Source organism: Euprymna scolopes, chromosome 8, assembly GCF_053919585.1.
Source record: "Euprymna scolopes isolate OS-2025 chromosome 8, ASM5391958v1, whole genome shotgun sequence".
NCBI classification, from domain to species: domain Eukaryota; kingdom Metazoa; phylum Mollusca; class Cephalopoda; order Sepiida; family Sepiolidae; genus Euprymna; species Euprymna scolopes.
This window is the reverse complement of record NC_136489.1, coordinates 150,003,618-150,064,565: the sequence shown is the minus strand read 5'-3', so window position 1 is coordinate 150,064,565 and position 60,948 is coordinate 150,003,618. Positions and strand designations below refer to the sequence as shown.

The 60,948-nt window shown below is 34.8% G+C and overlaps 1 protein-coding gene across 1 annotated transcript; it reads left to right on the top strand.

Moving 5' to 3' along the window:
- Positions 1-1,356: 1,356 nt before the first annotated feature.
- LOC145283828 (solute carrier family 49 member A3-like) lies at positions 1,357-46,348 on the top strand. The gene is made up of 10 exons (XM_080132922.1): positions 1,357-1,635; positions 5,466-5,624; positions 15,030-15,246; positions 21,931-22,007; positions 26,124-26,258; positions 30,432-30,548; positions 35,453-35,605; positions 37,789-37,946; positions 40,418-40,548; positions 44,883-46,348. Exons 1-10 carry the CDS (start codon positions 1,471-1,473, stop codon positions 45,074-45,076), a joined length of 1,506 nt encoding a protein of 501 aa, XP_079989048.1. The 5' UTR covers positions 1,357-1,470; the 3' UTR covers positions 45,077-46,348.
- The last annotated feature ends 14,600 nt before the right edge of the window (positions 46,349-60,948 follow it).

The following is a 60,948-nucleotide window of genomic DNA, read 5'->3' as shown; positions in this document are numbered from 1 at the left end:
CAAAATATTCTTGTCAAGGGCAGATAACTAAAACAACAGCTAAGTAATCTTTACAGGGGTAAATATCTAGAACAATTGCAAAATATTCTTGTCAAGGGCAGATAACTAAAACAACAGCTAAGTAATCTTTACAGGGGTAAATATCTAGAACAATTGCAAAATATTCTTGTCAAGGGCAGATAACTGAAACAACAGCTAAGTAATCTTTACAGGGGTAAATATCTAGAACAATTGCAAAATATTCTTGTCAAGGGCAGATAACTAAAACAACAGCTAAGTAATCTTTACAGGGGTAAATATCTAGAACCATTGCAAAATATTCTTGTCAAGGGCAGATAACTGAAACAACAGCTAAGTAATCTTTACAGGGGTAAATATCTAGAACAATTGCAAAATATTCTTGTCAAGGGCAGATAACTGAAACAACAGCTAAGTAATCTTTACAGGGGTAAATATCTAGAACAATTGCAAAATATTCTTGTCAAGGGCAGATAACTAAAACAACAGCTAAGTAATCTTTACAGGGGTAAATATCTAGAACAATTGCAAAATATTCTTGTCAAGGGCAGATAACTAAAACAACAGCTAAGTAATCTTTACAGGGGTAAATATCTAGAACAATTGCAAAATATTCTTGTCAAGGGCAGATAACTAAAACAACAGCTAAGTAATCTTTACAGGGGTAAATATCTAGAACAATTGCAAAATATTCTTGTCAAGGGCAGATAACTAAAACAACAGCTAAGTAATCTTTACAGGGGTAAATATCTAGAACAATTGCAAAATATTCTTGTCAAGGGCAGATAACTAAAACAACAGCTAAGTAATCTTTACAGGGGTAAATATCTAGAACAATTGCAAAATATTCTTGTCAAGGGCAGATAACTAAAACAACAGCTAAGTAATCTTTACAGGGGTAAATATCTAGAACAATTGCAAAATATTCTTGTCAAGGGCAGATAACTGAAACAACAGCTAAGTAATCTTTACAGGGGTAAATATCTAGAACAATTGCAAAATATTCTTGTCAAGGGCAGATAACTAAAAGCTTCCTTCAGTTTTGACAGATAATATACTACCCAATTGCAAGGATGCCTGCGCGTGGAATTTTTTGTGGCAAGAGTTGCGCAATCTCCAACCACACCTCTCCTGAGTCGACATTGTTGAATACCAGTAACGAGTAGAGGTTCAGGATGACTGGAAACAATGCTGAGATAAACAGAAAGCACATACAGTGCCTAGAATTCCCAAATGGTCATCCATCTGGTACTAGCCAGACTCAATGTTGCTTAAGTTTAGTTATCTGATGAAAACCAGTGTATCACCGTGATTATACCATATATATATGCAGATAACTAGAACAACACTAATGTTATTTTACCACGTATTTTCAAGTTGCACGACTGGCATAGATAACAATAAAAACAACAACAACAACAACAAGCCACTAGTCATCAGCTTATCAAAAACATGGCGGCGGAAGACCAAAGCCTCCCTTCCACTGTTGCGACATCGTCTGATACTTCAGATAATAATGTTCAAGGAGAAATCACTCAGAGTCAGCAATATAAAGTTTATAGTCGACGATGGTATATTTTATTTGTTGTGGCCATTTTAAATGCTTCAAATGCTATTGTAAGTTCAACTTGTCATTTTTCTTTTAATGTGAACACTGTTTCAAAATCTATTTGTTGTTGTAAAACACCCCCAATAGTCATTGGGTACGAATGGACTAAACTTTGTGTTGCGTTTAAGTGTTAATCAATTTATTCCCCCCCCCCCCCCAAAAAAAAATCACATCGTTATGCATTCACATTTGATTGCTTATCTAGTTTGTGATAATTTTAAGTATATGTTCTTATCCTTTCTTTTTTTTTTTTTTAAAGTAGTCCCCACTTATCAAGGCCCGAAAGCCACATGAGGATAAGGGTTAATGAATGTACAGTGGTTGTGTATTATATTTAGTTAAACCAACATATGAACCTGAGGGGAGTGGAATGGGACAAAAACATAAATATTCCTCCTTTCACTCCTCTGATAAAAGATAGATCAGATACTACACTTTGCTTCAGATAATATGGGAAGATATTAAGTACTGCTGCCATATCTTAGGGGAGTTCTGCTCAAGGTATTCTTCCTTGTCTTGACAGAGTACAAATCGATTTCACAATCTAGTGGGAGATGATCTCTTCATTTACCCTTTTCATGCAGAAGAGATATAGCTAGTCTCTCTCTCTCTCTATAGTATCGTTATGTTCATGGTAGGTGCTCGACTGAGCTTCAACAATCTCTCCCTCTCCCTATAAAATACATCAAGAATCTGCCTGGCTACTGTGTTTCCTTTCTATCACTACCAAAGACCTAGTCGAACTTCCTTGAACAAATTTTTTTCTTAGAGGGTTTAATCTGTAGAACAAAATACCACAAAGCTGCTTCCCAGCCAACTAGACATTGTTGTCTTCAAGTCTAATGTAAACAAATGCTTGTAAGTCATCCTCTTAGATAAACAATTTCTTCCCAAGAAATCTCTTGTCCATTCCTCCGGTTGTTTTAGTCCTTACATTGTGACGTTTACCGTTTATTCAATGATCTCTTTAACCCTTATCCTCGAGTGTCCTACAGGCCTTGATAAATAGTGCCATTAGTAAAAAAAAACAATTTATTCTAAAAGAATAGAAATAAAAAAAAAAATAACCAAAACGTACTGCTGATTTCAAATGTACCCATTGCAGAGGAGTTGTTAAAATAGTAAATTTCGTTTCTTTTAAAATAAGAACCCTTTTCTCCTTTCTTTATGATCCTAGCTTTATTAACAAAAGTTAGATAAACAAATCTGTTTCATTAGATAGACAGAGCAAATATTAGTTAGTATTGTTGAAAAGAATATAATATCCAATCTTTTTCATCGATTTCATATTTAATCCAATCAAGAGTTTTTGTTTTGGTTATTACGTAAAAGCAAGGTTTATGAATGTGAACTTCACCCAGGAAAAAGTATTTTTAATTATCATCATATTTGGTTTACCATTTGTTTTGCATGCTGACATGTGTTGGATGGCTTTTAGAAACTGACTTAATAAATTGACTTAATAAATTGATTTAATAAAAAACAAAATAAGAAAAAAATAATTGATTCAGGGAATCTTAAGTAGGACGACCCCAGCTGTGTTTGCAGTATTGTGGTGAATGAGAACTTTAGTTAGGACTAGCAAATATACCGTGACGAGGATGACCATAGACCTTCCCTCCCCAATTTTTGAGAGGCCTTGCGTCTAATTTTTTGTTTTTCTATTTTGTTTTTATACTTTTCAGAGAAATAAAAAAATATATAACTCAAAGTGTAGTATCTGTTCTGATACTATACGTCACCTTTTCTGTCCTCAGTTAGTGGAGGAGAAATCCTTCATGACTGACACAATTTTTATTTTTATTCCTATCTAGAGTGCCCCTTTTTGAAGAGCTAGATTTTATCCACATTAAAAACCGACCTTGTGTTTAACTTTGCCCCCCCGTGAGGAGGCAAGTAAGTAGGAACCAAACGGGTGCTCACCTGTGCTGTCAGATACTGAGGAATTCTAAATTATACAAATCATAATTTAGCACGTTGTATAATTTAATTGTTTCTGCTGTGGTCTCGTAAGGGCCCAGAAGAAAGCCATAGCTCGGCAATTAGGGGAAACATGATATATTGAACAAATAATTGTATCTTTGTTACAACAAATAAAGTGTGTGGTTATATGCCAGTTTGACTGCGAAGTGGGCATGACTTGTGCATAACTTTTGTGCTAATGCCAAGAGACATATTCTCCCAGCCTTTATAGGAAGTGAAAGGGTTCATTATTTTCTGTAAGGTGGACACAACACAAGTTTCAGACTCCAAATCTAGAATTTTATCAAAATATTTTCTTGTGTAATCCACAATTATTAGAAATAATTCATTGAATAAGTGGAATACATATATTTAAAAAAAAAAAAAACATAATAAATAGATGATTTTCGTAATCCTGATTCATATTATAATCAAGCTATTGCTAATTGTTGTCGAACATCACCCAACAAATAAACAAGTGAGCAGATTCGTCCTCCGTCACCTCTCAGTGACACAAAGAGGTCACAATGGCAGTGCAGTCACTCACACACACACACACGCTCGCGTGCAAATAAACGAACCTTTATTCATTTCAATTTTCCCCGTGCATTTTGCAAAAAAATATGTTTTGTCAGCAGCGGCACAATTTCAAATACGCCCACACACTTTTCTCAAACAACAAAAGTAAAATTAACATATTTTTGTCGTACGTAGTTGAAAGCACCATCACGTGACACAAAGTAAGCAATGAGAAAATTAAGAAGATTGTCTTTTTAACGCTTTTCCAAAGACCAAAATATCAGCAGTCATGTTCTGGAGTTGCCCATAATGTATAAAACAGTTGTCTACTGAGAGATTTCAGCTTTTTTCCCTTTCGACACAGCGAGAACATGCCTCTCGTGTTCATAACATCATCGCTGCCAACACCGCCATACACACGCCACGCGGATATTCAAAATTCACTTATGCACACACACATTCATTCCGCACCTCTTCTAAATTAATAACAACAAATCACTTTTGCCGTGATAATACATACTTTGGAAGCATTGATAAACAGACTCGAAGGTGGTGTAGAATGCGTTCTTTATTGTCTAGTAGTAAACGTTGCACTGAGAAACAATGGCGGACGAGATTCATACGTCACGGGCCAAGGGGCATAACTCTAGGCGACTAATAGTCTCTTAGCCTATATTATGACAACTTTCTTCTCAAATTACTCTCCTCATGGGACTCTTTAAGGAAGGCGAACTTCGCCAGATAAACACAAACTTGAAATTAGTTTGATTATTTTCACACATGACTTTAACCTTCAAAACTCATTAATTCCACGAAGGACTTTCACCTAACATTTTAATCATAATGACTTCGAAAAAATTTTCATCAATTGACTTTTGTATAATCGCCTTATTGTTTTTGTTAAAAAATAAATGAGGTGCTTTTAAATCAGAAGGAGTCGTTTTGTTTCATTCCTTTTTTTATTATCTTGTTTGAGGCGAAAAAATTTAATTTTACTTAAACTTCTGAACCTCTACAGCTGTTAGTGGATAACTTTGGAATTCTACAGCAGAAACACATTTAGGGGTTTAGCCTAGAGAAGTTACAACGATACGTTCCCATTGATGTTAGGGATTAAATAAAAATTTGTGTTTACTGGATCGTTTAAAGCATCATGAGGGTTGATATGCCGTAAAACATAAAAAAAAGCATCATGAGGGTTGATATGCCGTAAAACAAATAAATTAGACCTTTTAGTTTGTTTAAAAAGACAAAAAAAATATGTTGTCGTCATCGTCGTCGTCGTCGTCATCATCATCATCATCAAAAAGTCCAAATCCTTTACATTCATCTTTTTCCCCCTCTTTTGTTTCTCCAGATCTGGATCACATTTTCTCCCATCGCAGATGTGACCTCAAATTTTTATGACATAAGTTCCAGTGCAGTCAATTCGTTATCCCTTGTCTACCTCGTTGCCAGTGTTCCTTTCGGGTTTTTAGCAACTTGGCTACTCGATACAATTGGTCTAAGAATTAGCGTAAGTATATTTATTGTTTTTTTATGTTTAGTTATGTAAGACACACCATATGCCGGTTGTGGGTATGAACTTAAAACCACATTCAATGTTGAGATCCCAATTTAGTATTGGTTGTTTTGTTTTATGGCATATCAATCTTTTTCAGGTTAGTATGCTGAATCCAGTAATTTTAGATTTAAAATTTTAAAACTTTATGTTTAAAATTCCGGCAAACGAGTATTTTCCAAGATATGAGGACATGTTTTGAAACTAACATTTAAACGTTATCTTCATTTTCAGCACCCCCCCCCCACCCGAAAAACCTATAAAATTGGTAATTTTAAAGGATTTTTCTCAAGGGTGGAAAGTCGATTGTTTGCCCTTGTTGATCCTACATTCACGACAGGTGTCGCCAAAAGCCTATCATTTGAAATTAAGATGGCGCACTGTAATCCTTCGATAAAATGTGTCATAAAATTTGATTTTCTTACATAAAAAAAAGCTACTTGATCGATTTACATGATTTTTGGAATATGACATTTTCGTGTGGTGATACTTACATCATAAAGATTTTTTAAAGATTTTTCTTGAAAAAAAATTTTTTATAGGCCCAAATGTAGACAAACACCAAAGTATTTTTATGTTTCAACTTCTTTATATCTTCAAATATTTATTCATGATGTTTGGTTTAGTTGTTTTGTACAGGAAAATTGTTCTTCTTGCTTTTACCTTAACAGAACATAGCTGAGTTTGGTAAAAGGAAAGGAAAAAAAAAATGACATCATTTTAGCTCAAGAAGCCAGTATCTTCAGACAGCCTGATTTGATAGCACCAGACTTAATTTAGGAGCTTTAGAGTGTATCATTACCCTCAGGTTCACTCACCACCAGGATGGTCATACCTTTCATAATCTTGTCTATGTCAAATAGAATATGGTATGGAAATGTATCCGATGGTATGCACATATTAACAAAAATAAATAAATAAATAATATCACATTGAATAACTTAAGAAATGTAAGAAATTATATTATAAAAAAATATGGTGTCTAATACTCCATAGTAAGATTGTCAGGCATCATATCGTTTCTCTGTTATCATTCAAGTTCAAATATAATTTATTTTAAGTAATATTAAAAAAATTGTAATAAAGTATCTATATATTTATAAAAGTGAGAATGTATGTGTGTGTGTATGTGAGGACACTTCTCAACCTATATACTCTACGAATATTTGATCTACACACTTGAAATTTGGTATATACCATATTCAGACACGTGTAAAACTTTTTAATCTGTTTTCAATTGGAAAAAAGAACTGCTAAGGTGTTAAAATTTTAAAATTCGTACGTGAGAGTCAGCGGACTTTTATCTGTTTTGCTAACTGTTTCACAAATGCGCATGTGTGAATAGTTCACATTACAGATTACTTATGTTTTGAATAAGTAGTTTGAAAACACTTTTTAAAAATCATGTCACGCTGGTCTAATGGTTATCGTACTGGACTTACTGTCTTTAGGTTTTGGTTTCATTCTTAGCTTGAGTATTTTTTTTTTTTACAACAGGTGAACTGTTTAAAAAATACATAATACTCGCATGCATATGTCTCACTTTCGGTATTAATTAAAATATAATATTTATGCGACCAGATTAATGACAGGAAATTGCGATTTTTGGGACATATGGCCAGAACAGACGGCCTAACAAAAGATCTACTCTTTGTGGGACGACCCATGGCAAAAGAGGACATGGAAGACCAAAAACAAGAATATCATACAATGTGAAAGACATCACGGACATTAGCATGGCTGAGTTGCTCGAAATCGTACAGAACAGGAGTCAATGGCGATGATGCGTGAAGAGTTCCACGGCTGGTCAGTAATGACCATTCTGTCAAAGAGAAAGAGAGAGAGAGAGAGAGAGAGAGAGAGAGAGAGAGAGAGAGAGAGAGAGAGAGTAGTGATGAAATGATACTGCAAGCAAATTTTATGAAACATCCAATTAAAAAGTGACAAAAAACTGAAATGGAACAGTTGTTTAAAAGAAATATTATTTTGTATCATGTTGATTTCGGAATCGAAGGAAATGAAATAAACCCATCAAAACTATGGGATTTAACTTTCATGATTTTGTAAAACGTCTTATCGATTTTATGACAAGACAGATTTGTGTAAAGATGTGTATTCATTCGTTACATTATACATTTGACATAACAGAAAGAGTGTTTGCTAATGGGCTGGGAGACTGGGATTCAATTCTCTGTCGAGTCGTAACAAAGTCTTAAAAAAAATGGTACTTGATGCCCCCTTACTAAACACTCAGCATTGTAAAAGGAGGATCAAGAACAAGTGGAGTAATCCTGGCGATGGAATGGCGTGCTTCCACAGATCATATGATAAGGGAGCTTTACTGCATTTATTTTCTAAAAATACTTATTCCAGCCCAGACAATCCATGTTATGAAACATCTTTAATTAATTACACAATAAAAATCACAGTCTGCAAAGGGGAATAACTCATTTTTAATTTAAGACTATTAAAATAGTTGTCTCCCTTACAACTAAAATTTTATTTCTTTTTCTGTATGAGTTTTTAAAAATGAACACACAAATAAAAATTAAAATAACTTCTATACATCCCAAACAATGCTCATAACATTTTTTATTTATAGAAATCACTCCAGACAAGGATACCAAAGACTTAAATAAAAATGGTACTTAATGTTCCCTTACTAAACACTCGACATTATAAAAGGAGGATCAAGAGCAAGTGGAGTAATCCTGGGAACAGAGTAGTGCTGGTGCCCTTCCCTACACCTTGGGGTAGCGGCTAATGAAAAGGGAGCCTTCTAGTCGCCCTCAACTATAGTCTGCCACTTTACTTCTTACCTTTCCCAGATCTCGGTGTAGCAGCTAATTATAAGGGAGCCTTCGGGTTGCCCTCTACTATACTCGGCAGCCTAAGATTACATTTTCAAAAACATAAATATTTTCTTCTAGAAAGTTAATTTAGAGAAAAGGATAAAAGCTCCTGGTGGGTCAATGAATCAAACAAAGCTAGAAGTAAATAGACACCCAGACACCGTTGAAGAACTACAAAAATGGAAATGGTGCCATTAAAACGAGCGGTCTTTTGTGCTCTAAATTTGTTTTTCTACATAGTCGCCACCATTCTCAATGCATTTTTGCAAAGAATTTAATAACACATCTCTGCTTCTGACACACGCCTATGACAGAAGTTGCTTTCTTAGAGTCTCACACTGTCAATATCTGCAAATAGAGAGTTTACAATATTTAAAAAATGATATCACATCAAATTTACTATATTCATTTCATTTATTACTACTTTTAGGGTAACAATAGTGCACATACTTCACAAGAATATGGCCTTTCTCGCATTTCATTTCCCCCCAGCTGAAGCTCTCAGAAATCAAGAGCTAACACTTGAACTCTGTATGAAATTCATAGATGTTCGAATGTTCCATTAAAGACTATCTTTCAACCACTGAGTTAGTATAGAACTTGAGAACACAAGTTTCCTTTTTCCATTTCAATACGTTACAGTATATCTTTTTTTTTTTTATCTCTTGGTCTTAAAGGAGTCTAGGACAAGAATTCATCTGGTCTGGTGGAGTAATCAACTTTGTGTTGCTACTTGAGGTAACATCACTTGGAGAAGGTGCACCATTTCTTGTAAAAGCTAGTGTGGGTTAACCATACCAAAGAAATCTTTTTTAGTCTGTGAATACTATGTTATTTTGATTATTAAAAAAATTTACTTTCAGTATCAATTATTTCTGTAAATAAACATATTTTCTTAAAAAATATCTCCTATTAGATTAAAAAAAAAAATCAGTTTACAGGTTGTAGTGGAAAAAGATGAGAGGATAAATGAAATACAAAAGCAACATTTTGATTTCAATTACAGGGTGTTCCAAAAGTCTTGGGCACATTTTCACATTGAATATCTCAAGAACTATTAAGTAGATAAAAACGCATTTTGTATATTCAGAAAGTTTTTAATGTAGAATTTTTCATGGAATGTTCAAAGATGTTCAATATAAGCACCATTAGTCACACGACAAACATCAAGCCGATAGCCCAATTCTTGCCAAACGCGTCCCATCTTTGCGTTGTCAATGGTTGCAACAGCTTCTGTTATTCATCCCGTTCTTTTAGTTGAGCATAAGCACCCGTTCGCCATGAATTTACCATGCCATCTCACGATGAACTTCTTTTTTTGGTGTCTGTTTTCCGAATTTTTTGCAAAATGTATGTTGAAAAAGTGTCCATAATTCAGTTTTTGCATATCCAAGCACACAAAACGCCTTTTCTTGTTGAGTGAACGCCATTACTGGATCTGAAATGAAATGAAATAAATCAATAATCTTACAAAAAAAAAAAAAAACAATAATCTTACAAAAAAAAAATCAATAATCTTACAAAAAAATCAATAATCTTACAAAAACCAAATCAATAATCTTACAAATAAAATCAATGATCTTACAAATAAAATCAATGATCTTACAAAAAAATCAATAATCTTACAAAAAAATCAATAATCTTACAAAAAAAAATCAATAATCTTACAAAAAAATCAATAATCTTACAAAAAAATCAATAATCTTACAAAAAAAAATCAATAATCTTACAAAAAAAAATCAATGATCTTACAAAAAAATCAATAATCTTACAAAAAAAAATCAATAATCTTACAAAAAAATCAATAATCTTACAAAAAAATCAATAATCTTACAAAAAAAAATCAATAATCTTACAAAAAAAAATCAATGATCTTACAAAAAAATCAATAATCTTACAAAAAAATCAATAATCTTACAAAAAAAAATCAATAATCTTACAAAAAAATCAATAATCTTACAAAAAAATCAATAATCTTACAAAAAAAAATCAATAATCTTACAAAAAAAATCAATAATCTTACAAAAAAATCAATAATCTTACAAAAAAATCAATAATCTTACAAAAAAAAATCAATAATCTTACAAAAAAAAATCAATAATCTTACAAAAAAATCAATAATCTTACAAAAAAATCAATAATCTTACAAAAAAAAATCAATAATCTTACAAAAAAAAATCAATAATCTTACAAAAAAATCAATAATCTTACAAAAAAATCAATAATCTTACAAAAAAAAAATCAATAATCTTACAAAAAAATCAATAATCTTACAAAAAAATCAATAATCTTACAAAAACCAAATCAATAATCTTACAAAAAAATCAATAATCTTACAAAAAAATCAATAATCTTAAAAAAAATCAATAATCTTACAAAAAAAATCAATAATCTTACAAAAAAAAATCAATAATCTTACAAATAAAATCAATGATCTTACAAATAAAATCAATGATCTTACAAAAAAATCAATAATCTTACAAAAAAATCAATAATCTTACAAAAAAAAATCAATAATCTTACAAAAAAATCTATAATCTTACAAAAAAATCAATAATCTTACAAAAAAAAATCAATAATCTTACAAAAAAAAATCAATGATCTTACAAATAAAATCAATGATCTTACAAATAAAATCAATGATCTTACAAAAAAATCAATAATCTTACAAAAAAATCAATAATCTTACAAAAAAAAATCAATAATCTTACAAAAAAATCAATAATCTTACAAAAAAAATCAATAATCTTACAAAAAAATCAATAATCTTACAAAAAAATCAATAATCTTACAAAAAAATCAATAATCTTACAAAAAAATCAATAATCTTACAAAAAAATCAATAATCTTACAAAAAAATCAATAATCTTACAAAAAAATCAATAATCTTACAAAAATAAATCAATAATCTTACAAAAAAATCAATAATCTTACAAAAAAAAATCAATAATCTTACAAAAAAAAATCAATAATCTTACAAATAAAATCAATGATCTTACAAATAAAATCAATGATCTTACAAAAAAATCAATAATCTTACAAAAAAATCAATAATCTTACAAAAAAAAATCAATAATCTTACAAAAAAATCAATAATCTTACAAAAAAAAAATCAATAATCTTACAAAAAAATCAATAATCTTACAAAAAAAAATCAATAATCTTACAAAAAAATCAATAATCTTACAAAAAAAAAATCAATAATCTTACAAAAAAATCAATAATCTTACAAAAAAAATCAATAATCTTACAAAAAAAAATCAATGATCTTACAAAAAAATCAATAATCTTACAAAAAAATCAATAATCTTACAAAAAAATCAATAATCTTACAAAAAAAAATCAATAATCTTACAAAAAAATCAATAATCTTACAAAAAAAAAATCAATAATCTTACAAAAAAAAATCAATGATCTTACAAAAAAAATCAATAATCTTACAAAAAAATCAATAATCTTAAAAAAAATCAATAATCTTACAAAAAAAATCAATAATCTTACAAAAATAAATCAATAATCTTACAAATAAAATCAATGATCTTACAAAAAAATCAATAATCTTACAAAAAAAATCAATAATCTTACAAAAAAATCAATAATCTTACAAAAAAAATCAATAATCTTACAAATAAAATCAATGATCTTACAAAAAAATCAATAATCTTACAAAAATAAATCAATAATCTTACAAAAAAATCAATAATCTTACAAAAAAATCAATAATCTTAAAAAAAATCAATAATCTTACAAAAAAATCAATAATCTTACAAAAAAATCAATAATCTTACAAAAAAAATCAATAATCTTACAAAAAAAATTAATGCATTTAGCTTTAAAATGGTACCACTTTCATCTTACTACCGTTCTTATTTAAGCAGATATGAAGACTTGAAATGTGCCCAAGACTTTTGGAACATCCTGTATTATTTTATTTTGTACATAGTGAAAACAGTGCAAATATGACAGGCATACATTTATGAATAAAGTTTACAATTTGCAAATGTTTGAATGTCAAACCTGGTTTAATTGTTAATTCTCTCAGTTCATATAGTTATCATTCATCGACTTTAAAGAAGGCATTTAGCAACAACAATAACGAGATACCAAAGGCATCGATCAGAATAGCCTAAGCTATTTGCAAAGAGTTTGAATTCAGATCCCTCTTTGAATGTGTTGAACAAGAGGAATGTAGTGGTGCCAAGTAAGTGTTAGCAGAGGTTATAAGAACCATGCAACTAAGGGCAACAACTCACCATATGTTTATTACTAACTGGAAGTTGCTAATGGGTTGTGTCTGTGTGTGTGAGCTTCTGCTGATTCCAGAATTTCGTGAATCTGTTTCCTACAAGATATTCTTATTTATTATATAAAAATATTTTACTTTCAGAATTAATTATTTATGTAAAAATGTTTCCGTAAGTTAAAAAACATGTAAATAAACGTATTTATTCAAAAGAATCATTTTATGGATATTTTTATTTATCTAAAACATATTTTACTGTCAGTATTAGTTATTTCTGTAAAAATCAATTTACGGATATCCTTATATTTTGATCTACATTTTCGGTGGGGTCTTCAGATTAAGTAATACTATTTACTTCCGGGTTGTTCAAAGTTGGAAGTCATTTGGATTGGTAAATACGCTTTATTGGTGAATCGTGCCACAGCGATGCTACACAAGCATAAAAGTTTAAGCATTTCTATTCTAGCATGCAAAGAAAAAGATGTTAAAATATCAACTTTTAACACAAATGCAATTTAATATTGTTAATATTGGCGTGAATAAGTTTACTAGTAAATATATTTTTTTTTTTTTGTGTGATGTCTTTCGGCGGTCAGAGCCCTCCAAGGTCACTGTGGCAAGCGGCCTCCAGTTGGGACGGTATAGGCGGCGTCGAATCAATAGACCGCTGCACCGTTTTGCTGTCCCTCTTTACACAGACAAGCATGTGGCGTAAGCTATTGGATTCACTGCGTCTCATAGCGGTATAACCGGGGATCTGAGGTTCGTCTGGTACAGACTTCAGCCAGGTATCCAGCGCCGACTTGAACGATTCTGTTTTGCAGTTCGTGATCTCTCTGATGTTACGTGGTAGGCAATTGAAGAGCGTAGGACCCCGGGAATTTAAACTCGATTCCCTGAGCCGTCGGATCCAGTTGTCCCTGGCACTGGTTAGGGGTGGTACCACACACCTTCTGCCACGTTTTGAGATATGGTGCTGTATACCAGCGTTGGGCACCTGGTTCTCCATCATACGCCAGGTATAGATGATTGAAATCTTTCTTGCCTGCGTTGAATCGATTTGATATTCAACGTATCCAGCAGTTGCCAATAATTGAATTGACTATAACCAGTTATCTTTCTTAGAAACGACTTCTGGATGACCTCTAATGCTTGAATATGACCTTTTCTGTCCGGAGTGCACAGCTGACAACAGTAATCAATGTGCAGCAACACCAGCGACTTCCAGAGTGTCAGCATTAGGTTTTTTTGTCTCGTTTTGAAAGTGCGTAGAATCCAACTGGAAAGGCTCCGTGCAGTTGAACAAACTTAGTCGATCTGGGAGGTGAATGTACCATCAGAATCCAACGTTACTCACAGATCGCGCACAGTATCTTTGGTTTTAATTAGCTTCCCATCTTGGGTCGAGTACTTAGATGCTTCTCTCAGGTCCTTCCTTCTACCGTATTTGATACACTCGAATTTCCCGGAGTTAAACTGCATATTGTTGTCATCCGCCCATTGGTAGATAGCGTCTAGATCATCTTGGAGAGCTTGTACATCAGAAGAATCTTTTATTTTCCTGCCAATCTTGGTGTCGTCGGCAAAACTTGAGACGAAAGACGATTTGACTTTTTTCTTTTTTTTTTTTATTAGTTAATACATAGATTACGGTTATGTTGGGAGACAACAGATGCTTCAGATAGCCACTATGAAAAGATCCAAGGATAGATACTGCTGTATTGTGAGAAGAGAAACTCGATGATATTTAGCTAGACATGACGTCAGATATGATCACTAATAGAGAGAATGGTGGTTGAAGTATTGTCAGTCTTGGTGCACGCATCAATGAGACAACATCCATTTAAAATGCTTGGACATAATGGCAATATAATTAAACAAGGTGCATACGACATAATCTTTTCTTTCTTTCTCTCATTCCTGACTTTTAAGCCACTGAAATATCATATGGTTGAATAATTGCTGTTTGAATCAATTGCATGGTAATTATATTCAAAAGCATGGATTTCGTCTAAACTAGAAAAGTTATCCTCAGTTCTGGGAGGAAGACAGAACACATGCACATGTCAAGCCACTGATTAACAATGAAGGTATGGATTTAAGTTGATGCAAATATTAAAGAACAAAATGAATATCTAGGATTATTATGATAATTTTTCTTTCTATGTAACAATGGTGACAGATTGAAGACATTGAAATATTTTTTTAATTAAAAAAATGTGAAAAATTAAGTTTTGAAAAATTTGTATTTTTGTTCTCTTTCAGATTCTTCTCGGCTCTTGGTTAAACTTCATTGGTTCCGTATTTCGAGTAATTAGCTGCTTACACTTCGTCTCTAAACCTTACCAGTTTCCTCTGCTCATAACAGGTCAAAGCCTTGCAGCTTGTGCGCAGTCATTTGTTATATTCTGTCCAACAAAACTGGCGGCTTTATGGTTTGGTGAAAACCAAAGAACAACCGCCAACATGTTATCTGGCATGTGTGAGTAAAACTTATTTTTATTATTGGAATCCTTTGAGATTGTAATTTGTACATTTATTTATTTATTTATTTGTGGACTGTTATCCTCATGTTCATAGTTGCTGTTTCACAACGTTTTGGCCAACTGTTTCTCTGGCCTTCGTCAGATAGTTAATCGCATGGTATAGGAATGCTGAGCCTCTTAACTGTATCCTTAATAATTACTATCTTTCATAGGTGTTGTCGTTTCACCACGTTTTATCCAACTAATCCCATGGCCGACTTTGGGTAGGATTGAAATCACTATCTTCTAACAATATTTACCTAGAACCGTCTCTATCCATTGCGGAGCCCATGGCGCAATGGATAGAGGTGTTGAATCTCTGCAGTTCCAGATGAGCATTAATAGAAGATAACGGTTTCAATCTTACCTAAGCCGGCCAGAGGATTAGTTGGCCAACCGTGGTGAGATGACAACAACTATGGAAGGCAGTAATTACTGAGGATACAATTAAAAAACTCAGCATTCCTATACCGTTGCGGTCAACAACCTGATGAAGGCCAGAGGAATAGTGAAACACCAACTATGAAGATGAGGATAACAGTCCACAAATAAATAAATAAGTAAAATTTGTTCGACATATGTTGGAGATTTATTACTGAAACTTGGTGGACAAGTCAGGCATAGACTGAAGTTCATTTGTACCAAATATGATTGAATTACAAAAAAAGGTTGAGAATTTTACTAAGGATTCCATAAGTATTAGTTTTTATTTCAGAGGGTAATCACTGTATACTTAGTGGATATACAGATATATGACGTGCCTTCAATAAGTTTCCAAACTTTTTTGTACAGGCATTTGAAATTGTTGTAGACTCTTGAAAATTCAGTATGTTATTACTTTACATCTTTTAAAATGACTGACCAATTTTTATGATTTCAGGTCTAAATGAACAGTTACAGCAGGAATTTGAATACACCCTACTAAAGCCTGATCGTCACAGTTGGTGAATTTCATGCGATCTGAATTTGAGGACACTTAGAAGCACGATATGCAATAAAATTCTGTTTTAAACTTGGAAAAAATGCCACAGAAACATATAGAATGCTTCAGACTGCTTTTGGGCCATCGAGCATCAGTTTTTGAATGGCATAAGAGATTCAAGAAAGGCAGGGAGTCTGTGAGGGATGATGAGAGGTGTGGGAGAAGTAAGGAAGTCAGAACATCAGAGTTGATTGGCCAAATAAAGAATTTCATGAATAAGGATTGTCGTGTGTCTATAAAGACAATAAGTGAGCAGTTTAATGTCAGTGTGGGAACTGTACACACAATTATTTGCAAAGAACTGAAGTTGTGGAATATTTGCACAAAATTTATCCCAAGGTTGCTCAGATAAGATCATAACTATTTGACCAAAATGAGCATCAAGACAGTTTCTTATCCTCCCAGACCTTGCTCCCTGTGACTTTTGGTTATTCCCTAAACTCAAGGAAAACTTTAGAGGCTGTCATTATGAGACAATTGAGGAGATGAATAAGGCTATTATGAGGACCATTGACATGCTCACACTGTTAGATAAGACAGACAAGATAAGTCAAATTGATATTAGAAAAAGGCTAGAATCGAACCCTGTAAGCAAGTGAATAATTGAAATCCTAGGAATGCAGTCCATTGTTAATTCTTTTAGAAATAGTTAAATATTATTTATGTCGCAAAAAAATCGATTGTCCATTCTTTTAGAATAACTCAATATTAAATATGTCAGTTAAAAGAATGGACAATGTGAGTTAAAAATATTGTTTAAAAATAGGTTAGATATTAAACAATTAGAATTGGGAATTCTTTGTTGCTAAAAGTGTGTTTGGACAGACATATGTAAATCCACGTGAAAGGCACTTTATCAGATATCCATTGCTGGCGATTGCTGCGATATTATCCCATTGATTACTGTACATGCAATAGCCCTTATCCCCGAGTGGTCTCTGGGCCTTGATGTGATGACTTCCTTGTAAAAAAAAATTAGTCATGTTGGGAACCACACTTCTGATGTCATAAACAAAGATTTCTCAATATATGAATTGATGGTTCGAAGTTAGGAAGTTGATTGGGATCAGATAATCAGAACAGATCACACACAGTGATAGTCAGTTGGAGTCTGGGAACCCCTTATAGGCGAAGGGTAGAAGAGTAGACCATGTAGTCGAAAAGGCTTGAATTCCTGACTTCATCAATCGGCTGACAGATGGAATAAAGAAATCATCTATATTTTGTAACTGTGTTGTCTTTGTGTCGTCTTTACAACTGAAAAGGCAAATGTGTTTTGTATATTCACCTATAAACGAGCTCTTGTATAACCCCCTTACAAGTAATGTGTCTCCTCCAGCAGCAATAATGTATCTCCTCCCCAAGAATCATCCCAGTCTCTTATAAATGTCTTCCCTTCAGAATTGTCATCACCATTGTTATTCGTGTATTATGAGTCGCAGTTATACATGTCTTCGATATGAACCCGTCATCTCTTCCAATATGTACCCGCTAGACTACATCCATGAAGCCTTCCACGAGTTGTTGAAATGGTACAACAAGTGCCTTGCAGTCAGAGGAGATTACTTCGAAGGGGACTAGAATCTCATGTGTATACTATCAATAAAAGTGCCCATACGAAAAAAGTCTGGAAACTTACTGAAGGCACCTCATACTTCCCTCATACTATAAGAATAGATAGATGATGCACATGGTATGTTTGGTATTGATGAATAACGCTTACAGAAATATGTTGGCAAGTTGAAATGCAAATTGTTCATATTACTACCGGATATGTGCGCAAATTCATTCATAGCTTGAAATAGTTTAATTTTAAATCTTTCTTATCTATCTATCAATAGCTTAAATGATAGGGAATGTGACAAGCACTAAATGTTTTGATTCTAGCTGATGGTACCACGGTCATTTTGTATTTATAATAAAAATATTATAATTCATGCAAATTTCGTATTTATTATTACAAATTAAATTTTCTATTGAATATATATATATATTTTGGATTTTTACCCTTCACCGGACTATCCATTCATGTGAAATCTTTTTATTATTTTTCTTTTGCCTCCTGTTCCCCTTACCTCACCCTTTTTTTAACCAAGTAAGATCTTTGACTTACTTGTAGTTTTATTAAATACTTTTATATGCAAAATCCGATCCTGCATTTTGCTAATTCCTGCCCTCTGATGAGAAGGAGAGTATTTCTTCGAAACTCCGCGGATTAAGGACTATCCACTTATCTTGTGCTTCCTTTTTTAAAATTAAATATGTTTTTAACTCTTTTTCAAGATGTCTTTTAACATATTTTATTAATCATTTGTTCATATATATATATATATATATATATATATATATAAGAAGAAAGAACAGAGATGCAAAGTAGAGATTTACAAACAGTTTTTATTATTTGGCAGAATCCTCAAAAGCTGATAGCTAAGTGCTCCTTAGTCCGCGGAGTTTCAAAGAATGTAAATTCTTCTCATCAGAGAAAAAACTGTTAGCAAAATAATCCAAAAGTCACGTTATGCAGACAGTTCATACAGACTTCAACATTAAAATGAAAATAACCAACCGTATATATATATATATATATATATATATATATATATATATATATATATGTATGTATGTATGTATGTATGTATATATGCATGTATGTATCATGTATGTATGTATGTATATATATATATGCATGTATGTATGTATGTATGTATATATGCCTGTATGTATATATGTATGTATGTATATATATGTATGTATATATATGTATATATGTATGTGTCAGGTCATGTCCTATGCTACTGGTACCATGTAACCCAGTACTACTTGCCTCATGGTCAGGTCATCGGCGACTAAACTGGTTCCCCCACCAGACTTGTTTGGTGAGGAGGGCGGCTAGTCTCCCTGAATGATTAAAAACAAGACCTTTCAAAGGGCAAATAAACCCTTTTTTCGGGGTCAACGGCCAACTAGCACCGTGTATATTTGTGTGTATGTATGTGTGTGTTGGGGTGGAGAGGGCTCACGTAAGCCATGGTGAAGGTAACCATAAAGCGGGAGACCAGTACCCGCATTAAGCTGGTCTGCAGTTTATCTTGTTGCTGGCTATCTTGCTCTTGCTTGTTGCTGGATCTCAACATTTTGAACCGAGAGAGAGACTCAGCTGTCGTACAAAGCTAAGACTCTGTAACATCATCTGTGTATAGATACTCCCTCAGGTATTTGTCTATAAAAATGGTCCTGTGGCGATTGAAGTAATTTTTGGGTTCATGGACTTTAAGTGGCTGAGGGAGTGGCACTCGTCTGACAAGACGTTGCAATCATCATATGTATGAATATATATATATATATATGTATGTATAGATATATGTATGTATAGATATATGTATGTATGCATATATATATGTATGTATATATATGTTTGTATATATATTTATGTATGTATGTATATATATATGTGTATGTATGCATATATATATATGCATACATATATACATATATATACATATATATATGCATACATATATATATATGTATGTATAGATATATGTATATATGTATGTATATATATATGTTTGGATACATATTTATGTATGTATGTATATATACATGTGTATGTATGCATATATATGTATGTATACTTGTATATATCTATATCTATATATATATCTATATATATATATGCATGTATATATATATATATATATATATATATATATATGCATGTATGTATTTGAAAGCCTGGACTTTTTTTTAAAATTAAATGTTTGTTTATAAGAATCACACTGCTGCTGTAGATAATGATGATGATGATGATGATGACAAATTTCACAAATAAATCGACGTAGAAATCAGACGAAAACAAAATCTGACTGATCAGTGAAATTTGTCATCGTCATCATTATCTACAGCAGAAGTGTGAGTCTTATAAACAAACTTTTTATTTAAAAAAAAAAAAAGTCCAGGCGTTCTAGTACTGATCTGTCGAATTTTGCTTTCGTCTGATTCCTACGTCCATTCATTTGTAAAGTTGCACAAACACTTCAGAGAGTGACTGTCTCTTCTACAAATTGTTTGTTTCGGATTGTTTTCGTTTTTTTTTTTTTATTTTATTTTATTCATATCAAACTCATCACCTTCATCCTGATCATTGAGGATTTATGGCTTTTGGAACCTCCTTTACTTTTCAGGTTGCTGTTAGTGTGTAAAAGAAAGAAAGATGACACTTCATAACAGCGTTTCTTTTGGTCGTCGTTCAATTCATGAGCCATCCATTTATCAAGTTATTTCGTCTTTCCAATTTCTCTCAAATGGTTGGAAATCGTTGTATACGTTATACCTAATTCAGAAACAAGTTCTCGAACAGTTGTGCGTGAATTGATTTCAACTAAGACCTTTAATTGATCGTTGTCAGCATCCAATGGTCGACCACTAGGCTCATCATCTTCAAGACTCGAAAATTGTTAAACCAACATTGTATTGTGCGTTCAGTAGTGATTCCTGGGACAAACGCTTCATTGATATCGTGAGCTGTTTCAGCAGCTTTTCCCCCTAGTTTGAATTGAAAAAAGAAAAATGTGCAAATTTGCTATTTTTCCATCTTGTATTCAACGTCCTGAAGACATAATTGTTTTAAAACGATTGTAATTGAAACGATTAGATAGAGCGAAAAACGCCCTTTAAAATGATAAAGAAAGTAAAGGCATTATAAAGAATACTTATTTGGAAATACATCATTTGAAGTCAAGATTAAAAATTCCGCAAAAACTTTCTTGTCAAACTAATACAACTCTTTTTTTTTTTCTATTTCGTTTTGCACTCTATACACACGCTCTTCTCTTCTAACCAGCCAATAAGATTTCAAATGTAACATTACATGTAATTTATAAACAAACTAGCTGTTCTAACCCGGCGTTGCCCGGGAATCTTTTTACTTAAGTTTTTTTTTTTTTTTAGCTCATTACTACCTCTCTCTTTCTCTCTCTCTCTCTCTCTTTCACACACACACACACACACACACACACACACACACACACACACACACACACACACACACACACACACACACACACATATCGGTCTTTTGTCTTGTCTCTTGATTAATTCATTGTAAAAAATATTTACATTTATGGAAAGACATATTGTGAAACATTCCTGGCTTTCTCTTTCTTTGGCACTCAATTTCCCATGGTCCATTAAAACCAAAGAGTTGACCGAAATCGATACAGACGGAGCTGCCATTCTTAAAAAAGTGACGACACATTGATATACAAAAATATGATATATCTTTATTGCTAGTGGCGGTGAAGGAGTGCGGATTAATATGAAACGAAGACACATGTATAAAAATGTTACGTGTGATTCTCCTTGAGACTAAATAGCCAACACCAATCTATTTGTTTTTCTTCCAACCCCATAGCTTGGCATAAACCAATGATTATTTTATTTTTGACAATCAAGTAGTTTCATACTGTGTCTGGAGCGATTTCCAGATAAAGAAATAACGTGCTAATGTGTTGACAGTAAAACAACCATCCTTAGGCAAAAATTCTGTTCTCAATCATATGGTGAAGTTCCCTGGAAAGAGTATTACAAAAATTTGTAAATTACATTATTTTCTGTAGTTTCATTTCTGTTTGCTTTATCCCATTTCATTTTATTCCAGCCAACCCGCTTGGTATCATGATAGCTAATCTGGTTTCTCCTGCCATTGTGACATCAGGTGACAAAATACCATTGCTGGTGAGAATTTGTTTTAATACCCAACGTCTTTCTCTATGACTTAACTAATAAAAATTTCAAAGAAAGTGCAAAGTAGAAAATGAAGGAAACATTTAAATGATCTTTAGGCAGTGCAAAGAATTCCTTGATATCCAAATGATAGTTTGAATCTTTCAAAATGACCCTTGAATTGTAAATGTCAAAATGTAACGTTGTACAACTTTTTTAATGGTTCAAAATAATCTTCTGTAACATTTTAATGGACCCAACACGTTGTATATAAAAGTCTTGCAAAGAAACAGGAAAAGAAAAAGAAAAAAAAGAAATCAACTCAGCATTTTTTTTTAACAAAAGTTATTTACGTTTTTGAACTTTTGAGATGAGGATTAGTTATTCGTATTATTTGAATTCATTGGACTACTGTTCTCATCTTGAGTGTGATTTTTAAAAACGTTTCGGTGGATGTAACCTCCGATCATCTTCAGGTGTATCTTGTTGAACTCGGGAATGTTTCTGTCGAACTTGTGAATTTGGATGGGATTTTGAGCAGAACCCTTTATTTACTTCACAGGGGTAGCATGCTCTTGTTCCTTCAGCCATTACTGGATAGAGGTCCTAAGTAATTTGCAATTGTATTTTTCAGTTGCCCACGCTGAGGATTGAACCTTCAACCTTCAGGAAAAATATCACTTTTTACAACTGAATTTTCCAAGTACTCTAATCCTCAGTTTGGTCGACTGAAAAATACAATTACAAATTACTTAGGCCCTCTATCCAGTCATGGCTGAAGGAACAAGAGCATGCTACCCCCATGAAGTAAATAAAGGGTTCTGCTGTTCGACCGAAACATTCCCGAGTTCGACAAGATACACCTGAAGACGATGTATCTTGTTGAAAGCTCAATCCTCAGGGATTGAACCTTCAACCTTCAGGAGAATATCATTTTTACAATTGAATATCACCTACCTACCAACGGACTAGGAGAATTTCACTTTTTACAATTGAATATCACCTACCTACCAACGGACTAGGAGAATTTCACTTTTTACAATTGAATATCACCTACCTACCAACGGACTAGGAGAATTTCACTTTTTACAATTGAATATCACCTACCTACCAACGGACTAGGAGAATTTCACTTTTTACAATTGAATATCACCTACCTACAAACGGACTAGGAGAATTTCACTTTTTACAATTGAATATCACCTACCTACCAACGGACTAGGAGAATTTCACTTTTTACAATTGAATATCACCTACCTACCAACGGACTAGGAGAATTTCACTTTTTACAATTGAATATCACCTACCTACCAACGGACTAGGAGAATTTCACTTTTTACAATTGAATATCACCTACCTACCAACGGACTAGGAGAATTTCACTTTTTACAATTGAATATCACCTACCTACCAACGGACTAGGAGAATTTCACTTTTTACAATTGAATATCACCTACCTACAAACGGACTAGGAGAATTTCACTTTTTACAATTGAATATCACCTACCTACCAACGGACTAGGAGAATTTCACTTTTTACAATTGAATATCACCTACCTACCAACGGACTAGGAGAATTTCACTTTTTACAATTGAATATCACCTACCTACCAACGGACTAGGAGAATTTCACTTTTTACAATTGAATATCACCTACCTACCAACGTACTAGGAGAATTTCACTTTTTACAATTGAATATCACCTACCTACCAACGGACTAGGAGAATTTCACTTTTTACAATTGAATATCACCTACCTACAAACGGACTAGGAGAATTTCACTTTTTACAATTGAATATCACCTACCTACCAACGGACTAGGAGAATTTCACTTTTTACAATTGAATATCACCTACCTACCAACGGACTAGGAGAATTTCACTTTTTACAATTGAATATCACCTACCTACAAACGGACTAGGAGAATTTCACTTTTTACAATTGAATATCACCTACCTACAAACGGACTAGGAGAATTTCACTTTTTACAATTGAATATCACCTACCTACCAACGGACTAGGAGAATTTCACTTTTTACAATTGAATATCACCTACCTACAAACGGACTAGGAGAATTTCACTTTTTACAATTGAATATCACCTACCTACCAACGGACTAGGAGAATTTCACTTTTTACAATTGAATATCACCTACCTACCAGCGGACTAGGAGAATTTCACTTTTTACAATTGAATATCACCTACCTACAAACGGACTAGGAGAATTTCACTTTTTACAACTGATTTTTCCAAGTACTCTAACCACTGTATTAGAGTACTTGGAAAAATTTATTAAAATTTAATAAAACAATATTTTTTCACCATCATAAAATACAAAATCTATTTCGATATTGTTATACTGTGGAGTGAATCATGATAAAAACGATGAATATAAAATACATCTTTTACTAAATTTGTTTCCGATTTTTCAGTAGCGGCAGAAGGAGTTTTCTGACCGTATGAAGGAAACTTCCTCCTCTCTTTCTTGAAATATCACTAAGCAGAATGAAAATATCAAGAGGATTAAACATTACGTTTCTGAATTTTTGAGATGAGGATTAGTTATTGTTATTTGGATTCATCGGACTACTGCTCTCATTTTGAGTGTCATTTTTATAGCGTTGGTCGCTGTACCTCTGATTTTCTTCAAACATATCTTGTTGAACTCAGGAATGTTTCTGCCTGGAATTTGGACAGGGTTTTGAATGGAACCTTTCATTCACTTAACGAGGATAGCATGCTCTTGTTCTGTCAGCCATGACTGGATATAGGTCCTAAGTAACTCGCAATTGTATTTTGCAGTCGACCACATTGAGAATTGAATCTTCAACGTTCAGGAGAACCTCACTTTTACAATTGATTTTTCCAAGTACTGCGCTACAGTTGTTAGAGTACTTTGAAAATTCAATTATAAAAGTGAGATTATTATTATAAAAGTGAGATTATTACTATAAAAGTGAGATTATTATTATAAAAGTGAGAGTATTATTATAAAAGTGAGATTATTATTATAAAAGTGAGATATTTTTCCAAGTACTGCGCTACATTTGTTAGAGTACTTTGAAAATTCAATTATAAAAGTGAGATTATTATTATAAAAGTGAGATTATTACTATAAAAGTGAGATTATCCTGAAGGCTGAAGGTTCAATTCTCAGTTTGGGTGACCAAAAAGTACAATTGCGAATTATGTAGAATCTCTATCCAGTCATGGCTGACAGAACAAGAGCATGCCACTTCCATGAAGTAAATACAAGAGTCCATTCGAAATTCCATCCAAATTCCTGAGTTCGACAAAAACATTCCCGAGTTTGACAAGATACACCTGAAGAAGATTGGAGATTACATCGACTGAAACGTTGGGAAAATGACACTCAAGATAAAAACAGTAGTATAATGAATCCAAATAATAGGATTAAATATGTAATCAATAAAATCGATTGGAAATACATTTTAAAAAAAATATAGTCGAAATAGAATTAACTATTGAAGTCGAAGCAAAATTAAATATTAATGTTGTAGGAAGTAAACTATTAATCACAACAAATCAAGAAACTTAATACATATTTATATATAAGACTAGCCTAGGTGCCTGGCATTGCCCGGGTGTTCAGAGGTGTGTGTTGAGCAAAAAATAAAAAAGTAGTAGTAGAAAGGCAGGCTCGAACCCGTATCATGAAAGAGAAAAGAATGTGAAAAAAAAAAAAAAATGGGACGTCTTTGCTTTTGCATCCATCGCCAAACCGGAAGTGATGAAGGTCTAAATTAAGGCTAGACAATCGAAAAGAGGGGATTACTTTAGAAAATATCGGTGAAAAAAGCGACCCCACCCTGTAGAAAAGTGCCAGTTGAGGGTGAAGGAATGAATGCTTATGGCCAATTTTTTGATATTTGTCGTCTAAAGGGTTGAGCTTCAAAAAATACTAATCTCGTGAAAATCCATCGCCTCTGTCAAAAGTTTTAGGCATACATACATGCATGCATACATACATACATACATACATTTAAACAGACAGGTGAGATTTATATTATAGAAGAATCAAGCGACTATAAAGAAACCATTGTTACAAATTCAAGTTGATGTGAAACACAATTTTTAATACTGGATTTTATTTTTTGAATTTCAGTTACAAATCTATTCCATCCCAGCGTTAATATCCGTGCTGATGGCAACGTTTGGTGTGTGCAGTTCAATCCCTCCTACTCCTCCGACTGTGAGCGCTGAAAAAAAATCAGAACCGTTTTTCATAGGATTAAAACAAGTCAGTAAAATATGAAACTCTTTCTTATCAATATATCTATAAAAGTGAGAATGTGTGTGTGAGGACACTTCTCAACCTATATACTCAACAAATTTTTGATCTGCAGACTTGAAATTTGGTATATAGATTATTCAAACACATGGAAAACTTTTTAATCAGTTTTCATCCGGAAAAAAGATCTGCTAAGGGATCATAATTGAAAAATTGGTACCTGGGGATTATCGGATTTTTATCTACTTGTCAACTTTTTCACGAGGTTTGAAAACACTTTTTAAAGATTTTGGCAAGCTGGTCTAATGGTTACCGTACTTTACTCACTGTCTTTAGGTTTTGGTTTCGATCTCAGCTCGAATATTTTTTTTCCAAATAGTGAACTGTCTATAAAAAACATAATACTTATATGTGCATGTTTAAGTTTCTTTCTGTTTTGTTTCTAAATGAATTTAACCTTACATTCAATACCTACGGTATTTCTGTTTATAATCAATAAGAATTCTGCATTAATCTATATAATTATAAAACTCAAACGACCTTGTAACGAGTGTTGTAACCCAACATCCGGTTTACGACTTCCGGTTGCACATGTGTACATAAACATTAACCCATAACAGCGTAAACAAATAAACACAAATCGCTACTTTTGCAGAATTTGACCTACGCACTGAAATATTAACGTTATTATTTAGAAATTATTATTTAATATGGGAAGGGTGAGGATGTTTTGCAACTATTCTGTATTACAAGTATACTGTCGCAATTTTCTTACAAATAAATCAATTTTGACCCATTGACAACGTATTGTTTTACTGTGTACGTTTTCAGCATCCCAATTGTTTTTTTGTTTTTTTCGCGTTTAAATTATCTAAATAATTGTTAATACTTTCTGCACTTTTTTACATCGTTCATTTCCGTATTACGTTTAAGTTATTTTAACGCAATTTTTTACAAATAAATCTACTTTAACCTTTGACAACCATAAGAGCATTTTATAACGTATTGTTTTACTGTGTACGTTTTCAGTGTCTTAATTGTTTTTTTGTTTTTTCGCATTTAAATTAAACGATATATTAGAATTTGAATAGTGCAGATTTACCTATAAGTATGGCAAACCACTTATAATTCAATGGCTGTAAGTTTTTTTGTTCAAGAATAAACAATTATAAACAGAACGACTCATAGAAATCTATCTATATTCTTTTTTCCATTTTTAATATACTTTCATAAAAATGTTTCTGTTATGTCACAAAAACTATTTTCTTTACATCACAATTGTCATGCTTATACATTAATTCCATAGCTAATATAACATACTGACCCATTAAAATTCCATAGCTAATATAACATACCACCCAACGGGTCACGGGTAGTCTAGTTAAAATATAATGTTTATGCATATTTTACGACCGGCAACGTTGGGCGGCCTGCTAGTATAATATATTTCTTTTTTTTTTCTATTTTTTTAAATTTCTTTTGTGGTTTGTGTTTTATTAGTTTAAGTGTGACTGGAATGATATCAATAACGATTATTGGTGAGTAGACAACATATGGAGACACAAATTATTCGGCATTCATGGTAGTTGTTGAAAGAACAGGTTTATTGTTGAAGATCGATCGTCAGGGTAACAAGGATAGACCATCTTTGTGTAATGGAATCGATATTTATCTCCCTCCCATAATGAAATAATATGACACAAAGGTTGAAAAGTGGGATTTCATTTCACGTGGGTCTGCAAAAAATGCCTGGGTAGCCTCGTCTACATTTCCCAGTAGAAGTGGCTCAGATGATTAGCAATAAACTAACCCTTTCTGAAAGGGAAAAGGTCAAACTCGGGAGGGTGGCCTTTCTATGACAGCACAGGACCAAACCATATTAACAGGGAACAAGTCATCTCAATAATGGCTGAGATTCTGTTGGCTTCAGGGTCATTGGAAAACTCCCTAGCTTAATGGAGCTGGCTCAATGCAGGATAACATTCTGCTGAATGGCTTTTGGAGAGTAATACTGAGTATGACTGTATCAAGTGATAGAGTCCCAGTACTTTTTTTTCTACTTAGCGAGTCACCACTTATCAAAGCATGGAGGCCACTCAAAGATAAGTGTTAAATGTTAGGTAGATGGAGAGACAAAATCAGTCACGGTGGAACTTGGTTAGGGTTAGGGTTAGGGTTAGGGTTTAGGGTTAGGGCTAGATTATGTAAATGGACGACTCAATAGGAATTTATTCACTTGAAGACGACCATGTTATAGTCAACCGAAAAGCAGACAAATGATGTTCCGTTCCACAAACGGACAGTTCTAGGAAAGAAACTCTGCTCATGGAATTCTTTTTTAGTTTTGGACAAAGATAAGGCGTGAGAAAAGTTGCTGGTAGTTGTTTTAGCTAGGCGATTATTTGTTGTGAATGTTTTACGGGGAGGGACCATAGATTGGAGCTAAATCGAACACCAACTATAAAAGTATGAAAAGAGCAAAGATAGACTCACATATCTTTTGTGAGAAAGAGGGAGTAAGAACGCAAAAAGGTCATCGGCCATTAAAATTCAAAGACGGTTTTGTACCCTGCCAAGGCAGGAAAGGAAACTTTTTGGGTTTGATGCAATGATGATGATGATGATGATGATAGAACAGATCCAAATGTATCCAATTTTACTTTGAGTAATTTGTAACCGCAGAAACAAGGCACATTTAGATGCTGGCTACCATAATAACAACATGGAGAGGGTTCAGCGGGCATCATTGATCAAAATGAGGTCTAAAACTCGTAACAGTGTGACTATTTCATATTTCTCATTAATGTGTTCCAAAAAAATTATTTGTATGTGACGTAACGATGCCGATTATTGAAATAATGTATGTGATGTAATGATGTCGATTATTGAAGTGAACTGATGTATGTAACGTAACGATATCGACTATTGTATTGATGTATGTGACGTAACGATATCGATTATTGAAGTGATGTATGTAGGACAAATATGTGAAAATTAATTTGGATGAAAATACTGAAGTATAGATCGACAATAATTTTATTAATATATTTAAAGCTAAAAGAAGAATTTACTTTCAAAGTAAAGAAATATTGAAGAGTGCTTTGCGACTTGCGTTCATTGAAATCTGCTTTCTCTGAAATGAATGCAAGGGACATAACTCTTCTTGAAATATTAGTTACTTAAATACAAAAATATTTTCATATATTATTTATTTATTTACTTGGGTTGCCATCTGACAGAATACATGTAATAACAAACAAAAAGTACAGAAGACTCAGGGATACTTTATTCTGCTTATAGTGTTTTAATTGCCTCTACAGAGTTATAAAGCCAATGACTAGGATGAGAATAATAGTTTTAAATGATACAAATAATAAAAACCATGAATCTTAATGCTAAAAATTTCGCAAACATTGTTTGAGTTAATAAAGTAAAAAATAAGTAGAAAAGTAAAAATTAAAAAAATATGTATTATCTTCACCAAATCACAGACATATTGTTCTCATTTATTTTTATAGATGTAAATTGAACAATCATTCTATAATTCTTGAACAATAGTTTAAATTTCCTTTACAGTGCTCATGCTCTTTTAACTCTCTTGAATAAAGTTCTCTATGTTTCTCAGTTAAATATATAAAATATATTTTTCATCTCATTTTTCATTAAAATATATAATCTTTCAATAAAACATATAAAATATATTTTTCATCCCATTTTTCATTAAAATATATAATCTTTCAGTAAAATATATTTTTCATCTCATTTTTCATTAAAATATATCATCTTTCAGTAAAATATATAAAATATATTTTTCATCTCATCTTTCATTAAAATATATAATCTTTCAGTAAAACATATAAAATATATTTTTCATCTCCTCTTTCATTAAAATATATAATCTTTCAGTAAAATATATTTTTCATCTCATTTTTCATTAAAATATACAATCTTTCAGTAAAATATATAAAATATATTTTTCATCTCATCTTTCATTAAAATATACGATCTTTCAGTAAAATATATAAAATATATTTTTCATCTCATTTTTCATTAAAACATATAAAATATATATTTCAGTAAAACATATAAAATATATTTTTGATCTCATTTTTCATTAAAATATATAATCTTTCAATAAAACATATAAAATATATTTTTCATTTCATCTTGTTTCTATTGTAGATTTTCCACAACAAATCTTACTTGATCTTGTGTTTTAGTTTTGGTACTGGACTTGGTTTGTTCACTAGTTTATCGACACTCATTCAACAAATGTTATGCTCTCACGGATATAATAATGTAAGTGCTCTTCTTTTTTTGTCTTTTTAAATAAGCTTTCTTTTGTGGAGATGCTTGTTTCGTGTAATGGATACTGTAAATATGGTTCCTCTTTGTTAGTGTAGTGAAATTCGAAAATTGAAACATTGAATTTCAAGTGAAACTAATGGTATCTACTGAATTGTTATGTTGCAAAAAATATCCAAAAAAATTACGAAAAACCATAAGGTAGAAAGTTAATTATTAATGAAAACAGTTTTTGAAGAAAATTAGCGAAAATAAGTTTTGATAAATTGGTCAAAGATTTTCAGTTTTCTGAAAATATTTTTCTTTTACAATTATAACTCTTCATTTTTTATTTTATTTTTTATTTTTGCAAAATTCAATTTTCGCTAATTGTCTTCGGAAATTGTTTTCATTAATAATTAATTTTCTACCTTATTGCTTTTTGTGATTTTTGGATATGTTCATTATTGTGCTATGACAATAGTAGATACCGTTGGTTTCACTTGAAATTTAATATTTCAATTTGCGAATTTTGCTAAAATAACGAATAAGAACCGTAAATATCACTGAGTTATCTCCCTTAAAAAATTTAATTGAGTATTAAAAAAAAAAAAAATAAAACAGGACATTGATTGGTGGGATGACAGGCCATCCCCTGCCAGCTGCAATGATATTGAAAACATTGTAATGAACGCAAACATGAACAATCCTGTAAAATAACGCATGTGTCATTCATCGAGGGAAAGGAAGAAAATTTTGTGCAAACAAAAAGAAAAATGAAGCCCAATTTATCAGATCAAAAGCTAAAAAAAGGTTAACGATTTTAGAGCATTTTTGACTCGTTTCAAGGCTAAGTCTAAAAGGTTCCCAATGCAAATTATATGAAACTTGAATTCACCATTTCAAACAGTAGACATACGCTGGAGTTCTCGAACTAAAAAAAAAGTTCAAGCAAGCATCATATATTGACAAGATGATGACTTTCTTCTAGGGATTCTGAATGTGTAATTATAATAGACAATCTGAAAAGGGGAATAACTATTAATGGACAGCGCTATGCATCAGAATTAAGACAAATGAAGGAAGTAATTAAGTAGAAAAGTGGAATGATTTGGTTGGTTGGTTGTTTTTTTTTACGGCATATCAACCCTTTTCAGGTTATTTAATGCCGAATCCAAAGATTTTGAAGAAAAATTTTTTAATAGAATATATTTGTTGTTTTCAAGTCATTTTCTATTCAACCCATAGTTGGGACCCTAACAGGTACTACCACTCCGGGTCAGAGTGGACCTGGGAGGAATGGTAATTAAAGGGTGGCTCCACACTCTCCAAAGCCCACAAGCTGGGGCCTCACCACTGGATATAGTTTAAGGTCATATCCCGGACCCCCATTGAGGGACTTTTACCCTCTGCAAGGGGGCAGTCGGTGTATTCTAATGCCCCCCCGACAGGGTCGAAAAGTGGAATGAAGCCGATGGCAGGAGTACTCTTGCTCCAGAATAACTATGCTCATATTTACACTGCTCAAGTTGCAATAACTAAAGTAGAAAGGTGTGGGTTTAAATTGCAACCTCATCCTCCTTATTCACCAGGATGAACCACATCTGACTTCTTCCTGTTTCCTAGTCAAATCCCACTATCATGGTTGGAAATAATGATGAGGCCATATATACTGTGAACAATGGCATACAGAGAGGTGAAGTGATGGGGCAGTGATCCTAAGCATCCAAATTGAGAAAGTGGGGTATCCAATTATATGCAAGCTATCTTATTTTCTCATATTTCTCAGTACTAGGATTCATACTTGAGGGGGCTATGTTAGGAAATTCTCAACTCCAAATGCTGGATCATATGCTCTAATAATTTCAGCAAGCACATTGGTAAACAAACTAGAAATATCAGGAACATAAGTACCTTGTATTCTTTTTTTTATTACATTTTCATCTTAAAGAAGGCACAGTACCGCTTTGATATAGAGGCTTCTATATGAGACATAATTGCAGGGATATTATGTAAGGAGTTGAGCAGTAAGATGCCTGTTTACATTACACGTGAACTTCTGCATGTCAGTACAGTCGAGGAAGCAAGAACCCGGAAGGGAATTCCAAAGTCCAGCAGTTCTGGGGAAGAAACTATTAGAGTAGAAGGTTTTCTGACATCTGGGGATCTCTACTGTGTAGGGGTGGGACTTTGCTGCTTGTCAAGTTTGTCGAGGGTATTTACAGCAAGGGATTACAAGGGCTTGTAGCTCATCAGAGCATCTATCATTAAAATGCTTGTAAAACAGGCAGAAGGATGCAATATTTCATCAATAGGACAGAGGCTGAAGTCTAGCTGACAGTTTGGGACATATCAGGTTGGCGACTCTCTTGTGAACCCTGTCCTAGAGCAAGAGACTAGTAGCAGATGCACCAGCCCAGATGTGACAACAATACTCCATACATGGGCGGAATGTGGCCTTGTAGAGGTATAGGATACTTTCAGGCATAAGTAACTTTCTAGCATGGTAGAGAGAGCCCACCTTCCTCGCAGCAACCATGGCAATGCGCTCGATGTATCTGTTCCAACTCATGTTCCCTGTGAATGTTAAGCCAAGAAGTTTGAATGGAGTACTCCCAGGTAATATATCATTAGCCATAGCTATTGGTGGTTGAGAAGGTTTCTTATAATTATTAAAGGAAATAAGCTTAGTCTTGGTTGCATTGAATGTTAACATCCATTTTTGTCCCCATTCCACTGCAGACTGGTGGTGGCCTTCCTCTAGGGTTTCTGCCCTTGTTTTAGATATGTGTTTATTTGTTTTCCTCTCGTGCCTGTTATAGAGCATGGTGTAATCAGTAAATATACCCATCTCAGAAACAATTTTTTTAGAGAGGTCATTTATGAATATCAGGAATAATAAAGATCCAAGGATCAAGCCCTGAGGTACATCCTCATTTATATCATATTGTTTTGACGTACAACCATCGAGGACAACATGGATTCTTCTCTTATTTAAGAAGGATTTAATTACGTATTTGCCCATATGATCTGATTTTCCTGAGAAGACCATCGTGCCATACCATGTCAAAAGCCTTAGATATATCTAGGGCTACTACACTACCTTCCCCTGCTTTGTTCAGTGCACTGTATATACGTTTAGAGATTACCTCAGCAAAAGAATCGTTACTCCAGTCCTTTCCAAACTTTTCAATACATGCCTTAACAAATCTTGCTTGCCTGGTTGTTGGAAAACTGCTTTTGTGGTACCAGTTTACAAGAACTTTGGCGAAAGAACCGACCCATTAAATTATCGCCCAATTAGCCTCCTCCCTCTTTTTGCCAAAATATTTGAGTCCATAATTAATCAAGCTCTAGTCCACCACCTTACAGTTGCTAAACTTCTGTTTGACCAAAATATGGATTTAAGCAAGCCAGTTCTACTGCAGATATCCTCATTGTAATCTCTAAACGTATATACAGTGCACTGAACAAAGCAGGGGAAGGTAGTGTAGTAACCCTAGATTTATCTAAGGCTTTTGACACGGTATGGCACGATGGTCTTCTCAGGAAAATCAGATCATATGGGCAAATACTTAATTAAATCCCTCTCTCTCTCTCTCTCTCTCTCTCTCTCTCTCTCTCTCTCTCTCTCCCTCTCTCTCTCTCTCTCTCTCTCTATATATATATATATATATATATATATATATATATATATATGTGTGTGTGTGTGTGTGTTGAATAGCGGGCATACATATCGGAGACATATAACAGACGATGAGACATTTATATAACGGCTTATGACGATGACAATTACTTGTTGGATTCATTATTTGTAGTAGAAGGGATATAGATGTGAGAGTGGACTGTTCTTTTTAACACATAGGGAATGGATATATAATTGATGGTGGGATACCGTTAACATTTTGGAGGTGTGTGTGTGTGTGTGTGATCAAACATAGTTCTGAAATGTTGTTAGTGAAATTAATTCAATTGTTCATTGCAGTCCATTAATTTTTATGGTGAATTCACCGTAAAAAAAGGTAAGGCTTACCTTGAATATTTTTTTGCAGTGATGCGTAATGTGTGTGTTCATCATCGTGTCGAGGTGAAAAGAGAGAGAGAGAGAGACAGAAAAAAAAAAAGAAAAAAGTAATGGAAGAAGGTCAAAAGGAAGTAATCTAGATGCTTGTCATGTCAAAATGTCAAATAAAAAGACAACGTACTTGTCTCTTGCATGTGCATGGTTTGTTTGTGTCTGTGTGTTTGTGCCACATGTAAACCTGATGTACTATTCATAATAATTCATATATATATATATATATATATATATATATATATATATATATATATATATATATATTTCTGTGGAAATATTCTTTATTCACTTATATTTCCTTTTTATATATACAAATCCTTATTTAAGAAGCTCAATGTAATTACAGAGCATATAATGAATGAATGACAAAAGTCTATATTCCAAATTTCATGATGTTAACCACCGTGCAATTTATTCCTTTAATTCAGGTGACACTTACAATTCTTGACAGTATCTGTTTCGTAGTACAAAATCAATCACTTAATTATTATATCAGTCAGTGAATCTATTTTGCCCTTAACTCATCAGAAGAAATAGCAACAATCAATCCACCAAAAAGAAATAAAATACGTTTGGACATGGTTAAATAACTCCGCAAATTGGAAGAGAAGCTGCAAATATCTTATAGTTTTCTTACATTACGCCTTTCTGAATCTCTCTCTCTCTCTCTCTCTCTCTCTCTCTCTCTCTCTCTCTCTCTCTCTCTCTCTGTATATCTATCTATATATATATATATAAAGCATAATCAAAGAAAACGCTAATCTTAAAAAGCAAATTTCATTTATTTTTGTTACACAGATGATAAATTTTAAAGAATTATTTATTTTGCTTTGGATTATAGACATTTTCTGGATTGTGTGGCGCTCTTTTAATTGGAGGTGGTATCTTTGGTGCCGCTATTGCAGGACTCATTTTAGATCGAACAAAACTTTTTGTAGAATTTATCAAAATTGGTGCTGCTTTGTCTTCACTAGCTGCAATTGCATTTACGTTGGTGAGTTTTCTCTTTTCTTTTTTTTTGTTTCTTTATTTTTCTTTTCTTTTCCTATCTTTCCCTTTTTTACCCTTCATCTTTTCTTTCTTTTTCTTATTTCTTTTTCGTTTACATATTTCTTTACTTTACTTCACTTTCTTTCTTGTTTTCCTTTTTCTTTTCATTTTCTTTTTACCTTCTTTTTTATCTTCTTTTTTTACCTTTTTGTTTTCCTTTCTTTTTGTTTTCTTTTTTTCTTTCATTTCTGGTTTACTTTCCTTTTCGGTTTCTTTTTATTTCCTTATTTTTATTTTTCTTTAATTTTCTTTTTTTTCTATCAAAAACAAAGTCATTGAACTTAGCAGAATAAAGTAAGAATTTAATTCTCTCCCACTGCAAGAACGATGACACCAAGGTTGGAAAGTGGGATTGAGAAATCAGGCCACAGAGAGGAGGCACTTTACACATTATTTGTATAATTATTTTTTAAATGTGCTTCTTGGTAAAATCATCTAATGGAACTTAACATGTCATAAAATCATCTAATGGAACTTAACATGTCATAAAATCATCTAATGGAACTTAACATGTCATAAAATCATCTAATGGAACTTAACATGTCATAAAATCATCTAATGGGACTTAACATGTCATAAAATCATCTAATGGAACTTAACATGTCATAAAATCATCTATTAGGACAAAAAGTCAGAGAGAGTTGCAATCTTGATTGAAGTGAGTGTTCCTAATGATGGCGGTCTTAACAGAGCTGAAAGAGAGAAACAGACCAAATACCAAGGTCTCATGTACGATATGAAAAGAAACTGGAACCTAAAGGGGATATCGATCATACCAGTTATCATAGGTGCCACAGGACTTATGAAGAAGAACCTGAAGTCCTACCTAACTAATATTCCTGGTGAACCAAGTGCAAAAGAGATTCAGACAATTGCACTTAAGAGAACAGCGAGGATACTAAAAAGAGCTCTCGGTTGGTTTCAATAAAAAAGCGGGGCAATGTTGGCAGCTGGTTTGGCTGCCCCATACCCAACATTACAATCTTCAAAGGAAGAAAATTTAAAATAAACAAAACAAAAACAATGTCATAAAATCATCTAATAGGACATAAGATGTCATAAAATCATCTAATGGGACTTAAGATGTCATAAAACCATCTAATAGGACTTAACATGTCATAAGATCATGTAATAGGACTTAACATGTCATAAAATCATCTAATAGGACAAAATGTCATAAAATCATTTAATGGGACTTAACATGTCACAAAATCACCTAAGTGGACTTGACATCATAAAATCATTTGGACTTAACATGTCATAAAACCTAACAATGAATCCTCAATTGATGAAAACCAAACTTTAAGTGAATCTAAAACAGGTTTAGTCATGTTTAAGTTTGAAATAGTCTTACAAATCTTTTTATAAGAGACTATGGCCATCCTTCAGTTATCATCCTTTCAAGTGTAATTTTAAAATAGCAATTTTGTTTTTGTGCATTCTACCCCCCATTGACAGTCACGGTCGATTACAAGATAAATGTGATTCCTCAACTGCTGGATCACAAATATAAAATCGTCTAGTCTTGGACCCTTTAAATCTAATCAGGCATTCACTGGACATTGAAACCACCCATATACCATCAAATTTAGCTCCGAAGTGCAGAAAAATGTGCAGAACAAGTTTATTTAGCAACGCAATTTCCACATTGATGGATTTTGGAGGTACTAAAAAAGTAGTTCCACTCTCAGGGTCGTCTTGGAAGTTGGTCGTCTGGTCACTAGTCTATGTTAATGTTAGTGGATTCTTCTCTCGCAAAAGGTCACCATTTGGCCAGAAACCCTCGTTGCTGGAAAAGAATGTCTGTAAAAAACTGAATGACTTCCAACACACTGAAAAAGCAAAAAAAAAAAAAAAAAAAAAAAAAAAAACTTGGACCCTTAATATAAGGACAGAGATAAACAGATGCGTTACACATGTGGAAATGGTAGAGTTTTGTTAAGCACATTGGAGTACGAGAAGTTTTTTTCAACAAGAAGTACCTGGAAATAAATGTCTGTTGCTTAAAGTGAAAAAGGAGTCGAGTTCTTTCCTTGTCTTCGTTTGCTTACGACGACCTCTACATGTTAACATGTGTGTAACGTTACAATTTTAAAAAACAAACTTTTTTTCTATTTATTTTGTCAGCTTTCTCGTTATGAGAATCAGAAAATCCCAATTGCCACAAGCATCACTTTAATGGGTATGTTCGTCTTCTCTCTCTACCCGGCCTGTATGGAAACTGCTGTTGAATGTACCTACCCAATTGCGGAGGCCACAAGTTCAGGATTACTATATATCTCTGGGTATGTACAAGGAGTTGAAAAAAAACAAAACATTTTGCAACATTTGTATAATGTATTTTTTGTCTCCATTTTTGTTGTGGACTTATAATATGCCTTATGACAATAATGGACTAAGTCAAAGAGTCCTTGTTTTATCGATGTTCAGTGATATGCAGGGACACTTTGGTGATTGTTTCATCAGCAGGACTGCTGTGTTATTAAAAAAAAACTAGCCAGATTGCTAATCAGGGTTTGTTTGAAATCCATACAACTTAGGCATACCTCCACAATAGACGTAAATACAAAACAAAAATACTTAAATTCTCAATATGAAAAAATTATCACATCTAATGAGATTTATTCTTCTTGGAAACCCTGTTATCTAAAACTGCTATTTTCATATGTATTGAACACTGATATTTTATAATATTATATTATGAAATTGTAAAATTGATATTTTATCTTACCTGTTTTCTGTTCCAAGACATTGGCAAAAAATTAACAAAACAATTACAACAAAGCATACCTCTAAAATTCGATACAAATTTTATTCATTTTCCATTGCAAAAAGAAAATGTCCGATTTGCCTCTGAATAGAACTGGTAACAACCTCACAAGGTAATAGTTTTTTTTTTAATCTTCATCAGGAACAAGTATACAGGTACAGCACTGTTGGAAGATTGGATTAAATGCAGCCGTTTGAAGGGGGTTGGTATGATGCCTTCTGATGAAAAAATTCAATTCTCGACTTGAGTCGACATTACAGAAGTTCATAATTAATGTTCAGTTGAAGGGAAAGTCATTAATGACAGATCGATAATTCTGACCTTTAAAAAAGTCTCTGGGAGACATATATAATAATAACTTAGCCCAATCATATAGGCTTTAAAATAAAGTCTCAAGGAGACGAAGGGTAGAGACGCCCAAATGCCTTATATCCATAGAAAGTTGAGTTCCATGTTCCTTCTTCGTCAGCTGCATTTCTGAAACTGCTTGCAAAGCAAAAGACAATCAGCAAAGCTCGCCAAGCTGGCGATTAAAAACATTGACCAATTTGATTGGTCTAAACAAAGACAGTGGGTGGCCAAATCAGCCAATGAGGGGCTTGTTTATAATTGTAGAATTTCTCATAACACACACACACACACACACACACACACACATGTCACTTAAACACATAGACGCACACATATTTTAATGACCATTTTATTTTTCCTCAAAAAAATAATCATGTGTGTTCAACGTGAAAATTCATAATCATGAAGTTTTACCTTTTCTACAAGACATTCATTAACAAAGATTGTCTAATGAACACTTGTTGCAAAAACCTTGACGTTGAAATGATTTGAATTACTTTTTCTTAAAGATGTTAAATTGAATAAAATAAAATATGCATCAAGTGCGCTTGAAGCCAAATCACAACGTAATATTAGAAAAAATAAACAAATATTTTACTTGTTTGAAATTTATAACATAAATATATTTCAGAGCCAAACTCCATCCTCATTATGTTGTTTTCTTTTTTTTTCTTCTTCTTTCTTGGCATGTTGTAAATTTGAAAAAAGATAACTCTGTTTGTAAAAAATATTTATTTTAAATTTCAAACAAGTAAAATATTTGTTTATTTTCATAATATTACGTTATGATTTGGCTTTCAAGTGCACTTGATGCGTATTTTATTTTATTGAAATTAAAACGTTTCTACATGGAACTCACACCTTTGACATTATTCTCGCGTTGCCTACGCACTATTCCAACATTTCAAAATACAACCGCTGAGATACAACGCGTGGCTCTTTACAAACAGAGTTATCTTTTTCCAACTTTACAACATGGCAAGAAAGAAGAAAAGAAAAAAAAAGAAAACAACATACTGAGGATGGAGTTTAGCTCCGAAATATATTTATATTATAAATTTCAAACAAGTAAAATATTTGCTTATTTTCCTAATACTACGTTGTGATTTCGCTTTCAAGCGCACTTGATGTGTATTTTATTTTATTCAAATTAAGTCAACGTTTCTATATGGAATTCACACCCTTGACGTTATTCTAATAAATGTTATTTTATCGCAGTACAACAATCCCGAGTTCTTAATCGAATGTCGTTATTTTTCCAAAGTTATTCGAATGTTATTTTTCCGAAGCCTTTTAAATTTATATGGATGTGGATGTGACTCAATAGGACTCTTCTGTCGAAGACCTCTTTAAATTTATCTTTAACGGTCCCTGTGATACTCTACCACTTTCGATTCATTGATATCCCTGTACCTGCAACCATGATCTCTAATATCGATGGATTCCGACTACGAATTGATTATCCTGCCGAGCCACATTTCCCACACATATAAATCGAAAATGGTTGATATGCCGTAAAACAAATCTACGGAGCAACCAAATCTTTTCCCCTTTTTTTTCCTTGTCCTCTTTTTCTGTTGTACAATATATTCTCTGTACTGAATGCTGTTTGCTTTTTTTATCTCCCTTCTCTAGGCAACTGCAAGGTATTGGATTCATTATTCTGATGCAATTCTTGGCCCAACCTTTACCCGAAGCTGAAGTTATTCACGCAAAATGTAATACAAACAGTTCGACTGGAGAAGTTGAAACACTCAACTACACATGTAAGAAGAATGTTATTTTCTTTCTTATGATATCCGTTGCCATGGTAACTATAGAATCAAATAAGAGAGAGAGAGAGAGAGAGAGAGAGAGAGAGAGAGAGAGAAGGGGGGGGAGACGTATAATTAATATGGTACAAGTGTATTTTGCAAATCGGATTATCATAAATGTCCAGTCCTGATTGATTGGAAACCTACACAAACCACCGGAATATGTCGAGCGAGCGCTGATCAAATGGATCAGCCAATCAAAAAGCGCCAACGAACACAATGATAAGCTGCAGATTTAGCAGACGACTTTTGATAAATTGGTAGAAAAAAAAAAAAAAACTCTTTTTGGTTATTAATTTGGAACTTCTGCATTTACCGATCCACGATTTCCACAAAGTTTCTCAAGTGTGCTCAATAAATAACAAACATGTATCCAACTTAGCCCTAAATCCTAACCCTAACACCTAAACCTAAACCCTTAACCTAAACCCTAAAGTGCACGATTAAAATTAATTTTTTATTTCTTCCAATTTATATAAAAATAGTCTTCATATATTCATACTAGCTAAAAACAGACAGTACGTTCCTTAAAAATTGAGAAACGCTTGGCTGACCTTTTCTAGTTATTTCCCTCAGCTGCCGAGTGAGCCAACTTCGTGGAAATTGTGGATCAGTAAATGCAAATGCTAATTTTAAGTCATGGAACAGCACACAGCAATTAATCTAACTGTTAGTAAATATGTTGGTATTATAAAAATCCAACACACATCCGACAGAATTCACGTCTGCCAAAGAGACACTGTCGAATTGGCAGAACACGATTCCAAGCAACGTCAAATTGATAGAACACTATCCTGAGCCACACTGTCGAATTGATAGAACACAATCCAAGTGAGAACGGAGATATTCCACTGTACAACTCATGCTCTATACCAATCCAAGTTATGACAACAGGACCATTGCCAGCACCCTTAAAATGCAAATCTGTATGGTTCAATGTCTGAGGGTATAGCTCAATGTAGTTTCAAGCCCCGGTTATTGTCTTTGGTGTGGTTTCAAATGAGGACCACATCATAACACCTCATATCTTCAAAATTAACTTGAAAGTCAATACCAAAGTGTACTTGAAAAGTGTGGTGATCCCCTGGTGCAATCAGGTGGTCGCTGGCAGACTCTGGGTGCGGCAGAAGGACTTAACGCCGGCCCATAAGTCCAAATAGACCCAGGTTTGACTTCAGAAGGAGTGCTACGACTCTCACTGGCTGCCCTCCACTCTCGACCTGAACACGCTGGACTATTTCGTTTGGTCATACGTTGAGAACATCACCAACATGACCTCCCACAACAACAAAGACAGCCTGATCGCTGCCATCCGTCGAGTATTCACCAAGCTCCCGTCAGCGCTTGTGGAAAAGACATTATCCAGTTCCGGACCTCTACTACATAATCTAGTAATCTGAATTGATTTTTGCAATAAAAGTTTTAAAATAAAGAAAACAGGGAAGAAAAGTGCTCAATACTTTAGTTTCGGTCAGCTAGTTGCTAGTAACTAGAAAACTCTTCAGGCGATACAGCAAAGTTTGCAATCTCTCTCTCTCTCTCTCTCTCTCTCTCTCTCTCTCTCTATATATATATATATATATATATATATATATGTATATATATATATATATACCAGGTGCTTTCAATAATTTTCCAGACTTTTTGTGAAGGCATTTAAAATTGTCGTGGACTCGTGAAAATTCAGTATACTATTACTATACATCTTATGAGATGACTGAATAACTTTCATGATTTCAGGTTCAAATGAACAGCTACAGCAGGGAATGCACCCTACTAAAGCCGGATTGTCACAGCTGATGAATTTTAAAAGTGCAATCTGAATGTAAAGACACTTTAGAAGAACGATACGCAATAAAATTCGGTTTTAAACTTCGTAAAATGCCGCAGAAACCTATGAAATGCTTCAGACTGCTTTTGGACCATCTTGTATGAATCAAGCATCAGTTTTATAGTAGCATAAGAGATTCAAGGAAGGCATGAAAGTTAGTGAAGGATGCTGAGAAGTGTGGAAGGAGTAAGGAAGTCAGAACACCAGAGTTGATTGGCCAAACATAGAATTTCATCGATAAGGACCGTCGTGTCTCTCTAGAGACAATAAATGCACAGTTTGATGTCAGTGTTTGAACTGTGCATACAATGATTCACAAGTAATTTAATATGTGGGAACTTTGCACAAGTGCACCAGTCCACAACTCCACCCTTGTCACAAAATAATTCATCAAGATGAGCATCAAGACAGTTCGTCACCCTCCTTATAGTCCAGACCTTGCTCACAGTGACTTTTGGTTATTTCCTAAGCTCAAGGAAAACCTTAGAGGCTGTCATTATGAGACAATTGAGGAGATGAAAGAGGCTGTGACGAGGCTCATTGACACGCTTACACGATAGAACTTCCATGGGTTCTTCCAGAAGTTGTTAGAATAGTTCAACAAGTGCATTGCAGCCAAAGGAGATTACTTCGAAGGGGACTAGAGTTTTATGTGGGTACTATCAATAAAAGTACCCCTACAAAAAAACGTCTGGAAATTTTTTGAAGACATCTCATATATATATATATATATATATATATATATATATATATATATATATATATATATATATATATAAATAAATAAAAATTACAATAAGTTTACCAAGGTAATCAAAATGGTAAACTTAAAATATATTATAAATATTAAAGAGTTAATATTTACAAGTAAAGTAATCTCAACCAGATGTAAAAGCTCAATAAAACCGAAAAGGAAATAGAGCTTATAATATGAACCTGTTGGATTGGAAGTTTTTAATTCGACCGTGTTTGGATTTTACCATTCTTGGATTTTTTACCCTTCACCGGACTATCCATTCATGTGAAATCTTTTTATCATTTTTTCTTTTACCTCCTATTCCCCTTACCTCACCCTTTTTTTTTTTTTAACCAAGTAAGATCTGTGACTTACTTGTGGTTTCATTAAATACTTTTACATGCAAAATCCGATCCCGCATTTTGCTATTTCCTGCCCTCTGATAAGAAGGAGAGTATTTCTTCGAAACTCCGCGGATTAAGGACTATCCACTTACCTTGTGCTTCCTTTTTAAAATTAAATATGTTTTTAACTCTTTTTCAAAATGTTTTTTAACATGTTTTATTAATCATTTGTTCATATATATATATATATATATATATGATGATTGCAACGTCTTGTCAGACGAGTGCCAATTCCTCAGACATTTAAAATCCATGAGCCCAAATACCTGAGGGAGTATCTATACAAAGATGATGTTACAGAGTCTTAGCTTTGTACGACAGCTAAGTCTCTCTCTCGGTTCAAAATGTTGAGATCCAGCAACAAGCCAGAGCAAGACAGCCAGCAACAAATTAAACTGCAGACCAGCTTAATGCGGGTACTGGTCTTCCGCTTTATGGTTTTTTAAATCAGAAATTTGCTTCTCCTAGAAACGTTGCCTTCACCACGGCTTACGGGAGCCCTCTCCACCCCAATACACATATAAACACACACAAATATACACGGTGCTAGTTGGCCGTTGACCCAGAAAAAGAGTTCATTCGCCCTTATATATATATATATATATATATATATATATATATATATATATATATATAAAATCATCCACAGAGAGTACCATTTCGCTGTTTAGAGCTCATCAGTATGACTAGACAAGCAAGTGTTGCAAGCTGGGATCGAAACTCGATCGTCTATGCCTCTACCCTTGCAGTACTCGTTTAGTGTAAGCAAAATCTAAATGTCAACAGACATCTTTTCTGACTCTAATCAGATGTTTATCCAATAAGCAATGCCTTACGCTTAGTGACTTTTTCTCTCACTCTCTTTCTATCTCTCTTTCGTTTGTATATATATTAGTAAAAAATATACGTGTGGTAACAAGTGAGAGATTGAATTAGTGTTTAGTCATCCATTGTTGGAGAAAGGCGTCAAATGTTTTGATTGGTCTTGAGTTGCAGACATGTTTTTGGGATGCTTATTGCATTTTTTTTTCTATCATTTCACGTTTGTGTATATATGTTTATTTGTTTGTTGTTTATATAGCAACGTTTATTTGTTTGCTGTTTATATAGCAACGTTTATTTGTTTGTTGTTTATATAGCAACGCTTATTTGTTTGCTGTTTATATAGCAACGTTTATTTGTTTGCTGTTTATATAGCAACGTTTATTTGTTTGTTGTTTATATAGCAACGTTTATTTGTTTGCTGTTTATATAGCAACGTTTATTTGTTTGTTGTTTATATAGCAACGTTTATTTGTTTGTTGTCTACTTCCAGATCCCAACCTGACGATGTGTGGTTTGTTGACATTTTGTTGTACAATCGCATTAATATTATTTTTCCACCCGGAATTAAAACGGATGAAGGCGGAAAACCGAGCTGCTGCTGCTGCTGCTGCTACACAGAAATCATTTCCTATGAGTATAATATTGACCAAACAAACACAAATCAACACAAATTTTGAACTTTGATTTACATTTTATTTCATGTCTGTTTTACTTTGCATTGTTCACCATGATTTTATCTCCTTCTTCTATATAATATTTTGATTGCAGAAATTCCCTCTGGACCAAAGTGGCGCAGATTTCCAACAACAGATGCCACATACAAATTTATTATATCTAAACTATTAGCCACTATCTTATGTAACTTTAGAACACCATTTTAGACACATTTAATCGTTATAATAAAATCCTAGATTACATCCTAGGTGCAACATCATCACAATTATAACCACCTTTAGAGGAAGTAGTTCCTATTTTTTCCTCTAAATAACAAGTACTCCTACTGCTCCCAGTCATCACCGGGATGTATTCTGCACTTTGGACAGATATGGGGTTTCACCCTTCACCCTTCGTAACTGGACCATAAATTCATTGACATAACATAATCTTTCCCTTTTCCATTACAAAACTACATGCAGTCGCCTCAGAATAATTCTGCTCCTTCTGATTGGATGATCTCTGACCATTCCGATATGCCCGAATAACGGTATTAGTATGCTAAATGAACGCTAATGTATCATTCAAACATGGCGTCGCAATGATACCTACTTTTGCCCTATAAATAAATTGCTTGCTTGCTCGATCTGTACTTTGATTCAGTAATTAATTATACTTTTTACAAACATAGTTACGTTTTTTTTATAGATAATATATTTATATATACTTTATTTAATAAACCTGCACGATCTACTGGATTATCTTGCTGTATATATTCTTCCCAACTCTTTCTCTTTCTCTCTCTCTCTCTCTCTCTCTCTTTCTCAGTCTCTCCCTCTCCCTCTCTCTCTCCCATTTTGAAGACAACACAACAAACATTTCCTCTCGCTCTCGCTCTCTCGCTCTCTCGCTCACCTAACAATTTATGATTTTCATAAACAAATTTTTTAACTTTTAGTAAAAAAGAAAATTCAGTTGAGCAGAAAAAAAACAACAAAATGAAAAAATTCTTGAAAAAAATAAAAACTTTACTTACATCTAACAATTCACGGTTAAAAGTAAAACATTCATCATTTCTTGAAATATAAAATTTGTTTATAAATAATTCGCAAAAGAAAAAATATTGCAAAAAATTAAACAAAACATTTATATTCAGTCACTATACGGTAGATTTTTGTTATTTTTATTTAGTGTATTTCTACTTTTCCTGGTTTGTTTGTTTGTTTTGAAATCAGTCTGAGTTTGTTACTGTGCTCAGCTTAATCCGATGATTGCCGGTCATGCCCGATCCATGATTGACTGGATATATCAAGAATACGAGTCAATTTCTGCAATATTACATGTTTAGATATTTTCCATTTTTTGCTTCCAAACCTCAATTGACAGACCTGCATGCGTGTTTGCAAGTTAGGGCTTGGTTTTAGTCACAATTACCAATTTTTTTGCACTGATTACCTACGCTACAACGTAAATTTCATTACATAGGGAATTGAATTCAATGGAGTATTTTATTTAAATTTTTTTTCCAGTCTGATTTGCTAGATTGCGCACTTTTTTTTTGTGGGGGTAAATTTGTGCACCTCCACAATTTTCTTTAGAATGACTACTTTTAAATGTTTTCGACTATGCTGATTAAGAAAATCTCATTCAAATTTTGTGGAGATAAGTACTTATAGAGTTATAAAGACACTGCCAACCTACAATTTTTTTATCGTAACATTTACAGTTGGGTATACTGACAATGGGCATCATGGTTAAATTTAGGGGGAGTATTTTTCCACATTACTCCTCCCATCCAATGAAAAGGGGGTTGTCTACTCTGAAAGCTGTTCTTTACATGGGGATGTCTATTCCGAATGCGGTTCTTAAGATAGGAAGGTTGGTGGTGTCTATTCTGAAAGCCATTCTTAACATGGAGAGTTTGGTATGTCTGTTCCAAACGCCGTTCTTACCATGACAATACTCAACAATACACATAAAAACAAAAACAACATAAAACTAAAATTTACTTTAATACTATTTGTTGGAAGAGTTGAAAAGAAAAGGAAGACTTGAACAACAAACGGAAACAGCTAGGACTGCTACCACTGATTCTGATCACTGTAGCAGAAGTAGCAATAACTAAAATGAGGGGAAAAAGAGCTTACCTCGGGTACGTCTGTTGTGTCACCAGTTGGGGGGAAAAAGAGAATTCCAAGATGGTGTCCGGGGGTTTTTATTAGCATTTACCCCATGCAACTCTCGGAAAATCACGTTTCTGTCTCATGTGATTATGCAAATGGATAATTCCCGGCCACTATAAAGCAGGAGGCTAGAGACGAGTCGGCAGTGTCCTGCAAACTGTGTGTGTGGGTGTTTCTGGTGATTGGAGTGTGTCTTCTTTTACCACGGTTATCACGGACAGGAATTCCCTCTCTTCTGGAGGTGGGCGATATTGACTATTTTGAAGTTGTACTGTTGCTGACAGAACATTTATTTATTTATTTTTTTGCCTACTACATTTTTGTTTCAAGCTATTTCGGCCCGAATATGGCAAAGGTGCGGATAAGCAGTGATATTATCAAGCCGTTCTCTGGCGAGGGAGACGTTGTAGCGTGGCTGAAAAAAGTGAGACTTGTCGCACAACTTCAGCAGGTGGATGACGTAGCGAGTCTGCTACCTTTATACCTGGAAGGCGATGCGCTGGCCCTCTACATGGAAATGGAGGAGGACGATCAAAAGAAAATAGACCAGATTGAGGCTCGATTAAAGGAGGCATTTACTGATGACGCGTTTGCAGCATATAGAAAAATAACTATGGTTAGATGGGCTGGTGAACGTGTGGATGTGTATGCCAACAAGATCAGGCAGTTGGTTGGATTGGCCGGATTCACAGGAGAAAGCTCAGAGAGACTCACAAAATTAATTTTTGTCACTGGATTCCCTGACACCATCTCAATTGCTCTTCAACAGGTGCCGAACATCAAAGCCCTGACCATGGGGGAGCTAATGTCGAGAGCGAGAATTTTGACGACGACTGGCGAACAAAATCAGGATGTGGTTGCGGCCACACGCTCACCCAACAACAGGGCCCAGAATAATCCTGTTAACGTGACCTGTTTCAAATGCAATGTTAAAGGCCACCTTGCAAGGGACTGTCGAAAACGTGGAACACGATGTTACCGTTTCGGTGAGAATGGACACTTGGCTCGGAACTGCTCGGGAAACGAGCAAGGGGAGGACGCATAAGCACCAGTCTCCTTCCCAACCAAGATGTGAACACGACGCTCCCGGTGATAAGCATCCATGTTGACGGGACGCGATGTTTGGCGCTTATTGATACAGGATGCTCCAGGACAATTTTACATGCAGACCGGTGCCGGTCTTGGAGAAAAACAAACGTAAATGTCAACACAATTGGTGGAATGTCCCATGCGTGCTGCGGTGTTGGAACGGTCTCTGTATCCACTGATGAAGGTGTGTCTGCCAGAGTCGATGTGTTGGTGGTGCATGGCAAGCCACTGGGATTTGACTTGCTTCTAGGGATCGACGCCATAAAAGCTCTAGGAGGTGTCGTTGTCAAGCCTACAGGATCAGTGCGGCTGGGCGCCAGGAAAAGTATTAAATGCGCAGCCATTTCTATCGATGAACCAGATTTCACTGCTACCTTTGACCATCAAAACCGAACGTGGACCGCATCGTGGAAATGGTCTGTGGACCACCCCCCTGAAAGGCTGCATAATCGAGTGTCAGAGTACCCAGTGCCAGCAGAAATTCGTGAAGAATACACGCAGGAGCTCCACACCTGGATAGATAATGGTTGGCTCGTGCCATACCCAGAGGATAAATTGGGACCCCCCAAAGGTCTAATTCCCCTGATAGCTGTGATACAGCAGAACAAAGCCAAAGTGCGCCCGGTAATGGACTACCGGGAGCTAAATCATTATGTAGATGCATTTACAGCCAACGCAGATGTTTGTGCGGCTAAGCTGCGTGAGTGGAGACAAAAAGGTGCTAACGTGTCTCTACTGGACCTCAGAAGAGCATACCTACAAGTCCGGATCCATGAGACACTGTGGCCATACCAGACTGTGGAAATCGATGGGAAAAAATACTGTCTGACCCGTCTGGGGTTTGGTTTGAATGTGGCTCCCTTGATAATGAGAGCAATTGTCAGCGAAGTACTATCTCAGGAAGAAGTTATAAGCCGCGCAGCATCTGCTTACATTGATGACATTTTTGTCAATGAAGACGTGGTGCCCGCGACCCGTGTGAGAGAACACCTCGCGCAGTTCGGGTTGGAGTGCAAGAACCCGGAGCAGTTGAAGGACGGTGCACGGGTGCTGGGATTGGCAGTCAGGATGGAACGCAATGAACTGCGGTGGAAGCGAGGAAATGCAATTCCGGAGGCTCCCAGTATTGTTACGCGACGAACAATCTTTTCCCTGTGTGGTCGACTTGTCGGGCACTTTCCGGTGTGCGGTTGGCTTCGTGTGGCTTGCGGAATACTCAGAAGGAGAGTAAGTTCGGTAACGAAGGGCTGGGATGATGAAGCAAGGGACGCCGTACTACATCGTATGATGTTCGAAACCTTAAAATCTGCACAGCAGAACGATCCGGCACAGGGAAATTGGTGTGTGGACGGCAAAGAGCTGAATGTATGGGTCGATGCTAGCTCCCTAGCAATTGGGGCAGCCTTGGAGATGTGTGAAACTGTGCTGGAAGATGCATGTTGGCTGCGACCTGAAGATGACTCTCAACATATCAACTTGGCTGAACTGGATGCCGTATTGAAAGGCATCAATTTGGCTCTCCAGTGGCAGAGCAAGGTGCTACACATAAAGACAGATTCTGTTTGCGTATACCATTGGGTCTCGGACACGCTAACTGGAAAGGCGCGAGTACGCACCAAAGCAGCAAGCGAGATGCTTATTAGGAGGCGATTAAGCAGTCTTAAGGAGCTCGTGAAAGAGTACGGGCTGACAGTGGATGTGACGCTGGTTCCATCAGCACGAAACATTGCTGACCGACTGACACGAGTGCCACAGCGGTGGTTTGAGGCAATGAAAAAGAAAAACGGTCTTGACCCAGTGATAGGCGCGGTCCACACAGACGAGCTGGATGAGAGTCAAATCATGGCTATTCACAAAGATAGTGGACATCCGGGGGTGCGACGCACTACCTACTTTGTCAGGAGAAGATGTCCAACCACGACAAAAGCAACTGTCAGAACGGTCATACAGAAATGCGAGGAATGTCAGTCCATTGACCCAGCGCCAGTCAGGTGGGAAAAGGGAAAGCTGGAAGTTAACGAGAATTGGCAGAGAATTGGAATGGATATCACGCATTATGGCACCTTCCATTTTTTAACTTTAACAGACTGTGGTCCATCGCGTTTCTCCATTTGGAGGAAATTGGCAAGGCAGGACTCGGCAAGCGTGATTCATCAGTTGGAGGCAGTGTTCCTCAAGCGTGGCGCGCCGCATGAACTCCTTTTAGACAATGACACAGCTTTCTGCAGCAATATGTTCCAAGCATTTGCATGTAAATGGGGAGTTCACTTGCGATTCCGTTGTGCATACGCTCCAGCCGGGAATGGCATAGCAGAGCGATGTCATCGTACAGTGAAACGAATAGCGGCTAGAATGTGTTGTCCCATACAGGAGGCTGTCTACTGGTATAACATCACACCAAGAGACGACACATCTCCCTCCACTGTGCCTGCCAACAGGATTTATCAATACGAAGTTCGAGTAAAGGAGACCAATCTCGCAACTGCGTCCCCAGGTCCCAAGAACAGCTTTCACCAGGTTGGAGATCGCGTATGGGTCAAAAGACCGCAAAATCGATGTACCACGAGGTTCGGCAAGGGTGAGGTGATCAAGGTGATCAGCCCTCAGTCGATTTTGGTGGACGGTGTGCCTCGTCACATGAAGGATTTGCGCCCTCGCCATTATGTTGTTACATCGGAGGAAGAGGGAGACTCAGACAGTATGATGTCTTCTGAAAAGACAGAGAGTATGATGCAGGACGACGAAGAGGATTTTGAGCCATATAATGTACATACTGAAGAAGCGGAGGAAGGACCACCCGTCTTGCCTCTACGAAGGAGTACCCGACAGAAACGAATACTGCCCCCCTGCCCTGATTGTGAAACACCGCCTATGGAGCAGACTGGTGGCAATAATGGCGATGAGGAGGATGGCAGGGAGGAAGTGCTGCCTCCGGTTCTTCGGAGAAGTACCAGACAGAGACGACTGCCCCCCTGCCCCATTTGTGATCATGAGATCAGGGGGGAGTGTAGCAGAAGTAGCAATAACTAAAATGAGGGGAAAAAGAGCTTACCTCGGGTACGTCTGTTGTGTCACCAGTTGGGGGGAAAAAGAGAATTCCAAGATGGCGTCCGGGGTTTTTTATTAGCATTTACCCCATGCAACTCTCGGAAAATCACGTTTCTGTCTCATGTGATTATGCAAATGGATAATTCCCGGCCACTATAAAGCAGGAGGCTAGAGACGAGTCGGCAGTGTCCTGCAAACTGTGTGTGTGGGTGTTTCTGGTGATTGGAGTGTGTCTTCTTTTACCACGGTTATCACGGACAGGAATTCCCTCTCTTCTGGAGGTGGGCGATATTGACTATTTTGAAGTTGTACTGTTGCTGACAGAACATTTATTTATTTATTTATTTTTTTGCCTACTACATTTTTGTTTCTAAATAGTTCATATACAGTTCAGGAACGCCAGTAGCCACCAACAGAACTGTAGTTTACTTTTTTCCCACTTTTTTTCCATTAGGCAATGTTGGTTAACAGATTCTGCTAGTTTTAACTATAAATCAAAAAAATGAATGCAAAATTATATCTCTAATTAAATATTCATCATGTTAGTAAATCCAATTTGATTATATGTTGATGTGTTTTTCAATGACGAACCTTCGTGCACAATAGCCTTCCAAAACCTCAACCTGTATTCAATATAAGAAAGCTACTGTATTAAAGTGGCACTCACTCTAGGCAGGTTGAATAGGCTTCCTCCAAAGGAGGAAAGTCTATGGGATTATGAAATTCCCCAATCACATGTACATATAAGAAAGCCACCACATAGAGTCACCATTCCAGAAAGTCGTCAAATAAAAGCTCCACATTTTCAATCCACTTGGCAATGGGTATATCAATCACAGTACCACGAAACTCAGGAGTTAGCCAGGCATCTAAAGTCTTGTCTTCCATCGCCAGAAGGTAATATACTTTCAGAATTGCTTGTATTTTTCTGCAGCAGTGAACAACTGTAGTTTTCTTAGCCTTCTGTATAAACTCAAGTAAATAATCCATGACACCCCAACGCAGTATGTATGCACGGCTTGCATACGAATGGCAAGAAGTCATGTTATTTTCAGATGATTGTTGAGCATAAAATCAGCTGCATGTTGCCATTTTCATATTTCTGTTTAAAAAAAATGGACTTTGCTATTGACTAGAGTAAATAATCGTTCATGCCTCAAGCAGTACATATGCGAATGAACTTGCTGTTCTTCAAATGGCTTGCGTTTGTGGAACCCAGAATAATCTAATTTGCATATGAATGGCGAAAATTACGGTTATTTTTGTGCTACTGATGAGTTAAAAATCAGCTGCATGTCGCCATTTTGGTTTTTCTATTGTTAAGTAATTAAACTTTACAAAAGGTACACACGTTTCTGAGGGTAAATTATTTTCACAATCACTGCAATATCCCTTACAGGCCCCTAGAACCTTCCTTAGGCATTTGGAATCAAACATGTCTAAACATTCTGCTCTTGGCTGATTTTAAGACCCTAAATTTTATTTCCATATAGAAACATGAACAAAACATTTAGTTCTGAGGGTGAATTCTTTGTTTTTCCAGATTTTACTACGCTGATAAAATGCTGCTGACACTGGATTGCAACTCATACTCCATATTACTTTATTTATGGAGATTCTATGTAGATAAAGTTGTCAACAATAGCTATTTCCTTTTGTCCAATAAAAACGTTTATAAATGGCTAGTGCGCTCTAGAAAACATGTTTGGAGATTTTATTTGGCATTGACATTGAAACCAATACTTCCTGCATCGACTTTGATATTTTTCTAAAAAGAAGAAAACAAGCTAACTAGATTGACTAACTTATCGTCTGCAAAGTTTAGATCAGAAGGTTTACAATCTTTGAGCACTTTATGAATGATATTGTATATTGTTTTCCTTTTGCTGATAAACTTCCAAGTGTTGTCACTATTCCAAGCTTCCTTGAATGACTTCTTGTAGTCTAAGATTTCTGTTCCTGCAGCTGAAATGGTATTCTTCATTTCCTTTCACCAATTAACTGAGCCTGATGTAGCATCTAATCAACTGGGGTTTTTGGAGAACCTCCTTACATTAGTGACCAAAGTTCCTCCTGTGTTCAAGAATGATGAATAAGAATTGGTTCTATACAATCAAGCACCTTCTTATTCATAATTGTTTTGGTCCAGGTTATTTTGAACATTCTTTTGTAACACCATAATTCGAGATTGGATAAATTTCTTATTAACCTTAAATTGAAAGCCACATTTGATTTCCAAAGAGTTTCCGATGGGTAGCTATTCTGTACGTGCTGGAGATGAAGCGTTTTCGGTGGGTAGCGGTTCTGTATAAGTCTCGGACTTTATAATTTTGCAGGCAAAGAGCAAAAGATCTTTCTTGTTCTGACATGAAAAACATTATGTGCCAAAATTCTAAAAGATTCAATTTAATTTAATTCAATTTTCAATTTCTGGTTTCTGATTGGTCGCTAGCAGAAGTGTCTCCGTTTGATTGGTCAGTTCCTATTGCCAGTATCTATAAATAGAACCTTCCAATTTTCAGTGATCATATTGCCTTTCCTCAGCCTTTTGGCTGAGATCCCCTACGATTACTACCGCCTTTCCCGACCTCATTCTCGACCCCTATATCAAGAGTCGTCGCAGGCCGTGGGGAGACTCAGCCTTCCTGAAAGAGTGCCGAGCTGCGCTAAAACGACTACCAAGGTCCAGCGACCTTGTGACTGCTACCCGTTGGGAACTCCACAGGGATTTAGTGAGGGGGGCGGCCGCCGACCCACTAGGCGTGTGTTTGGGTTGGTAGCAGAGTGAGATCCGCTCTGCATAAAGTTGGGTGCCAAGTTCGAGTTATATGAATAATTCGGAGTTCTCTCTGACCTGTCAATTGGCCCGAAATGTACTTCCACTTAACAACATACAGTTCTGTTGTTTTGGAGTCGCCTGTTTGTCCCTGTTGTGGGACAACAGCTGTAGAAACGACTGATCACACTTTCTTCGATTGTCGCGAACTCCGCCAGTACTGGTCGTATGTCAACGAGGTGACGGCTCGCATCAATCCTGAGCATCCTCGCCCGATTACCATATCCAATATCGTTGACAACGTGAGGCCGCCATGGGACCGAGAAAGACAAATGATCTACATTATGATCCTGGCTGTGGCGAGAATGGTGTTGTCTTTTTCTGATCAGGATCTGATCGCTTTCTTTAAACACCAACTATGGGTGAAGATCAGATGTGATAGGAGAAGGTTGCATCATGCGTCATTTGACAGAAGATGAATACATGTAGCAAGTCTGTGTGTACGAAAAGAAGCCAAATTTGAATACGTGTTCCCCGCCTAGGTGTGGAACGCGCAGTTTCGTCAAGCGTAATCAATTTTCAGCCTCTTAGCTAGCCGAGTGAATGCTTCATCCCTCCCCAACTAAGAAGCTTCCAAGATCCCCATCTCCTCCTATCTGCAATTTTTCCTTTCACCCCGCACTCTAAATTTCACCCATCTTGGAGAGAAAGAAATCAGTCACTAACGCCTCATCCACCCACAAAATTTTCTTTTCTCCATTTCGTCCCGTCTATAGAGCATCCCCACTTAGAGACCGACCTGCAGGAGCTCAAGTTCCTTTACAAACCAAAATGGAAAAGGCGGTCTATCAACTAGACGAGGTTGGGAGGGCCCTACGAACCACTTTTGTATTTTTTCTTCCCCTGCCCTCAACACAAATGAATTATTGTACCATCATTATTGTTATCTTTTTTTGTTTTTACATGGAAATAAAAAATGTTTTAAACAAGTGAGTGCTAAGTAGGACGTCCCCAAGTACGAAAGGGTGAATGCGGTATTATGGTGGAAGAAGATTCTAGCTAAGAGAAACTTTTGTTTAGTTTAAGAGTGACAAGGATGACAAACGACCCTCATTTCCCTCCCCCTCTTTTTGAGCTGGACTTGTGCCTAAGGTTTTTATTCATGTTTATTTTTGCCTGAATAAAAGATTTTATATCTCAAAGTGTAGTATCTGTTCCGTAGATGCTGCACTTTGAGACCATTGCCCTTGTGGCAGTTGGTTGTTGGTTCATGTAGGGGCAACCCTATATAAACCATTCCCTCCATATCCCCTCCCACTTCACCTCACATAAAAACCGACCTTGTTTCATATTTTGTTTACGTGGCGAAGCAAATAAATACCTACCTTGTTATTATATCAAAAATCTTGCAACAATCAATTTCATATTTTAGTTGTGATACTAATATCAGAGTTTTAGAGTAGACTTTTGAAATTCCTGAGCAAACATTAAAACGTTTTCTTGTTTAAAAATATAGATGAAAACATACAAAGGATCACAAGACTTTGGTTTGAGCAAAACTTTTATTTCATAGATTTTTTTATACATCGACAAGATAGACTAAACGTCTTTATTTTTTGCAACAACAAATCTCGATAAAACATTTTCTAGTGGTCAGTTGATATTCTTCAATCAACATAAAAACAAGCAAATTCAAAAAATACATGTTTAATTTCAGCTTAACTTTTTCTGAAAATGAAAAAAACAAAAGAACAAAACAAAACAAAAAAAGAAAAACGATTGGAATAAACTAACCGTTTGTTAGAATCTATAGAGAACCCGTAAGCTGTGAAATAGAAATTGAGGATGACAAGTAATTGTTATGATCTTGAAGTCATGATGCTTCATACTTTTATAAGAAAAATTGCAATGTTTGTGAATGACTCAACTCTATCATAATTCCTAAAAATAATGTTTTCCATATTACAGCTCAAATCTTGTGTAACACAGCACGGATGGCTATATGCAAATGCATGTAAAATAATATCACCGGTAAAAAAGAAAAAAAGACTACAAAAAAGGGAGAAAAAGAACGATCATGGGAGAGATGTGAGATATGGAATGAGATAACGTTCGAGATAACGTTCGAGATAACATTCGAGATCCTGTTAGAAGCATGAATAACACTCGAGATCACATGAGTGACTTCACGACATAACAATGAGGAAATAAATGTCTTTGTGCAAGAAAAAAGTGAGTTGAAGTTCTTTTCTATTCTTTGTCTGCTTTGCGACTGAAAACTATAATGTGTTGTTTCCTGGACAACGTTACATTAGTAAAACTGGAGGAAGCTCTGTCAGGTTAACAAGAGTAGCAGACTGGATGCCAATATGACAGAAGCATTAAAAGAAATGACCTACGTTTCAGTGTCGATTGTAAAGACAATACAAGACAAAACTTAAAGGACACTAAAAGATTTCTTCACAACATACACACAGAAACATATTTTTAACTACATATATACGTGTTACATAGAAAAGTAAGAAGAACATGTTAACGTTCCAAAATCAGAATATGTATTTAATTCACTAGTGATTACAATTCAAAAATTATTTATTTTCTTCTCCTATATAATATTTTAGTTGCAGAAATTTCCCTCTGGACCAAAATAGCGTAGGTTTGCAACAACAGATGCCACATACAAATTTATTATGTCTAGACTATTAGCCACTATCTTATGTAAATTTAGAAAGGCATTTTAAACGCATTTAGTCGTTATAATAAAATCCTACATAACTTCCTAGGACCAACATCATCACAATTGCAATCACCTTTAGAGGAAGTAGTTTCTATTTTTTCCTCTAAATAATAAGTACTCCTACCATTCCCAGTCATCACCGGGAGGTATTCTGCACTTGGGACAGATATAGGGTTTCACCCTTCATAACTGGATAATAAGCTCATTCACATAACATAATCTTTCCGTTACAAAAATTCATACAGTCTCCCCAAAATAATTCTGCTCCTTCTGATTGGATGATCTCTGGCCATTCCTATATTTTGGAATAACGGTATTAGCATGCTAAACGAACGCTAATGTACCATTCAAACATGACGTTGCAATGATACCTACTTTTGCCCTATGAGTACATTGCTTGCTTTGTGCCTTTGTTACAGTAATACATTATACTTTTTACAAACATTTTTTTTTTTAGGTAATTCATTTATATATGCTTTATTTAAACCTATGCGATCTGCTGGATTTTCTTGCAGTATATATTCTTTCCAACTCTCTCTCTGTCTCTCTCTCTCGCTTTGAAAACAACATAACAAACGTTTATTTCCTCTCTATTTCGCTCGCTCGTTCACCTAACAATTTATGATTTTCGTAAGCAAATGTTTTAGCTTTTCTAAAACTAAAAAGAAAACTTCTGTTGAGCAAAAAAAAAATAAAAAATTAATGAAAAATATTCTTGAAAAAAATAAAAACTGTACTTGCATCTAACAATTTTCGGTTAAAAGAAACAAAAAAATTGTTGATAAATATTGAAAAAAAAATATTTACATTCAGTTACTATTCGGTAGGTTTTTGTTATTTTTATTTAGTGTATTTCTATTTTTTTTTTCGGTTTGTTTGTTTTGAAATTAGTCTGCATCTGTTACTGTGCTCAGTTTAATCTGATGATTGCCGGTCGTGCCCGATCCATGATTGACGGGATATCTCAAGAATCCGGGTCAAATTCTACAAGATTATCTTTTTAAATATTTTCCTTTTTTTGCTTCCAAACCTCAATTGACAGACATGCATACATGTTTGTAAGCTAGGTCTGGTTTTAGTCACAATTACTGATTTTTTACACCGATTACCTACGCTACAGTTTTAATATAAATTTCATTACATAGGGAATTGAATTCAAGTATTTTATTTAATTTTATTTAATTTTTTTTTCTGAACTGATTCTCGAGATTGCGCACACGTTAAGTTTTTTTGAGGGGGGGGGATCCGTACATTATGTCCACCTCCACAATTTTCTTTAGAATGACTACTTTTATAAGTTTTCAACTATGCTGATTAAGAAAATCTCATTCACATTTTCCGGAGAAAAGTACTTATAGAAATATAAAGACCTGTATTATGCACTGGTATCCAGGTTTGTATGCATGTGTGATAAACAAATCTATTTCTCTCCTACCGACACTGCCAACCCACATTTTTTTTTTTTTTAGCATTTGCGGATGGGTATGCTGACAATGATTATCATGAAGATTTTGGGGGGGAGTGTCTCTTTCAAATGCCATGCTTAAGATGGGGAGGTTGGTGGTGTCTATTCTGAAAGCCATTCTTAACATGGAGAGTTTGGGATGTCTATTCCAAACGCCATTCTTAACATGACAATACTCAAAGAAGTGAAGTGAAAAAAGCCGTAATTGTTTTGTAAAAACATGTGAGAAAAAGAAAATATAAAAATGAAATATACTTTAATACTATTATTGGAAAAGTTGAAAAGAAGAGGAAGACTTGAACAACAAACGAAAATAGCTAGGACTGCTACCACTGATTTCGATCACTCTAAACAGTCCATATACAGTCAGAATCCCTAACTTCTAAAACTTCTGTTTTACTTCCCATTATTATTCTGATGTACCATTTTTCATAATTTTATTAATTCATACTGATTTAAGCATTCCTTTAATTGCTTTTTTTTAAATTCAAACAGTACCTGCATGTTATCGCCCCAAACCATTACTAATCGCCAGTGAAAGCAAGATTATTTTATTTCGGCTATGACCGCCAGTGTCCGCTATTGTTCAGCGATAGAAGGCGCCACCACCAACAACTGTAGTTTACTTTTTTTTTTGTGTGTGTGTGTGTGGAGGGGGGCAGGCTTTCATCAAGCAACACCGGTTAACGGATCCTGCTAGTATAATAAAAACCTCAATCATATATATATATATATACTCGTGAGCAAAAAAAAAAAATGGGCCAAATAAATTTTATACATTTTATCGCACTAAATGCTATATTGAACAAAGAACAATTGAACAAGGAAATTTAAACGAGACTAATAACACAGAACAAGACATTTACTTTAATAAATGCTTAGGATGGAATCGCATTCCCTTTTGATTTTTTTAAAAGATCAATCCTTTTAGACATGCTCTCAACCAAAATGAAACACTGTGAAGAGGAGATGATATTCCATACGCTTTGCACATCTTCCCAAAGTTTGTCATTGTTTGAAAAAGTTCTTTCATCAAATGCACGAAATATTATGGACCAAATATTCTCGATTGGGTTTAAATCGGGGCATTGATCTGGCGAAAATATCCCATTAATTGAATTATCAGAAAAACATTTTTGTGACTTTAGTAGTGTGTGCAGGGGCATTATCATGTTGTAAAATAATGTTCTGGGATATTCTCAGCTTCTGAATACTTAGGATTTTTAGTAACAGTCCTGTTTCTAATATTCGAATGTATTCCTTTGCATTGATTGACTTCTCACATCTAATAAGTTCCTCAACTCCTGCTGCAGTAAAAGTTCCCCATACCATTATCCCTCTATTCCGGTGTTTAACTGTTGTTTTTATGCAACATGTTGAAAATCTTTCTCCAGTTCTTCGATTGCACTGTTCGGGAGCCTCGGGAGCATCAATAACAAGACAAAATCTTGATTCATCTGACCAGAAAACATTCCTGAACCAGTCTGTGTCTTTCTTGCCATAACCCGAGAAAAATCTCTTTCTAACCTTGATGTTCTTCTTAGATAAAAATGGCTTCTTTGCACACCTTTTAGAAGAAAATCCCATTTCTTTGATTCGTCTATATATTGTATATCTAGAAAGAGAATTTCCATCCCCTGTTTTGAATTCTTTGCTTTGGTCAACATAAGTTTTCTTTCGAAAAGCAGTTAATTTAAGCCTGTGGTCGTCCTTCAAAGTGAATGCTCTAGGGCGACCAGATCCAGATTTCCCTTTTGCCAAGCATTCGACTTCGAACCTTTGACCAATTCACTTCACTACAGAAAGAGATGTTTTCACTTTTTCTTTTCTTAAAATATCAAAAATCTGCTTGTAAGTCATTTTGGACTGCCTTAATCCTGCAATTCGGTTTTTTATATCCTCACCAAGATGCGGTCTTACCATTTTTAGGATTAATTTTTCCACTTATTATTATATGCTATAATAATAATGATCTGCAAAATAGAAGTTTTCAGTTAAAATTAACCAAAATTCATGGAAAAATATTGAAAAATTGATTTTTTTTTACACAGGCATCACCACATTATCAAGGCCAAGGGGCCACTCGAGGATAAGGGTGAAAGAGTGTACAGTAGAAATTGGACAATATAGTAATCATTAGTAATGAAAATTCGGTAAATTTTATATGGAACGGCTCATCAAGAACTTGTTTACGTTAGACTTGAAGACAACCATATTGCAGTCAGCTGGAAAGCAGGAAAACGGAAGACAATTCCACAGGCGTGCAGTTCTAAGAAAGAAGCTTTGTTCATGGAATCTACATTTAGGTTTAGGCACAGATAAAGAGTGGGGGGAATTATTGATAGTGTTTTCCGCTAGACGAGTGTTTCTTGTGAAAGTTTGGCGAGGGAGGACCATAGACTGAAGCTCGGTCGAACACTTTTCATGAAAATAGCAATACATTAGAGACAAACTCGCAACATCTCTTCTGTGAGATAGAGGTTGCAGGGAAGAGAAAAGGACATCTCCTACGAGGGTACGAAGTCTATTTTGAACTCTATCAAGGCAGGACAAGTCCTTTCTAGAAGCTCCTGCCCAGATGTGGCAACAGTATTCCATCCTTGG

Coding starts and splice junctions, on each gene's coding strand:
- LOC145283828 (XM_080132922.1), top strand. CDS start 1,471: ATGGCGGCGGAAGACCAAAGCCTCCCTTCCACTGTTGCGACATCGTCT. Junction 15,247..21,930: donor CAACATGTTATCTGGCATGT/GTGAGTAAAACT, acceptor ATTTTATTCCAG/CCAACCCGCTTGGTATCATG. Junction 22,008..26,123: donor GTGACAAAATACCATTGCTG/GTGAGAATTTGT, acceptor TTTGAATTTCAG/TTACAAATCTATTCCATCCC.